We start from the raw sequence: 72,089 nt of genomic DNA on the forward strand, positions 1-72,089 counted from the left end.
TCTTGCATGCTAGCCAGTCCTCAGTAGTATAACTTCCCTTCTATTTAGTCTTCTTCATTCAGGGTGTTTGTGCTCACCTTCCTCCTTCTCCCATGGTGTCACTGAAACGCTGGTCCCACAGATTTCTTCTGATCACTGGGATTGCAACAGCAGACAGGCATCCTTCTGACACTTTTGACTTTTCTGGCCCATATACCTGAAATGACCAAAGGTCATTTATGGCAGCCTTCTGGTATTTCTTGTTCGTTGCAAAAGAACACACTCTCAGGACTCACCCACCACTGAAAGGGAAACAGGACAAAACCCCAGACAAACCACCACCCAGACGCCATCCCTCCATCCCCGTATGTGCCACAGCTGGCCACAGCACACGGACAGGAACCTGCCCCCAAGAACCTTGTGTTGGGTTGATGTGGCCAGAAATGTTTGTTCTATCACCATCTGTTGGAGCCGGGTGGGGCAGTGATCATTATCTCTGTGGCACAAACTATCTGCTAATGGGCCATCTTTAGGACAAGGTGGGGCAATCATCTTTATCTTTTCCACAACCCATGCTCCCTCCAGGAAGATATCATCTGCTGCTGGGCCATTGAGTCCCACTGTGTGACTGATAAAGTTATATCATCCCACTGGGAGAAAGCCAGGAGCCTTTCCTACCTAAAAAACTGAGATTTTGCACAGCAAGTTACTGTCTTTCCACTGGATTCCAGAGGAAAACCAGACCTTTCCACATCATCCCTGGACCTTCAGAGGAAAACTGCACCTTCTACAGGAGCACTGCTTCAGCTGAACCACACCTGCCACTGCAGGAGGATGCAGCCACTATTTAATGGGATTGCTACCAACACCCTGACTGGCTGACAGGGTGTCAGGTTGTGTTCTGACTCTGCCAGTGTTTTGGGATTGTTCTTTGTAATTCTGTATTTCTGTTTTAATTTTCCCAGTAAAGAACTGTTATTCCTAATTGCCATATCTTTGCCTGAGAGCCCCTTAATTTCAAAATTATAATAATTCGGAGGGAGGGGGGTTTACATTCTCCATTTCAAAGAGAAGCTCCTGCCTTTCTTGGCAGACACCTGTCCTTCAAACCAGGACAAACCTCCACAAAAGATGTAACTGGTGGGAGGCTGTGGGAATGGACATGGAGACAGGAAGACAAAGGACTATTGGGCTTCTTCAGAACCCAGCAGTGCACAGATTTTGTTACACCTTCAAAATTTAAGCTGACCTCTAATCACACAATGCCTACAATTTCCCATATCTGTAGCCTTTTTTTGCATTAATTTTGTTTAAAATGTTGATCTTACTGCATTAGTCAGCAAACACTTTCATTGCTTTCTTTCTTGACTTCATGTGCAGACGGCTGTCTATGAAAAGTTACTCTTCAGCTGCTTACAAACACAGAGCCAGGGTGATTCAGACAACTATTTGTTCTGCTTCCACTTAGGATTCTGGCAAATGAAGGACACAAAACAATTTTTTTTTAAAAATGGTGCCTAAATTTAAGAATAAAATCCATGTCTAAGCACTTAAGCACTTAAATATGTGGTCTGATTTAAAAAAAAAAAAAAAAAAATTGAATCAAGAAGGTGCCAGCAAGGCCAACTGGGAGTTGATGACTTGGAGAATTCCATCCCTAATTTTGTTGTCTAAATAGGAATCCAGGAATAGGGCCCAGGATCTCATTTAAACAAAATATTTGTATGTATGCTGCCTAGAGCTGGAAGGAACAAATTGGATCACTAATTTCCTCTGAACTGGGAAATCACTGGAATTTTTTTTAAAAGGATTCTTCATGTTATATAGGCATTCAGAAGATTAAATATGATGATTGGGCATTGAAAAGACACAAGAAAGTCTGTTCTCATCCTCCACACAGATGTTAGAGCGGGGTACCAGGCTCTCCTGCCTTGGCATGGAAGGCCCAGGTGTTATCAACCCACAACCAGTGTTAGACACTGCTCCTTGCACTGACCCCAGCCACCCACCAGCCTGCCAGGCTCATACCCCCAAAACTCACTGTTATGTAGTTAGCTGAAACACCAAACTTCCTTTTTCTTCAGCAAACTTCACATTAAAAAAAAAGGTCTAAAGAAAATCAGATGTAAATCTCTTGCTAGGCTTCTCCATCCAATTCCAATGATGGGATCATGTATTGATTTGTTCTCAGAGAAGCTCTCAAATGACCAGATCTACATCTCTACTGAGAAGACGCTTTGTATGTGGAAAAGCCTTGATGTTCTTTGAAATGCTTCTAATAGAAGTAGCTGTTTCTTTCATATGGCTATCAGGCTCAGAATTACCTGAACATGGGAGCTTCCCAAGAGGAACAAATTATCTGTATTAGCAAAGTCTCATTTCTAAGTCTGGGTGGTGCCTACACTTAACTAAATCAAATTTTACTTAAAAGCTCATTAGAGCTTTTGGCTCCATACAGACATCACATTTCTGGGAAGTTTTGATCAAAAATCTTGGCATGACTACAATTACAATATTGTTACAAGGCACTAAATGGTATTGATATGTTTAAAACAGAAATTCTGTGTTCATTTTATATATAAATTATTGCAATTGCATAAATACCAGGGTATTTATAGATTTCTCAGAGTTTTCATCCTCTCTTGGAATCTTTCAAACATATTTCCAGCTTACAATAAAGCCTGCTAAAAAAAGGAATAACAACACTGATTTCATAATTGAACAGACAGCAGCTATTGACTTTTAATAGATCTATTAATAATTTTTTATGGTTTTCATTCTTGATTCTAACTTAAAACAGAATAAACTGCAATAGCTGTCCAGGAAAGAGATACAGTTCTACTGGCTAGTTTTCTTATACTGCTGCCCACCGTGTGATCTCTCCACATTTAAAGGGTTTTCAATGTCTAAACTGAAACAAACATTCTCAGATGGGCAGTGACAGCTATGAGTGCCATATCTGTACTTAATGGAATAAGAAACACAAACCAACTTGTCAGACACACCATGGTGTCAAGATCAATTACCTAAGTAAACAGAGGCAATGGTTAATTTTAGTTGCTGCTCACTTTTTTGAAACTGCTCCATTGTTGATTTTTGCAGTCTCTTCCTGGGAGGATTACATCTGCCTGGTTTAAAGTTTCACTTCCAAACATCATGTCCAAAACCTAAGAGCTTGCTGAAGAAAAAATGTATAAATTTGGGAAAAGATCCTTCCATCTCTGGGGAAAGTTAGCCTGGATCCCAAGATGAATGTTATTTAAGCAAGCCCCAACTATGAGACAAGCAGTGCAAACAGGTTGTAGCCTGCCGTGATGGAAACCCACCAGAAACTTCCTACGTGAGCAGTCACTGTAAATGTGTCGTTCTCTACTGCCCTGAGGCTGATGCCTACATGCCACCCAAATGTCATGAGGAACCATAACATCAAGTTCACATCGAAAGCAATTAAAATACACAGGGATGATGAAACATTTTTGCACAACAATTTTTTTTTTTTTTAAATTTTAAACACAACCTAACACCTATCATTATTTTGGCAATGCAAAAGCGCAGCATTTTGTCACTCTCTACAGAGCAGAGAGCTAGTGGACCTCTACTGACTCACTCAAGCTGCAAAGGTGGCTGGTCCTCCCTCCAGCCATCCCTTTGACATGGATAGAGCATCCCATCTGGAACTGTTTTCCTGGAGTGATTCACCCCACGCTGTTTCACACACATGCACAAAAGGGCCCAGCGACTGTGAGACCCAAGCTGCAGTCACCGAGTCACCCTAACAGATCTTTCCACCTCCAGGTCATTCAGCACGGATCACATCCAGCCTCAGACACTCTTTGTCAAGCACCCACAATGGATTTGAGCAGTCTCAGTCCAAGGCAATGGCTTGCAGGCTGACCTTTAGGTGTGCACTGGTCACTCAGTGCTCTGAAGCCAATCATGTGTAAAACCTTCACAGAGCCAGGATCACTCCAGCAAACTGATCTATCTGTACCCTCACCCCTACATCAGTCCCAAAGCAAAAACAGACCTGCAAGATTCTCCAGCTGTGGAGATGCTAAGGGGAGAAAAGTGAAGCAGAGGACAGGACAGTCCTTAGTAGGAGTAAGACCCTGTGGGGCGGCTCCTGCCAGAATGCAGCCCTAGTGGCACTGGGCAGAGCTGGGGCTCTGAGCACATGGCCCTGAGCACCAACTCTGCAGGCTCAGGGCAGTGCCAGGCAGCCTTGTTTGTCCTTTTCACCGTGCCTGCTCAGCTCTGGGATCCTGAGTGCAGATGAGTGGCATGGTGTCTGCACCATGCCAGTGGAAACCCTTCTATGGCATTGGGTTGAACAGCCCCGTGTGCTTCTCCAGCCTTTTACCTTCCTGATAAGCACAGAAGGGATTGCACTGCTTTGTACAGGGGCCTTCCTCGTCACAGGGCAAAATAAATGCACCTACAAAGTGCACTGATAAAGGTTTTTCATTTCACATCCAGCAGCTGAAAAACAACATCAGGTGATGTCGGTGGGGTTCATTTTCTTTTGTTTTTTGGGGTTTTTTTCCCAGTTTTTGTGTGTGTGGGTTTGTTGGGGTTTTGTTGGTTGGTTGGTTGGTTGGGTTTTTGTTGGTTTTTTGGTGAGGGGGGTTTTGTGTGTGTTTTTTGGGGGAAAAGGTTGGGTTTTGTTATTTGGGTTTTCTTCCAGTTTATTTCTAAAAGGCAGATTAATGACCCATTTATTCCTGGTAGCTAGTCTCTAGGTAGACTCAAGAAGTCTGTTGTACTACTGTAGACAGTAGTAGTACAGTACTACTTGCTGTAGTTAAGCAATAGTCCTAACGTTATATTCATATACTAAACAAGTACTAAGCAGTGTTTTGAGAAATACTAACCTGCATTAATTTTCTAGACAAAACCACAGCCAAAAACTGTACTAATGCTCCTCTACTCTGACACCAACTTGAAGGAGGATGGACGTAGTCCTTCCCTGCGTATGGGGGTATGTGCACACCACATAGCAGTCTCACTGGAATCTCTATGGTTTAGATTATAACAGTTTTGAGTTCAGAGCTGAATATCTTAAATTACAAGAATTATTATTGAAAACCTGACTGCAGCTACAGTTGGTGTTCTTGGAAGATGAGAGTGCAAGTAACAAGAAGCTAACAAATTCATGCCAGTAAGTCAAGTTTAATTTGCTTTCCTTTTCCCCTCCCTTCTAAAGCTGGCTGAAATACAAGTTCCACTGTAAATGCAGTGACTAGCAAACATGGATGCCATTACAAATACTGCACTGCCAAGAGGAAGTCCTCCGTTGACTAAAACAGAGTTTCCAATAGCAACTGCAAGATATTCTGGGCACCGAAGTGAAGAGATTTAGGGATATATTCTAAACAAGATGTGCTTTTTGCAGCTACATAACATGAATTGTATAACATTTGGACAAAAGGTTTTGAAGAAGTCACCAATAATTTTGATCATGAAGGCAGAACTGGAGATTTTGGTGGCTCTTCAGTGACTTTTACCCCATCAGGTAACACTGAGCTCTCCCTGTCAAGCCTATTACCAAAGTATGGTAGAGAAAATAAAGACACAGTCATTGCTACACAGCCTGGCAATGCAAACTTCCAAGCTTTTGCCGTCAACTGAAACAATATGAAAACATGGCCTTTTATTCTGGAAAGAGGAGACTTAATGCTTGATAATATTTTTGTGTAGCATTTGTCACTGTCAGAGCACAATACAGAACATAATGAAGTTCATTTGTTAATTAAGTAACCCATTCTCTGAAGACCTATTCTTTAATGCAACACAGCATCCGTAACATTACGAAATCATTTATGAGAACTGGAAAATTACTTTTACAAAGATCATATTATATGATAGCTTCTCTCCTCAGCAAGCCCTTTCTTGCTGAGAGTGCAGGGCATTTCATGCAGTTACTTCCCCTGCAGAGGATTTTAAAATTTTATTTTTAAATTTGAATATGGAAAATACTATCAATTTCCATTGCAGCAATTCAATAGAGACTGCCCGTGCATTTTCATAGGAGTAATTTATTTAACCTTTGAAGTAAACAGAAACTTGTCAGAGATACTTGCAAGGTTAACTTGTAAGCTCTACTATGTGGAAATTTTGCCAAAATACAAGCACAAATCAGAGTGCTAATTGGTAATTTCAAAGAGATGCTAAGCAGTAATGAAAATGAGAAGGTGCTAAACAACCAAATGACATGAAAATTGTCATCAAATAACTGAAAACAAGAAACAGGACAAATTTCCTTATAGAGAAACTGATATACTAAATACCCACATCTGACATTGCTATATTAAAGGCTGCCTCTGAAAAAAACTTTATATACAACACATTTCAGCAGAAGATGCCTGCTACACAAAAATACTGCACTGCTGGTTTTTAATACCTTAGAGGTAAAATGTTATGCACTAATTAATTTTAACCTTCAGTACAACTTCCCATTACTTTTTATTTTAAAATGCAACCAAGTTGTATGAGATGTAGGCACAACAGAAAAAAATACTAATGAGGGCTTAAAACTCTAGATGGCACACTCATACAATCAAAGACTACAACAGAAATACACAGGACCAACATATATTATGATATGTTACAACTATGATATGTTTTCCGCCCAAAGCATATATAATCTAGCCACACACACTGTTCTGAGGCCAATTTGTAAATTATTATGATAAAAGGCTGTGCACTATTTCCCCATGTTAGAATTGGATTATTTAATAAAACACCATGCAGCATTTGCAGTTTTGTATTTCAATACCAATGAATTAATCTATTTTATGATTCCACATACAATTAATTCTCATGGCATGGTATCCATTCTGTCACACTCCAGCCTATTTCACAGACAATTGTCAGATCCTACATGTTTCTCGAAGGCCTAGACTCATGCTAAAACCAGCTCAGGTTTTAGGTATAGGAATTTTCAAGCTTTGAAGGAAATTTTTATTGCTGGCTTGTTTTTAAGAAGGAACTCAACTTTGCTTTATTACATCAAGTCAAGGATCATAACAAAGACATTTTAATACACAGCCTTTAACCTATCCATCTATATAAATTAGGCAGTATAAAATCTGAAAGTCTAATCATCTTGGACGGTTGTAACAGCCAAGAAAACAACATTGCAATACTGGCATTAGAATTTGCCAAGAGTACATTGCTGCTGTTATGTAATCCTTCTGAAGCTGCAGTAAATGAAATGATAGCTGTGATACTGAATTGCCACAGTACCCACCTGAACAACATCCAGAATGATCAGAAGTGCAAAATGCTTGAACTAGGGTGTTTGACTCATTATCTGAGAAAATGAGCAAGTGCCTAAAGACAAACACAACACAGTTTTACAGTGTGCTAGATGCTTCATGCCAATGGTGTAACAAACACCATCCCCAGTAAGTGCAAGGCAGCTGAACAAGCTCCCCCTCACAGTGCAGCACCCCCTGCTCCATGTGGAGAAGCCAAAGCACCACAGCAAAGGGGTGCCCAAACCAGGGACACAGAACACTAGAGACCAGCACAGAGCCCCAGCTCAAATTCATCACGTGGAACACATGTACAAGAAAGGACAGAGAGAAGGAAGAAAAAACAAAGGGAATATGCATACACTGATGGGAGAATTACGTGGACATGGAAGCATTTGGTCACAAAGCCACAGAGAAGAATATCTTTGGCCTTAAGCCAGTATAACAGCACCTCTGAAGCAAAATCCACGAGACAGTTTTCTCCATTTCTACAGTACTAGATACCAACTCATAGGAACACCCTTAATAAATTTTCTTCTCTAATAAAGTATACTCATAATCATTCCTTGATGTGTTTTCCTCTGCAGCATGCTTTTACATGCTTAAATGTGCAAATAAAAATATTTAGCATGTTATTAACCTATATGTATACATTTGTGATTTCCATTTGCAAGTTCAATAAGTCACTGTATTTTTTTAATCATTTAACAAGTTTATTTCTACAAATTATGGCTTAGAAGCATACTGTACATACAAAAATCTGAGGAGGCTTGATGTGCTGCATGTAATTTCTTTATGTTGTTTATGTGGATAAGTTATTAATTTCAGTGGGTATTAATCACATTTCTTATAGCAGCAATAAATAGTCATTTTACTTTTCATAAAATGTTATTTTATATAGCACGTAATCAATACAAAATTAACTTTTAACAGCACTAGAGTAACATAACCCACAGGCCATTACAGGTTGAGTGTGTTACTGGAAAATTTCATATTAGATCTCTGTGCCAAGCTAGGACTGAGTGATTTGCAGGGTCTCCAACATGTCTTCTACGGCCTTCAAAGAGTATTTAGTTTCTTTCTTACTGCGACCTGCAAACTAAACAGGAGAGAAAGGACTGTTATTTGTCATATATCTGAAATTCTATGTCTAAATCCTGTGGAAATAACAGTTCTACACACCAAATACCAATAATTAACCCTATTTGTTACAAACTTAAAAACACAAAACTAAATCTCAGAATTTTTACCAGAATACAAGCTATATCACCTTCTTCTATGAAGCAAAGAAAAAATACTTTCTGTTAAAGCAAGACAGAAAAAATTCTACTTATCAAAATTTATTATAATATAATTCAGACAAAATGTAACTATATTTTATGGTTTGAAGTAACCATGAGGGATGACGTTGTACTTGATTGTAGCCCACTATTAAAACAGCAGTTTCAGAGAACATTTTAAATAAAGTCTGTCTTGATAAGAAAGAAATATACAGGTTAATACTACTATGGCTTTAGAAAGGAAGGGGTAGAAGGACAGGAAATGTTGACCACCCCATGGTGGTGGTCACCTCAAAAGATTTTTCTGATACTGACAATTCCCATCACTCATCTGTCATATCTAACAGAGGGGATTCATTGACCAGATTGGTCTTTAATGAAACTCCAAACCATTTTTAATACACCTGCACTAAAAAGTTTTGCATTTCAGGTTGGGAGGGGTGGTAAAGAAATTACAGAACGAGTAACTAAAACTTGCTTCTAGTAAAACAGCCTATTCTCTACTTAAATGTTAACATCTAAACACTCAATAAATTTTCAATTTGAAGTTTTTTATTTCAAATACCACTGGTGTCTCGCATCGTTAGTCCTTGATTTATAATGTGTCCCTTCTCTCTTGTAATTAACTTAATTTAGCAAACTCTTCATGACCTGTTAAGAAAGATTAAGTCATCAAACTCAGGTAATATCACACCAGCAACAAGCTGCAGGACCTGTTAACCTGCTTTTGACCCCCAGGCTACAATCTAGCATTGTGATTCCCAATCAGTATTGAGTTTTTAAAAAAATAATTTTGGCACAGTAAATGATAAGCTATTTCAAATCAGTTAGAAGAAATTTTGCTACAGTAACAACTTTATAGTTGTTTTTAACACTTTAGAGATGCACTGAAAACACTGTATTTTCATGTTTTATATTTCCAGGTGATTAACTGGTGTACCAGGTTTTGATTCTAGTAGTATATATAAACCCATTCTTCAGGTTTTGCAGTTTCCATAGTGACATGCAATAGTCAACGTCAGAGGAAAATCCAAGATTTTTTAACACACTCCAAGGCGAAAGCAGCAACTTTCGCTTATATCTGATTGAATAAAATATACCTTTCCTTGTTCACATTAAACAGACTCTTGGAAATTCCAAATCCTTTCACAAAAACAAGCAAGTTTAAAAAACACAAGTCAAAAGTTTCAAGTGAAAAATTGTTTTAAACTCAAAGCATTCAGAAACTTCAGTAAAAAGTACAGAAGCCTAAATATACTGTGGTCAAAAAGTACACTTGGCAAAGCACGCAGAGAAAAGCTTCAAAATAAGAAAGATTTCACTTATTCTCATCACGGGCACTGGAAGCAAAATTGACATATGACATTAGTTTAAAAAAATGCTACTTGCTAATTTCAAGAGCAGTTGCCTTCATGATACTGACATGTAGTTTAAGCTGAACAAATAAAACCAAACTCTGCATCATAACAACCAGAAGCACACTTGGAAATGTAATCACTTCAAATTTGCCCTGACGAACAATTATTTTGTCTATTCAGCCATTACACAGCAATTTGACTGATTGAGCTGGAATCCATTTCTTAAATCATGATTTAATTTTCTGTTTCCCAAATGGTTAGTAACAAAATCACCTCTCTCCAGCCATAAATAACATGTAGATTGCTAACACAGAAGAGTTTAGCAATGTACCCAAGAAGCATGTATCTGGAAAATTACTATGAGTAGGATCACATTAAAGATTTTTGTGAGCATTAATCAAACTCGCTTGCCTCTGCTGAAATGCTTCTACCAGAGAACATGCTAAACCAATTACCTAATTGAAGAGCACCAGGTAGCCTTATTTTGTTTTGCTGTTAAAGTAACTGTGACTCATGCCCCTAGTTAGAACAGACAGGAGTTCTTCTCAGGATCTGCACATATGGAATGATCCAGTTTCCCAGCCATAAGGCAAAAGTAACCTTATAATAATAATAACAAACTTAAAAACTAATTCTTTGAATAAAGAATACTTCACTAACTTCTGAAATAAAAGATTAAAATTAAATTTTATTTGGGTGTTTTTTCTACCCATCAATTAAATTTAAGAAGCCTGAAATATAATGACTTTTTATTTCCAGAGAATGTGTTAGCAGCCACGAATTCCAGCTCTGTACAGCAGCCCTAGCTATAAAACCTTTCTGTCCTCCTGAAGAAGTTTACATTTCTCCTAGATTAGACACAGATGAGAAGTACTAATCAGCACAGATGGTAACATAAGTAACATCAAAATAAGTATATTAACTAGCTGGAGTGTCAAATATCTGTGCATTTCAGACATTTTTAAACAAGTTTTCCTGTAAAGACAGTGCTGCACAAGCTAACCAACATTGCTGATATAACAGAATCTCTCTATACTCAAACACTGCTTTCAGAAATTCCTCTGATTGCACAGAGGAATGCACACGAAAAGCAAAAATTAAGTACCAAAGCACACTGCTTGAATGACAGAATAAATTGAAAGAATGGGACCAGTAAAAATATTTCAAGTAAAGTGTATATAAAATAAATTTTAAAAGAATGAAATAATTAAAAAGCAACTATAGCCAGCTATTTGAAAAAATAAAGGCACTTTTCCAAAATTACTGAGCAAACTGCTGGCAATTCAAGTGCAAATCCAAACTGGAAAGATCTCACTGCAAGACAATTGCTCAAAAGTAACTTTTTGCACTAATAACTTGGAATTTGTAGTCACAAATTCATACAATTTGTATAGATATCCAAAACAGGATTCTAAATGCATCTTGGTCTCTAGAACATGACCACCCGAAAAATTTCATTTAGCAGTATGAGCATGTCCAACTAATAAAACAAGTAAATGTCAAACCCAACAAGCTTTTAAGGCTCTTACTTTACTTTACAGGCAGATAATGCATGGAAAGTGGGAAGGATTTATAGAGATCATATAAATATCCAGCCTAAAACCTGTCTAGACATACTCTCCCACTAAGGCAGGAACACTGTAAGGGCTTCCCCTGGCACAAGTGACCAAGGTTTCATCCTCAGGTCCAAATGGTGACAATTTCCAACTGCTCAGCTCACCAAGGGAGCAACAAATAACACTGACTCACAGGGGGAGCTGCCACCTACTGCATCACCTAACACCACTGGCTGTAGCTGCTGGATGTTCTGAGTCTCTGACAGAGACTGGAGTAGCCAAATGCTTCTGCAGTCCTGTAACAAGGTCAGGAGGGTTGGGCTGGGGATGTCCTGCCCAACTGTGCTCACTAGAGCTTCTTGTGGTTCTTCTGGGAAGAAGAATGGGGGTATTCACCCCATTTACTTGCCACATCCTGGCTTGAGCACTTTCATTTTCTCAAGAGCTGAACTTCCCCTAAGATTGTAATCACACAGTGTTCTTCACTTTATATCCCAAACAGCTGAAAAGAGGAGCTAAAGTAGGCTATATATACATATATGTGTGTGTGTGCATATGTATGTTAGTTGTGTTAACATGGCCTGTTCTGGTAAGCATCAACCAAAAATAAAAATTTCAAACTAGAAGAAAAAACAAACAAACAAACAAGCAACACTGCTCCCCCCCAACCCTAAAATAACCCCTGCACTTAAAATGCTCCCAGCACCATACCACTCCCAATAAAAAGCATGTTTTATTAGAGACATTATGATTTTAACAGAAAGCCACGTGGAGAGAAAAGGAAAAGAAAAAAAAAACCACAAAAACAGGTGTGCCTATCTGGATGTGAATCACTTAACTAGAAACTGTCATAATTAAACATCCATTATATTTAGAACCAGGAGATGCCTATGTCCAGGTCTTCTAGGCCATTCCACAGCCAACACTGCTTTGAAATTTCCACCCTGATGCAGCCTGGAAAGGGCTGTTTCCCAGAAGTGCTAACAAGTCTCTTTGAACTCCAGACACAATATTTACTTAAAACACGTGCAAATCCCCTCTAATCTAAGCACTTAATATTACTAAGATGTAAAGCATGGAATACTGTTTTTTACTAAAAATTCTCACATCTTTAATAACCTGTTTTGTACTGTCAATTATAAATCCATGGTGTATTCTATTCTTTGATTTTTTTGTGTGTTTGGTTGCTTTGGTTGGATTTGTGTTAAGAGGGTTTTTTTTTTTTTGTTTCTTTGGGTTGGTTTTGTTGGGTTTTTTGCTGTTGCTGTTTTTTGGGCTTTTATTTGTTTTTTTTTGTTTGGTTTCATTTCTGCAATACTTGAGTTTTCCATCTGAGTTGTGCTTACAGGAATGTCAGGCAGACTTCAAGTCAAAAGAACTCTGATTATTTATGAAACATCAGACAAAGTAGTTAATTCATACACACCTTACCATCATGAGCACGTAAATGTTTTTTTCATGGAAAGCAGAGAGATTTAAAGAGCAGAAGAGCAATAGGCACATAACTACAAAATACTTCATTATGCTTCCAGAGATATAAAGCTCTTCCACTGTAAAGTCAGAAGCTACAGGGCCAATTAGGAGAAATGGAAAATACCTCTAAGTTGGAATATATCAAAAAACACATCAGCCACAAGAAGCTGCATGCTTGGCAAGGGACTGAAATGCAGTATGTATTAAGAAAACTGCACTGGCTGTAAAAGGAAAATCTAATTTAATTCCACAATAGATGGTGCTTGTAAAAAGGCCATTCGGTAGTATGAACTGTGAAACTGTAGCAACAAGAAAAAAATTAAATACTGGGTTCCAATACTGAAATATTGCAGAGAGAAGAAAGTGTTACATGTATACAAAGTCTTTGCATTTAATATCAAAATACTTTTGCTCAAAAAAAAAAGTTGTGGGGAGAATTGGACAGTATGATGTTCATGTCCAGGATCACTTATATATACACTTTGATTGGCAGATCATTAAGAATAGCTGTAAGGGAGTCAAACAGACATAATATATTTGGGCTACACAGACAGCAGAGCCTATGAGCTAAAGCATATTTTCCTTCATAGTTATAGAAAGAAATATAGGCTTATAATACAGTAGGAAATATGAAACTTTACACATAGTTTTTCAGAAAGTTGAAAAGACTCCCAAGCTTTGATTATGGCCTACAAAGCCTATGTTTCCACAAATCAATGAGCAGTTTTCTACAAAACCAATTTCAATCACAAATACTAAGGCAATTAAATATGATCTTGAAAGGTTAGAGTAAACTCAAGGACAACAAAAATCCTAGAATTTTCATTTGTTTTCTAGTAAAAAAGAAGGGGATAACAAAGTCATTCTAAGAATTAAGACATACCAAGTTTTACCAAAATAGCTGTAGAAGTAAGTCTTGAAGGTCAATATTATAATAATGTACATTCAGATAATGTTAGTAGGAAAGATCTGTTTAAAGCTATTAAGTAAATTATAGTAATTAATAACTGTAAAATATCAACCTTACATTAATTAAGCTTTCCAGGAAATCAAACAGAAGCAAAATGTAAAGAATCCAAGCAGATTATGTTGATTTAGATGTCATATTTAACCTCTTGAACAGCAGCTGATAAAAGTGCAGAAAAGAACTTTAGAGCATGTTAAGAGTATCATAGAGCAATGAAGTACTAACCTGGTAGGCTCTGTTTATTTGGTTTGCTGCCCAGCTGGCATATTTCATATTATCTTTTTTCATTTTTGCACTTGCTTTTGGATTGGAAGCAATATGACTGGCAGACTAGGAATACAATAAAATAAAAAGAAAATCCAGTATAATTATAAAATTTATGTGCACGAGATAAGCTGAGAACCTTCAGTATCCTTACACTCCAGGCCCCATGCACAGTGATAGTAGAAAAAGACAAAAAAAATTTTAAAAGTTACTGGCAAACAGCATCCAGATTAGAATTAGCTAGCCTTTTTAAGCTATTGTTTGTTCTATTTAAAGCTACATTAGACTTCAGTTCAGTTCTGTACTGAGTTAAGAACCAAACCTGGACATGATCAGCTAATCCAATTTACTTTTCCTAAAGTGAGAGTCATGAATTAGTTTTCCATATTCAATTTGTTACCATAGACAATGTAAAATACATCAATTTATGGCCAAACTGCCATTAAAAACACGACACTTTTCCCTGCAGCATCAGAAAACACATTTTAAAAGCTGATAAGACTCTACATAAAATATGCCCACCTCCACCTGAAAGAATAAAAGAGATTACTTAAGAACCACTGAGAGTTTTTTGCCTATATAAATAAATCCAGTATGCAAGGAATCACTGCTACTGTGCTGGTCTTTTTCAGTAGTTCATCATCCCCTAGAGAGGAGGATGTCTTTAAATCCTTTTTCAAGAAGTTACCTTCCTGTGCCAATAACTATAACTCTTTTGAAAGTACAGGCAAGACTTAAAGGTTAAGAGCACTTCAGTGAAGAGTAGTTACTAGCACAAAATTATCCATACTCCAAATGTATAAAAAACACTCCATAGTTTTAAAACAGTGTTAATAATCTGAGCTATTAGGTTAAAAATTGGGGGAAAAAAAACAAAACAAAACAAACAAAACAAAACAAAGCAAAGGGCAAAGGATAATATACATGCATAAATATATTGAGAATGATAACAAGGAAAATACACAATCATGCTTACCATGTAAAGTCCAAATAGAGCTCTCATATTTCTGTTGTTAAGCTTCAGTGCTTGTGCAAAATACTTTCTTGACAGCTCAAGGTTTTCAAGCCCCCCCTGAGTGTATTTAACCTGTAAAAACGGTAAACTCCTGAAACTTGTATGTCATTCATACCTCAGCCATTCACTCTGAAGCAATGATATTACAAAAATTCACTCAAAGTTTGTATCACATGACATTTCAGATCAGGTGGCTCTTATCAAAGGCCAAATACTGGCCTGGGAGAAATCCAACTTCTTCACAATATATACATTTAAAAATATTTAACTATAGGAGAAAAAAAAAACAGCACTAATTTAATTAATGCATTGCTACAAGATTAAGAAATTATTATTTTTCCATCTCTAAATATTTGAAATCTTGGGATTATCTCTTAATAAAAAGTAGCACAAACTTTAAATTCTGACTACTAGGAATCCATACTGACACTGTGCTCCCACAGCATGCATGAAAACAGTTCACGAAATAACACAGTGCCTTTCATTATGTATTCAAAATAGCACACAATGTTTAGAGGATTACTCCATTGTTTTTCTGTTAATTTTTCCAGATATTAGATCAACAATAAGAGGGACAAATACTAGAAGATATGTTTCAAAGTCTTTCTATGAGAAAGCAACTTAGACTTTCAAGTTTTAACGTCAACCTAATTTTACCCATCTTAACTAAACAAATAAAACCCATTCTAAGCAGTTAACAGTATAACATAGGAAAAATAATCTGGAAAAAAAAATGAATTCAAATGGCTAAAACCTTGAGCTAAAACTTCTAATTTTACCTCTAGTTTTTACCTCTCTTCCACCAGTGCTCCTTCAGGCAGAATTTGGTATGTGGATTCCAAGATCTGAGTCCACAGTAACAGGCAATATATCATAACCTCCTAGGCAGCATTGTTGTAGAAAAGTTTAACTTTTCATGCACTTAATTTGAAAAGTGCATAAAAACTTCAACAAGAAGAGTTCATTTAAAATTAGCTTTTATCTTCAATAATTCCTGCCCTAGCTCTTATATTTAGCTTAGTCACACTGTGACTGAGTCACTGAGTAAGAAAACACAGTTTTCAGAACATGTTCAGGTCTATGAGATGTTAGCATTCTCTGTGAACTCTTTTAAATCTCCTAGGGAAAAATAAAAGAAACCATTTTCACCACTTCTGTATCATAAAAACAGAAAATGCAATCAAACATAATTGATTTTTCTGAAATACCTACTTCAGCATATTGTTGACAATATAAGTGGTTGTGTGGATTAGTCATCATAAGCTCCTCTAAGCAGAAGGCAGCCTTTGCATAGCTGAGGAATACAAAAAACAGTGATAAAATGAAACATGAGTACACAGCTCTTGCTTCAGTTTTTTTACAGCACAATAAAAGTCTTACTTTTCCCCCCATAATATCACATGATTCACAATTAATAAAAACGTTTCATTTTAAAATGATGTTTAGAACCATGTTACTATTTTAACATCATAGACAGGGAAAAAATACACAAAACATAATGGTCTGGGTATAAATGGAAAAGCTCATGAAAAGCCTTTAATATACTAATCTCTTATTAATAAAAATGCCATTTCTTATCAGAAAAAGTGATGAGTAGAAACTGTTATTAGGTACTGCAAGACACTGAACTGAGATGACAAAATAATTCTTTTTTTTTCCTAAGAAAATTCAGCTACCTGAGGATTCATAAATGATCACAGCATTTACAGGCAATTAACTTTATCTGCCAACAGTCAACCACAGAACTGAGATTTAAAAAAAAAACCAAAAAAACACAACACACTAAGAACAGTTCTAAAATTCAAACAGCTCAAATCAATGTATGAAAATAGCATCAGACCTCTCCAAATGGGCAAATCCTTATAATTTGAAAAGTCTTGTCCTTGAGTTTTTTTAGTAAAAGCTTTCAGAAACAATTAAGAAGTCAAGCTCAAAATGCAGGTTTATTGAGAAGAATCTTAGCTTTGTAATCTTTCAAATAATAGAATTGTCTGCAGAATTTGCATTGTCTAGAGATATGTGATAGCACTATTGCACAGTTTATGTGATAGGATTCCAAAATTCTGAGATAAAAGGCTTATAATGACAGTGTGGGTAGATATTTAATATTGCAGTAAAAGCAATTTAGCAATTATGAGACCATATTAAGCCATATTATCTGCAAAATCTTGTATCCTAAAATAAACACGTTGTGGTTTTCTGCAGAGCATGTTATGATAGTCATGTACCCACATCATTTATTAATCTGGAGATAAAAGGGCAGCCACCTCACTCTCCAAAAGCAGAAGCCAGTCCTCACTGCACAACAGGGTAGAACTAAGGACTGCATAAACCCTGTACATCTACATGTGCTTATCAACAACGAGAGTATGGTGATTTCACAAGCCCTGTGACTTGTGACCCTGATAAAACATACAAGCTGATGAATTGCCTTCTTTTTTAAAACTTAACTTTTAGTTGCTTTTAGGCAAGAGCCCAATTTTTCCCTACTATCAAAAATAATAATAATGATGCTCATGGAAGTATAGTGAGGACAGTGAATTCTTTCCATGAACTGAAATTCTACACACTGCTTCTTATTGGAATTACAGACCAAAACAAATACAAGCAAAAGCAACTTCTTTCTCGGGTTTTATTGCACAATTCCATAGTAAATACTATAGCAAAAAAACCCCAACTCAATAATGGAATACGTATGTTTGCACCACTCTATCATTCACTTTTGTACTGACAGATTTGACAAGCTTAAAAAAAAATTGGCTAGAAAGATATTTAAGTAGCTATTTTCTTGGAAAAGTGGCTGGTAGATTTCTCCAAACAAATGGAAGTCTGGGTATCAAAATTCTAGTTTATTCCTGAAGCCATCATTTACAATAGTTCAATAACTATTTTCTTTGAGAATGGAGTGCAAGGAGAGGTAACTGGGGAATAATTTTTTCCTCACAGTGAGAATGGCCATTTCTTCCTTGACAATTTGATTCTTTTACTACCCTCTGAAAAGGAAAGAAGGAAACAATGTGATATAATTCAGGCTGGGCTGAAGAACCAAAGAAAGAGGGGGAAAAAAAGATACGCCTGTGGGTGGAGGTTTGAATTAATGCTGTGATATTAGAAAACCTGCACTAAGGCTTTGAGCTAATCCTCTCACACTGGGATTTCCTCCTGTCACTACAGCAATAAAAAAAGCTAACAAAAACATTAAATATCCAATAAGCAAGTTCCTACAACATTCAGCATTCTTGATCGCATTGGGTTTTGTACCCAGGCGACGAGATGCCTCCAACTCTTGATCCATGTTTTGCTTTGTGGGGTTTTTTTTTTAAAGGTTACTAAAAGTTCTGGGAGACATAGGCTAAAAGAAAACTGGAGTATTGGTTGCTGTGATCAATTGATTATAAAAGTAAAGAATTTAACACCTCTAAAAAGTAAAATACATAACTTGAATGAAAAATAATGGGAAATAAGTGCTGTTCTCTGCTGCACTCAAACCACTTCTTTTAAACTACAGATTTTTAAAAATTACTGAAACATACAGGTAATTAAATAAACTCTTTTTATCTGAAAAACAAATGCCTTCCTTAAGTATTTGGTAGCCAAATAAGCTTGGTAATTATTTCCAATTGAGGCGTAGTATATTGGAAATGAGACAGCATACTTTCTAACACTAGTCCTTAAAAAAAAACTAAGAAACTAAGGTTTCTGACTTACACAGAGTGGGTTTCAAATCAACAGTTTTTATGTGGACTTGGCAAACAACTTACTCATGTTCATTGATGTAAAGTTCTGCAAGTTCATGCCAAGCTTCTTGGTCACCAACAAATCTGTATAGAGAATACAAGAGAGGGAAAAAGGAAAAGAGAAAGAATGTGCAAGAGATTCTGTAAATGACTAGCACTGAAGCAAAAGCGTAAATTAAATGCAAATTCCACTTTAATTAAAAAGATTTATCAGAATAGCAAAACACAATCCGTATTCTTGTAAGACACTCACTGTTCCAGATACTCATTCAGCTCTCGGATGGCCTCGAGATTTTTCCCCTGGGCTTTTCGAATGGCAATCTTACGCTTTCTTGCTGCCTGTGGGTTGACATTAATAAAGGATTAGGCCTCATAATTCCCTGGGTTTTTGTAAGGAAAGCAATTTGACTGTGCAAATTATTAACTCAATACCAGTGGAATTCCACTGCAGAGACACTGCTAGGTTGAAGTTTATAAACATACCCTGTGACATCCCACCGAGAGACTGAAAACCTCTTCTTACAATCACATTATGTATGCTTTTCTTTGGAGGCACAAGCTGTATGCATTATTTCATTCAAATAAATGACTGTCCAGATTCTGATAATTACAAAACAGCAGGGGATGCTAATCTTCAGCCATTCCAACGACCCCCACTTTGTCATTCACAAGATCTACATGACTGTAGAGGAGAAATGGTGACTGAGTCCTAGAGAACCCCACAGAGGGATCTTGGTTGTCTCTGTATAAGTATGGCTTTCAGCCATTATAAAATATTCTTGTTGGAGTGCCAAACAGCACCTTTAACTAATGCTAAATACACACCAATTTCCTAAACAAGTCTCTCATCATTCTTGGACCACAAAGTTGGCCCTGCAATGGAAAGAGAATACAGAATAGCCATTGCAATGGCAAAAACTGAGCAGTATTTTGATATATGGGTAGAAAATGCATTTCTACTTAAAGAACATAAAAATAAGTTATAAGAATCAAAATGTATTTAAATTTTGAAGTCCAAAAAAGTTATCAGAAGTCAGAAGGAAAAAAGATATAGAGGATTGCAGTAGCTGATTATTCTGTACTTAATCTAATATTCCAGTTTCTGAATGATGCTGGTTACAGTTTTCAGACCTGTGGGTGTTGTCAGTCTTACAGAGTATTCTGAGCTGGAAGGGACCCACAAGGATCTCATCGAGTCCAACTCTTAACAGAATGGCCCGAACAGAGATCGAACCTGTGACCTTGGTGTTATCAGCATCAGGCTCAAACCAACTGAACATCAACATACACTTGGGGTGTGATTCAAAACAGAGGAATCTTCCCAGATGGGAGCAAACAGCACATCTCAGCCAGCCTGAAAGTCCTCAGAGCAGAAATCTAACAGAATGGAAGGAAAATACAATTCCAGCATAAAAAACCTCAAAAAAGGAATGCCATCAGCCTCCTTCCTTGCCTCCAATCCCTGTGCCCTTGGGTCACCACAATCACTGTGGTCAGATGGGAGACAACAGACAGTCCATGATGTCTACATGTACACACAATCTTGTATGTCACTTCTACGTGAGATAACACTAATGACAAAAAATATAAAGCACACTTCTCTGGTAATTAAGCCCCACTGTTTATCCCCTTCATAGCTCTCATCCTGTTTCATATCTTATAAAGAGTTTATAGAGTTGGGTATCACCTTTCAGAAGCCTTAACAGGACAATTCTTCAACAAAATCTTAATTTTAATCTTTGCATTTCAGATAGCCCTGAAACACATTTCTTCATGATGTACCCTTAGTTCACAGTCACATATACCCTGCAAGAGTTCTTGCATATTTACAGCATTTTAAACATAACTACTCTCCTAAATAATTTTTTATCCTTCAATCCATTTGAACAATCAATTGCTTCCAAAACAAGAGTGTGGTACCTTAGTTCAAGCACCAAAACAGAAAAGCTAGAAAAAAAAAAAAAAAAAGAAGAAGAAAGCCTTGACACTAAATTCATTCTTTCCTTTTAATTCATCACCTTTATCTCCCTCACAAACACATATTCAATGGAAATTTAGTGAAAACAACTTAACTGAGGAAAAAAATATTTCCTGCTTCTGATTAAACAAAGGAAGAGAAAAGACTCATCAGGAGCCAAATTAGAACTCAAGCAGTGTGGTTTCCACTGCTTCTTTGTCAAACTGCAACCTGTGGAGTTACATACATCATTCTGCATTTACTGGGAGACATCTGGCTAAAAGCCATAACTGGAAATTTTAACTGTTGACACATTTATCACTGTAAAAATAACACATTCTCTATTTTATTTTTGCTTTTTTAAAAATAAAGATAACAGCATAATAATAATAAACTTATTTTCTTTAAATTCAAAACCAATAATCCCACATGCTTATCATCCTGCTATAATAAACAAAACCACAAAACAACAACCAAAAAAACCTCAACCAAAACCATTGTCTGCTGTCACATTTTATGGAGTTCTCAAAGCATTTGTAAAGCAGGTCACCCCCTTCTATGGTGGGAACACCAGGGCAGTGTTAACCCACTACCCAAAGCTGACATTATACACAGCCCAGTGACCTGCCCACTGAGCCTGAAACATGAAAAGAGGGAAAGTGGGGATAACAGCGTGCACAGCCAAAGGAATGCATCAACCAGTTACAGCCTAGGAAGACAGAAGGGCTTTTGCAGGTAACAGACTATCAATTTTAAAAATATAGCTTTTAAAATGTAGCTCTTGGATTAACAACTCGGTTATTTGCAAAATTTAAAGAAATCAAGAGCCTTATTAAAGTAAACCCTTGAGAACAAAAATAATCTATTAAATATATAAAATCAGTCAATGCATATGACAACTTAATTTGCAATGGCAAACAGGAACAGTCTACATAAGTCACTCTCCTCTCTGTTTCTAATGCAACTCCTTCAAACTGCATCCAAGTCAGTCCTCCAAACGAGCCTGGAAACAGATTTTTTTTCCATGGCTGCTTTATTTCTTAACCACAGCACTCCCAAGTAACATAAATCACAGGAGCTTCAAGACATTAATTTATGAAAAGCTACAACTATTTCTAGTCACAAATACAAGCTGATGTTTACCTATAGCAAGCATGTAATGTAATGCAATCAAATAACAAGGACAAAAGCAACAGACAAAATTAACATACTCTGGTGGTAGCACTTAGGAATTAAATGAGTTACATAAACATTTGACAGAATCTCCTTGTTGCATCAAATCCCAAGAAATTTCTTCAAAATTACACATTTACAACTTACAAACTTCCCTCTTATCTACCTTCCTCATCACCAAAAATAGAGCAGCATCTGGTCTTGGAATCTGCACTCTCTTCACCCTCAAAATACTGGAAGACAAGTTTATTTACAGAGAACTCCAAGTTTACAAAAGAGAGGCTCGGCCACTCAAAACAGTGCTGACATCCTGAGGAAGAACAAAATCTTGTCTAGTAGCACAGAATTTCTGAAAGTCTCTTTAAAACCACTGGAAAGAATGCAGCAAGGATGCAGAGGGTTTTTAAAGCAAATTCTAACTTTTTTCATCACATGAACAAAATCATAAAGCCAAGAGAGATGCATTGAAGTGTTCAGCAGATTCATAGGAGTGATATAACAGGAGAAAAAGACATGAAAACAAACTACTATTGTTTTTAATGGTATTGACAGACTAATCTGACTTCCTATTCTTAATTTTTCTTTGAATCATAAAGTCTATCAGTTTTTAAATTAAAAAAAAAAAATCTATAATTCCAGTAGTCAGTACGATAAGAAAAATACACACAAAAAGACATGCATTATGACCAAAACATGGGCCAGCTTGTGCACTGCAAACTCCTAATTCTTGTTCTCATTTATATTGCCCCTGAGCTCACTGTGCATCTGTTTAAGGGCTGCTCTGTGTGCTGGGGCTCACACAGTTTCCCTGAGCGTCCTGAGGACAGCAATATAATTAATGAAAATTTACAATTTTTCTTTATTTCCATAGAAATTGAACAAAATCCTTAACTGCACAGGACCACTGCCAACACTAATAACCACTTTAGTATACAAAAACAGTTATTTGTTAAATAAAACCAGACTCACACCAATTATACAGAATCTTTACCAAGCATTTATATAATATTACCAATTTATTATCTGCCTTACAACCAGCTGATAAAAGAAAACCAGGCATTTTCATGTTTTATTATGTTAAGGGCCCTCTTTACCAAAAACCTCATATCTCAAAATACAAACTCATTTTTAGGGACCTATTGCAAGATACTAAAAAACTGCAAATTGCAGAGTACAAATCTGTTCAATTGTTAATTTCAAGTTCACCAAGAATATTCTTGAAAAATGATTTTTAAATTCAGGGACTTGAAATTATTTTGAAGTCTAAGAAGCGTACTAAAATATTCACAAACAATTACATTAATAAAGATTTAAAAAATAGCATTCAAGGGGTACATTTCAGTTCTTTACATCACAACAGTAAGACTTTCTAGAACAAGCCTCATACAAAAATCAACTCTTTCTCCTTCCACCTTAAGTAAAAAGGAAAAAGCAAAACCTCCAGTGCTGTAACAAGATCTGCAGCATTTGACCATGCAGATACTATGACACAGATTTCCCCCCCAATTTTCCAGAGTTTAAAGCAAAACACTAGAATGGTTATTGGCTAATTCTGCAAATACATAATTCTTAATGGAAAGATATATGCATCTTAAAGAAATACATAAAGAATCAGTATCACATGGACTAAGCTACTTCAGTACGTACAAATTTATTAAGGAGTGAACCTTCTGAAGGTATTTCTTTTAAAGACTAATAATACCCAATCTGGCATAAGAACTAATCCTCCATTTGTTATGATTCTTAATTAGCATTAAGTAGTCACAAAATGAAGTGAGGACTTGAACATTTATCAGCTTCTGCATTTCATTAGTAAAACATACCAAGAGGGAGTCTAACATTGTTCTAAATTTCATGGCGGAAAAAAAGTATTAGTAGGAGACTTTTCAGACATTAAGACCCCCAGGAAAGGAAGAATTTCTTATCTGTGTAACTAGTACAGCATTAAACAGATGATACTTTTCATCTTAAAAAGAAATTTTTCCTTATTTTAACATTTTACAAAATGTGTATGAGTTTATGAGTTTGATACATTGAAACATTTTCCTTCAAACTGCAAAACAGAAATGTAAACAGCTACAACTAACATACAGGGGAAAAAATTACACAGATTTGAAAAATAGCACATAATCAAAGACAACCACAATAACAAATCTTTTCTTATCAGAATTCAGACTTTTTTCAAAGTTAGTCATGCAAGACAGTTAAATCTTGCAACCCTATGCAGGCATAGTGCTGTTGGGTTGAAGCTGCACCTCTAGGGATAATGTCAAAGCAAAACATAACTTTTTGTATCCAATAGACAACCTATAAAGCCTAACATCAGCATAGAGCAAATTGGTAGGAGCTGTACAGGCTGAAAAGCCAAAGCCTGGAATTGGCAAACATGAAAAATGTTATATACCAACAAAAAGTAAGAACAGTTTACACAGAGGAAAGTAAGGCTTCCCTTCTCTAGTGGAGTTCTTCAAGGAGTCTCTAAGTGTAGATGAATAAATATCCATGTAAAAGTCATCTTTAACTTAAAAAATAATTTTCACAAGATGTCTCACCTTGAAGCTGAAAGCTCTGAAGGGAACTAGAGTTACCACAGCCCAAAAGAGGAAATTCATATGGATAAATAAATAAGTCAAAATATATAGAATAGAGAAAAAACTTCTCTGCTCTGAAAATCCCAGAATCACCTGTATTAAAAATCCTGCTCAGTAGTCTTGATAAGAGATCTAACAAGAGAATTAATAGTGATGTAAAGTTAAATGTTGATAAGGACTTATTTAAGTATAAAGAACAAAAGACAACAGCAAAGAATAGCAATCACAATAATGAATCATAATGAATACTTTTACCAGCACAATAAAGCAACTCATCAAATTAAATCTACATAAATGGCTGCATATAGGGTCAAACAATACTAATTTAATGTACACAAAAAACCTGTCTGAATTTTTCCAGTTAAGAAGGAGATACTGGACTTGAAATAAACAGTTCTATAAAACATCAACTCAGTGTTCAGAAACCATCTTAAAAAATCCAAAAACCCTGCCTCCAAACCCCAAACTGAAAACACTGTGATACTGGAGTTATCAGAAAAGAATACAGAAGAGACACACCCATGGTATCACCTTGTTATTTTTATGTCCATAATGCTCTTGCATTTTTAATACTGACTGCTGTTCAGTCCTCTCATTTCTCACCCAAATACAGGAAAAAACACAGAAATGACATGGAGAATAGCAGGAGAGTTTTAAGGCACAGAATGGAAACAAGAACAGCTGCACATTAGAACTTCTCAGCTTAAAGGCAAGAAAAGTGCAAAAGATCCCTAAAGTCATGAGTATTAATAAAGTGAACTGTTACTGACAGTAACAGACAAATTCAGAGGCATTAAATAAAATTGTTAGATTTAAGGTGTGGGAAAGGAAAAAAAAACCCACAAATGGGAGATTTGCACAATCCATTAAAAAATAAATTTTATTTCTCAATTATGTTGTAGATGTAGGCATGGCAAACTTAAGCAAGTTTAAAAATAAATCGATGCAGAAATTTCATGGAGAGCCATTAAAGACAGAGTGATCACTTCTGGCACAGGAAAACTGCAACATGAAGATGAATAGAAACTGGCAGAACAGACCACAGCTTACTGTCATTGCCCTGCTCTTACACACTTCTGCTATCTGCAATAAGTCAAAGCCAGACACAGGACAAGTAAAATGGACTATTGCCACAACTGCAGTACAGCTGCTTGTCTGTTCTCAAATACTTAACTTCAAGAGACAAAATCTCCATCAACATTTAAAAGTGCTACATGCACAAAACAAAGGGAAAATGGTGGAATGCACTCTGCTCTCTCACTTCACTGATCATGAGTGAACAAGGAGCAAAAAAACCCTGCAACGGCAAATGATGCTCTGTCAAAAGCAAATAACCCATATTTTAGGACCACATAGTGCATTCCCAGCTCACCCATCAGTTCTCATTGGGAACTAGCTGAAGTAGCAGCTGCTGTTCATCACACCTCTCACTAACTCCATTATGTGTCAGTGCCAAGCTATCTTTTTTGATTCCCTTTAAAACTACTACTGTACACACCTATGTTGAGGTCTGGTTCTGTCTTTTCTGGCAGTAAGGCAAATATATTTAAGGAAACATGCCAGCCCAGAAAATTCTCCCCATTAGTAGATGCTTCATTTGGTGAGCAGTTTTCCCTTTTGCAACTCAGAGGATCCTGTACATAAAGGTACAAAGCTGTAAGATCTTCACAGGAGGTCTCTGCTAAAAATGAATTCACAGCTACTGCAGCAGTTCTAAGGAATTATCACAGTTCAGATGATAAACAGATATCCAGTGCTCAAATTCAGTGCTCATTATTCTCATCTTATTTAGTGAAGACAAGGAGGTAGGGAAAGGAAGGTTATCTATACAGTCAGGATGATAGTAATGCTTTCACATAAAGAGACTAAGATATTCATGGTATATAGCTGCTGCCTATTTACATGACACTAAATACTAAGATTTTGCTCTGAATCCTTCCAGTATTCTGGATTCCCAGAGGTCTTCAACCTCCTCTTGTGCCTCTTCTGAAATATGTCCAGCTTATCTACAAAAAGATTTCAGAATAATAAGAAAGGGTAACTTTCATGTGACCATATGCATACACTTGTTCCTGCCCACTCCTATAAACAATAGAGGTGATGATAAAACAGTCTTACTACAAAAATTTTAAATTCTTTATTCACACAATTATATTACTAAACCCATGATGGTAATGAGACTATCCACATGTCCTACGCTAAGGAAGCATACAGAGCATCATGCATGAAAAGCTTGGCTGAAAAAGAGGCAAGAAAAACAGCTGAAGAATAATCCTAATAGAATCCAGATTTTCTATGGATTAGAATTAAGGCAGAACTTTGTGTCTTATCTCACTTTTCCCTGGTGTTGACCAAGTGCTCTGCAATCTTCTTGATGGCTGAGCTGAATAATCAGGAGAAACTGCAGGTGCACTAGGATGACAGTGGAGTGGGTTAGACACCAATCTAAGTACACTTAGAATTTATTAATCTTGAATACATTAACTCAATTTCCTTTCTCGTCAACAAGATTCTCTGCTCTGCTGAACAGACCACCTCAAGAAGAGCCTGACCAATGAAAATACTCAGCTGTCTAACAAAACAGTTTTCCTCCAAAGCAGAGCAGGATAAGGAATTCTCAATGAAATACATGAAGAGCAAAAACAAACAAAAAAGCCCTTTCTACCAACACTAAAAACCCAATAACTCTCTTTCATTTTGTTCTGAGAAACAGAATAAGTATTTTATCTGAAGATCTACAAACAAATCAGTCACTGTTCAGCATCACTATAAACATTTTCAATTGGACACTACATGAAATTTTAATTAATGAAAAGAGCCCTGCTATAGAAAATACTATGCAACCTTAATAACAGGAATCTGTCAGCTTGACCTCTAACACACCATAATTTCAAACAAAATAGACAAGAATGGAAAAGTTTTAATTTTTACCCTATTGAAATGTATGCAAGTTTTGCATTTCAGAAGAGTCATATTTCATTCATTAGAGTCTTTAGAAAAGAGACTATTACTCAACATCTACATGCTTTGAAAAATGAAACAAAATATCTCAAGTGACATTAACCCTGCTCCATTGTCACATTAGTCATCTTTTTCAGCAAGTAAGCACAGAGTGAGACAAAACATAAGATACAATCATATTTTAAAAATAAAGATTATTTTGAATTCTATCCTAAGAAATTAAGTAATTACCATTACCTTAATTTCAGCAACAAAACCTCATACAAACTGTAAATGTCCATTATATAAGCTGAGTTCAAACTATACTTTTTATAGTGGAAAATTCTGCTATGTGTCTAAAAGAAGTAATTTTTTTAAAAAATCTTTTTCCACGCTACTTTTTGATCAGTAAATGCAAGGTATGATTTTTACATGATTTGTGTGAACAAATGTCTATGTTTCACTTAAAGCACTTGCCAAAACATTTAATGTACGTATACAACTCCACGTGTCAGTAGACCAGAAGAAATTTCTCTAAAGTTAGGTGAATGCCAAGACAAACTCAGCAACAGTTGTTTTTCTAAAATTTTGAAATACTTATTTTCCTACAGCAGCCATATGTGTGCATGGAAATAATTAACAGGTAAATGACACAAAGAAACCTACACATGACAACTTACTAAAACTTTTTATTTAACTTTCACTCTTGACATGCAAGCCTTACCCAACCAATTCTAATAATATATCAAGGAACTTTCCTCTGCATTTACCATTCTCCAATTCTATTATCAGAATTAAGAAATTCAACCACACAACTGCTCTAATATTTACAACTTATGCTTCTAAATATTACAAGTTTATGGATCTTTATGATTTGGTTACCGAGAAAATTCAAAAAAAGAAATAATCATTTATTTTACTTATTTAAATATATAATTTTGTTTTGTAACACCATCCAACAAAGCACTCAGCATACTTGAAAGATCTGTGGTCCATAAAAGTCACTGTAATATGGTGCTTCATTTTCCACTGGTGTCAACAAAAGGTCATAAAACATGCACCAAGGTGGCCCACTCTGTGACTTCACTGTGAGTTCCATATCAGTCCAACGTTACTTGGAAGACTTAGTGTCTCTGAAACTCTTTGGGCCATGCACTGATAAAATCCACAATTTACTGTGAACATCTATGCATTTTGTGCTCAAAACTTCTTGAGCTCAAGCTTCTACTACTTCAGGGAGAGTGAAAAATTAAGAGTGAAGAATTGAAATAGTTCCTTTTACCCTTGCACAAAATCTGTGAGTCCTATCACTGCTAACAGACAGACTTTAACCACTGTTGTCAGAGTGCTTATCTTGGTATTGTTTCCAGATGTGTTGCCTCAAAAATAACTTTCTGGTGGAGTGTTTTCTTTATTGTTGCTCCTTGCTTTTTAATTTGTTTTGTGCATTTTTTTACTGATGTACTTAGTTTAAAAGAGAAAGCACATGATCTATATCCAGCTCTGGAATACCCTAGTTAATCCCAGTTATCTGTGTTTCTGTTGGTTTTCCCCTCCTGGATAGCAGACCACATCAAATAAGCTGACCAAAGAAAGGCAGAGGTTCAACACACCCCTAGGAATATTTACCTGAGATTGCCAAAACATCTGCAATAGCCCAAGTGTTACATTTACAGAGAAGTTTACCCAGTAGACAGCTCCTCAAAATCAAGTTAACATTTATACCCTCAATGATTTATAATATATTCTTGACTTGCCAATAAATATCTATGTCATACAAAAATCTGAAACTCCATACTTCTCCATATTTCAAGTTTTATCCCTGTGGGAAAAAAATCCGCGAAAATACATTGCTACAAGTTTCTCTAGACTTTTATTTTGGCAGCTAATAGCTCACAGTGGCTTTCACTAACAGCACTCAAAAAATGCTTAGAAGAACAGTACAGTCTGTCTCAGACTTTGTTTTATACAATTGGCATGCTTCATGCATTTTGATTCAAGTGCTAGTAAAGTGTCCCAGACATAAATCAAAATAACTGCTATTCAAGCACTACCTTAATGTATTAATAGTTAATCCTTAAGGAAGATTACGCATTAGGAACATAGAAGACACGTGGCAGACTATATTAGTCTTTTAAATACTGAATATTCTGGGAAATGAAAGAGTTGCAACCTCCAACTCTAAATACTACTAAGACTTCTGGAAAGATCACTAGTTATACTCTCTCTCCTACAATCAGTGTTTAAGCAGGTATTACACACACCTTCCCATCATGAAATGAAGGAAACATTGGTTATTATAACAGAAGACTAAAGGAAACAGAATAATACAGATACACACTTTTCCCCACTGAAACAGAAAATATAGCCACAATTTCAAACAACACATCACTGCAGTTTAGAATGATCTTTTCAACTTACTGTATTAGTTGAATCTTCTTGCAAAATTCTGTCATATAACTGGATAGCGTCATCATACCTGTACAAAGAAATCATTCACATTTACTTCTGCTAAGACAGAACTTCCAACTTTTTTACTCTCCTTGCAATAGTTAATAAACCTCCTGCATTTTTTATACTGAAATATAACTATGCTAAGCAAAGCGTATTTATACAAAATTCTTTTGAGAGAGTGCTAAGTATTAGCAGCAGTATTTTTTGTCACCAATTAAGAAAAACACATGGGAATCGCTTCATCAAATACCGTTTTAGCAGCAGCTTAGATATTTTATACCCAGCATCTCACCCTCCTGCCTGGTCCCTTTATGTCTATCCAACAGTGCAACCATCACAGCCCTACTCCCCCTTTCACATCTCCCAAGAAAATGAAACTCCAAAATTTGAAAAACCATCCAAAATAATTACATTCATTGTTGTAACTTAAAACTTCATTTGAAGTTCCTTCTGTTGTGACTTTAAAAAGTTTAAGCAGCTATATATAGCAAATTGGAAGACTCAAACAGGAGTCTACTACAGATTGTAACATAAATCTTTACAGAAAATGTTTTCTACCGTTTCCCGCTTTTTTATTTGTTTATCAATTAATTCTGCTATCTGAAGTATGTTTGAAACAGGTTACTTCAGGTGCAATGAGCACTTCAAACCTTCAAACCTTCTGGGAAACAGCTCTGTGTGTTCAGTCTGCTGTGTACATGGCCATGTACAATGAAATAAGTAAATTCAAACCACATTTCACTATACAGCTTTTGTACTGTCACCACAGAACTAGGGCATACATTGTGTCGTCGTGTGTAGTTTGACAAGTGGTTTGTCAGAGATACTGTTGATTGATTTCTGATGTTCCACACTCCTTAGACATCTCCTTATACACTCATTTACACACTCACACTGTTCCCTAAGCACTGCTGACATTACCATAGCTCAGTTGTCCACTCCAGCTACCATAAAGTATACAAACTAGTGTGAAAGAAAACACAAAAGCAGAAACAAGTAGAAGGCAACTGCTACAGACTTGAGCAGATGTGCTGAAAATTTGTGCTCTCTGTTAGTTGCAGCTTTGTCAAACATGTTTTAGAAGACTGAATCTGATGAAGCTCTGAACTTCTGGTGAAGTTCCAGAACATTGCTCTTTTATCAGCAAGGGTCTACAAGAATGCCTCAGTCTACACAGGCTACACTGTTTTGTCTTCCTGTTGGGGACAGCAGGATCCTCCCTAGATCCTACAAGTCACTTAGAATTTAATAAAAAGTATGCTTCAATTGAAGTGAATCATGATGCCTGCAGCCTAAATCTTCCTAAACACCTTTTATAGTCAGGAGAGACAGAGAAACTCCTTCAGGGCAAGGCTTAGAGCACCTGCAGATGGGCTCTTGCTCAAAACAACCTCCAAGTAGAAGCCTCTTTCTGCTCTGACTTCTAGAGAAAAACTATGGACATGAAACTTTAGTTTTTTTTAATTTCTCTGCTCCCTGATACTCTTATCTCAAGGACCTGATCTGACAGAGACACTTTGTTAGAACTTTGATGAGCACTTTCAGAAAACTATCGCTCAATAGAGCTTCACCACACATGATTTTTGTGCAGCAGTCACCTCCCACAAAGATCAGTTCCCATGCAATAGTATCTTTAATGCAGTCACATAAGCCTGAAGTGAATTATGATCTATTGTACTTCTGAATAGCTTTCAGGAAGGGGGAAGAACTGTTGTCATTCTCTGTCTTCCTATCCTATAAAAAATGAAGACAAGAGCTGGAAATTCTTCAAAAACACGCACCTGATATGAAGTGAGTGTGAAACATAGAGCATCTGGTTGCCCTGATCCAGCTCCTGTGAATGGAGTTCATTTATTCATTCTCGTTGATCCAAGCAATGGACTTCAATATCAGTGTTTCATACCAAATAACATTTTCGAAGCTAATTTTGAAATAATATAATGGATGAAGAACATATGCTAAGTACCTTTTTAAAAAGCATTTAGGGTATACTTCCAATTCCTTTTTATCAATATGGCCCAAAGGCTCCAAACTCATCAACTGTGTATGCAAAATGTGGCATGGAACAGATTTCCTATCATTCAAAGGCACTGGAAATCATTCTTAACACCCAAGACAAGTGTTATAGAATAGAATGTTCAACAAAGATGCATCCAAGGAGAAATGTGTACAATAAAGTACATCCTCAAGTCCTGAGGTAATTCATTTGGAAAGCTACAAAGGCTTAATCTGTTCATTATTTTAGTAATTTCTGTTGAACTTAGTATGTTATAACCCTTCTACAGGATATTTCAAAGAGGTCTGTCTGATTTTTATGTTCTGCCATTCTATTCCATATGTTTTTTTTATTTGTTTCTATAACAAAATCTATAGATTTAATCCTTTTTAAGTTCATTTACCCGCACTCAAAAAACAAGGGCAAAGAGTTGCACCTTGCAGTAATTACGAGTACAGAAGAACAATTAAAGCAAAAAAACCTGCTGGCACTGATTTTCATATGTTATCCCAGCTCTCTGAGATGAAACTTACACCTCACAGCATTTGCCAAAAAACTGTGCAGTGTTCTACTGTATAATGACTTATGCTGTGAAGCAAGAGATCTTTGTGATCTATGATCTCTGATGGGAAGATTGTAAAAGTGAAACATGCATAGTACCTGCAAAAATGCAATACAGATGTCTAATAATATAATCATGCACACTGTTATTTCCTATAAAGAAGCTGCCCAGCATTATTTTGCCGTTTTGTAATGACTGAATGCTTTTTTAAGGAAAAGCAAACATTTTTTACAGACCGAAAGTTTTTTAAAATTCAGATTTTACCTTTCCATAGCCTCAAATCGCATTCCAGTTAATCGTTTAACTCTGTGGCTCCCTGGAAACTGTCGCCTCAGTTCCTGAAGACAAAACTATACAAAGAAACAAAAATACTATTGTGAATATAATTATCTTCACAGAGGCTAGAAGAAAAAAATAGACCCAAAAAAAAAAAAAAAAAAAAAAAGGCCTTGGCTCATAGTTCAACTACCTGCCATTCCAGTTCTGAGTAAAAGTAAACATCAACTTTCGAAATTAGTAAAAAAATGCATTGATAAAGAGAAGGTTGGAAATTGAAATTCTGTCTGTTAGATGACTAATTTTAAGAAGTATCTTCCATACAGGGCATTAGATTGTCAGGCCCCCTTGGAAATAGTTATTTGCCCAGAAAATTACACTCACCTACTGAAACACTTCTGACACTATTTAAACTTGAATGTTATTTAGTCGCCCCACAGTGACACAAGACAGTAAAAAAAACAAAGACAGTAAGAGTTAAAGTGATACTTCTTTAATAAATGGATATTTCACAATGGAACAAACTATGCTAATACAATGCTCTTTGTTTATTTTTAAAATAAAACTTTGAAATCCAAAGAAAATGTTTGCCACTGGCTTGGGTACAGCCTGCTGGCAGAAGAGGCATAATTTTAAATGCCTGAAATCAATGAGACACCTGGGCTGGATAAAAAGAATTCATCACAGGCAGATTTTTCTGGATTAGCAAGAGGATGTTTGGTAGAAGGACTGAGTCACAACTTCCCCACAGCACACTAACTTGTAACCATATCATGAGTGTCACTAAATAGCCTTGTAAAGTTAGTAGCTGACTCATGACAGTGGGAGGCAGGACAGTCCACAGGCTCTCAAAACAGACCAGTGGTGTGTATCATGTTAAAAGCTTCACACTGAATCCTTCTCTCCCAGGCACTTATTTATGTAACTCAACTTAGAAACTTGTTCTTCAGACCTAAGGTTCTAGTAGAGGTATACCTACATAATCTGTTCCATCTCATTAAATCCATTGGTCAAAGGGAAAAGTACAAATCAGTTACAGTTAGTAGGATCCCTCTTTGTTTCTGTAGATAAACAGGTTGCTAGAAAACATCCAAGAGGAATATTTGCATCTCTCCCACATGCTAATAGAAGAGAGAAAAGCAACAGTGGCCAAAGCTGTGAAGCTTAGCCTCTTGCAAGAACAGACCATTTTCATCACAATCAACTTAATTTGCAATGAACCAAGATCTTTACAACACAATTTCAGATAGAAAGGCTCAGGTTTAGCACAGAAATTGCTTACTGGCACTTTGAGTGATGTCTAGGTGAACTGCTGTTGCTCTAGTCATAAAAAACTACATGTACTTAGCAGCATGTTACATGATGTCTGAATTAATCTCTGACCATTCTTAAGAGACAGGAAAATTTACACGAAACTCCAGAAAAGTAGATTCAATCCAGCTTTTAAAATCCAGTCAACCTTGTAGACTTTAAAAAGAACTTTTGCATACAATAAATCCATCCTGTGCTCAAGTGATCAGTGAACCCTGAAGGAGAGTGACTTTTATAAACACATATACTAAAATAAAAATGTACTAATAGCAAAAGTTGTAACAATACTAAATGGATGGACTTTCACATCTAAAAAATCCTCACTGACAATATGAAAGTAGTGCTCAAGTGCAGGAGTAATGCAAGACCAGAATTATTCACATTAGATCTCACTACACAACCATTACTCAACTCAACACTGCAGACCAGGGGCCAAATCTACTCCTGTAGATTAAGCTACCAGACACAATGAAGTGACAGGAAAAGTTGTAAGAAAGTCATGAACAACTCACTGTAACACTGATAAAACCAAAGGTGCATGAATAAACTAAGCCAGCTGTATCTTCAAAATGTTCTGAATTCAGCAGCACTGAATGTCCTCTTTTTAAATGGGACTTGTAATCCCCATAATAATTTATTTTATTGAGGACTGGTTTTTCACCATGTCAATAATTTACTTGTGAGATTATTTCAGAATTCTCAGTTACAATGGCAAACATAATTTGAATGTGAAACTTCAACTTGCACTTAATTTGCTTTCTAACTTTTTAAACATCAGACAAAGACAGAGAAATATAAAGCTGGACCTCAGCAGGTAAAACACTGGTAAATGCAAGTGCTGCCAACAAGAGGTGATTGCACTAAACCACCTGCATGAACTACGGGCTGGCTGCAGCAGGGGCATGCACTACACACGGGCTTTTTGTGCAGGACAGAAAGGACAAATAATAAATGGAGGAAAGAAAATTAAAAAAACAAGTCAGAGAAATAACACTGAAAATTACCTCAGCTTCTCATTTGAAGTAGATGATACCTATCCCCCTAAGCAAAATGCATCCCAGCTGTCAAAAGCTCACTGCTAAAAAACAGAAGGGCCAAAGCTATTTGTCTACTTTGGAGCTACAGCTGTAGTAAAATGCCACAGATTACTTATTTGAATCAACTACTTCTTTATTAAAAATCAATCAAATTAAAAAATAAAAAATCAGTCTAATGCTTTTAATCTCATTCCTGAGCTGCATATAAAATGTTGCATTCCCTCAGCTCAAGCAGTATTCCTTAAAGGGCACATACACTGAAATTTAAACTCCCTGCCAGGGTTAGTGAAAACAAAGAGTGTTTCACAACTGATCTTTCAACACTGGCTCCGTCAACAATTTTGTGAAAGTCTTCTTTAAAAGACCCTGAAAATAAAGACCAAATCTGTTTTACATATAAATCAGGACACAGAAATGTATTTATTTAAACAGTAAGTCTATTTGGTATTTTTTTAACAAACAGCTATAATACAACAGTATGTTCTTCTGAGGGACAAAAGAGAGGGAAGTTCAGTAGGTTCACAAGTTCAAAGTCCTGTACTATATTTTCCAGCATATTCCATTTCACCATATATATTTATGGGATGCCAGATACCCTGTCTAGTTATGCCTACTTTCAAACTGCCCTGCTCCTAACTTCATCCTCTAGTCTGACTCTTTGCATTTAAGTTTTACCCACATGGCATCACATGAACCTCAAAGATTTTATGAAGTATTTTGTCATCTGACAGAGAACAAGGCACTGGAGGAGTAACTGCCACAAAAGACCTGGGGCCCTGAAAATGGATTTTTACTTAGAATAAGATCAAGCTTGCTGGCTTTCAGGGCACAAGGTAAGCCTCTGTTTTCTTCTGACTGTTTTATGAAGAAGGGGTGAAAAGATTATTATAATTTTCCTGTAAGACAAACTTTTGCCTTCTCCTGTTTTTGCCTTTTAAGGATTAGCTAAGCTGACTGGGTTTGTTTGTTTGTTTGTTTCAGTGTCTTTTTATGTTTTTAATCTAACAAACAGGTTACAGTTCAAATTAAGCTAATTCTATCTCAATTTTTATTTATATCATTCAAATAAATTTGCAAACAAATTGACAAAACTCAAATACTGATTAACAATATTTTTAGCAAAGATCACCAAATAACTTGTATTACAAGGGACTTTTGGAGGTCCCTACTCAAACCAGAACATTTCCAAGGGAGTGCAGAGCCATATCTCAATCTATTTTTTAAGCATTTCCAAAGGAGATTCCACAGCTCCAATGTGCCACTTGTCATAATGCATTCACTAAGTTTTTCCTAATGTGTAAGTGGAATTTCCTTTGCTGCAGTTTATGCCCCATACTCATCTTTCGTTGCCCACCTTTGAAAGTACGTGACCACCTTCTTTATACCTTCCTTCCCATCAGTACATATTCAAAAATCCCTTCTTCAGTTTCCTAAGATTTAACACAGATCTCCCAGCCTTTCCTCATACATTATGCAGTCCAGCTCTTTATTTATCTTGAAGACCTGCTCAAATATGTCAGTGACTTTTTTGATGGTAGCCAACATGACATATAACATGATATGTAAGATGGGTCATTTTACCCATCAAAACATTCAGAAATATTCAGAAAACCAATATAATTTGAGAGGTTTTCAATAAACAAACACTCTCTGTACAATATGGCAACTTCAATATTATTCTTGACCTTTAGCCCATACCAGAGTAGCTGTAAATATTTTCATGGCTATTGGAAGAGATGTGATCTGTCTAAACAAAAGTTATGCCTTAGAGGAGGTAGGTGGTGGCAGTTTCTTCATAGCTGTGTATTTCTTGATAGATCTTCTTTCTACCAGTCCAAGCTATGGAGTTCAGAATATCCTGTAACTTCCAAAAAGCTATCTGGAAGAGACACCCAGGATGAATACACACAGTGTGAAAGAAAAGTCAACTTGAAAACTTACCAATGCCAAATCATCTCGACTGCAATCCAGGGCAGCAATCATCACCTGTTCATAAATTATCCAAACTGGACACAAAGAGACAACAAATGCAGATAATTAGTTTGGAGTTTGTTTAAGATAATAGGAAGCACCTATCATGTAAACAGGATTAATTAATTCTGTCTGTACATTTTTCCCCTTCTACTCCCATGAATCACAGCTGAAACACAAACAAATTAATAAACTGCTGGAATTAATCAAAAACTTATTTAAGCAATTTAGCTCTTTCAGTGCCAAAGTACTTTCTGACATCTTGAAAGGCAAAAAACCTCTAATTATCTATTTTTCCCAAAATTGTAACTGCCATGTTCTAGACAGATTCCTGTAAGGATTTGTTTCAATTTCTGTCACAATGCTGAAGAACAGAAAATCAGGCAAATAATATTTAAGTAACAATTTCAAATTAAGTTTTCACATTGCAGTCTAAATACTAAGCAAGCTAACAGTTCTTTCAGGTAATTTTTATGGCTGTTTTCACTACAGCCCACATTTGGGAAAGAAATAAACTCTTGGAATTCTGGAAGCCGGTTAGACTAGCAAAGTAATACATATTTCATCAACACCAGCACACACTAAAACACAATATAAATAGTGTTACATAAAATTGAGACTGAAAAAAGACAACCAAATCAGACAAAGAAACTTTTAAAATAATGATTGTTTACTTACTGTCATCTCCAAGTTTAGATGCATATTCATTAATTAACTCTTCTCCAACATCCACTATCTGTTCACTGTTTCGGTAGTTTTCTTCTCTCCATTTCCTCATTTTATCACGCATATCTGTGAGCAAAGAGGAGAAAAAAGTTGAGATTTTCAGCTAGTAATGGAATTTGAATGTGCATATGATAAGATACACACCTAAAGAATGGGATTAAAGAGCAACAAAGCTAAGAAAGTGATTTCTACTAATATTAAAAAAACTAGTAGAGAACAGGTCTCTGAAATCTGTGCTCATGCTCTAACATAATCAATTCAACTTCTAAGTTTGCAGTCTCTCAGGACAATAACATACACAGTAAAAAATGTATATATAGTTATCCAATAAATAATAAAATTTGTCCATTGTTAGGTAAAATGGGCTACAAAAGATTTCTCCCGAGTAGTTTCAAACATTTACAAACAACACTAAAAATGCATTTCTGCTACAGGTGGATAAATTTTCCCTTGAAATTTTAGAAAAACCATTAGAACTTCCACTCTGAAAGGAATCTACACAATCCTAGAGAAAGGAGCTTCAATAAAGGTACACTTGGATGAAGGCTTTCTACACCAGGAAAGTGTCCAAAGGTACAAAAAATATCACTGCTTACCTAAGCAAGATAGAAACTACAGTTTATTTTATTATTAGGATTTTTGTTTTAAGAGTACATTTAAGATCTCCAAGAGAGAAGGCATACTCATCAGGTCAGCCAGAGAACACTACCTTGCCTGAGCTTTACTTATGCTCTAGATCAGGAAATTGCTAATGTGATTTTATATACACATACATTTATATAAGCATAGCTGTTCTATACACAAGCACAAATTTTGAGAAAACTTAAGGAAAATAGTTTTCATTACTAGATAGTGGCTTTGCAAATAAGAAGATACTAGGAAAACTGTTGCTAGTATTTTTTTAAAACTTTACAACAGCTGGAAAAACAAATAGGGTGATAGATCTAAACACTGTCAGTTTTTCTTGCACTTCAAAACATGGAGTTAACGTACATGACAGTTAAAAATTAAGCACTGGAAGTTGTTTCATCTACCTGAAGTGATCTCAGATCACTCATAAGACTCTTATTGTGCTACATTTTGTGTTTTGAAATTCAACCAAAACCACCACAGGGTTACATTTCATATGCATGGGCAAAGTTAAATGGTTCTAGACATATGATGGTCCCTGGAAATTCAACGTTAGACGGCAAGAATGTGAGTGAACACAAACATTCACAAAAGCTGACAAGCTAAACGCCAAAAAATAAATAAGCTGTCTGATTTCCACCCACTCATTTACTTGGAAATTATCAATGCCTTCATTCCAGTGTGATTCCAAATGGAATAGTGTCTGAATTATGTATTAACAGACAGTACATCTATCATTCATCACACAAGTCCAACATTTACAGCAATGGAAAAAACCTTTAGGATAAAGAATAGAACATCATCTGATGAATGAAAGATTTATTAATTTAAGAAATACTGAATTTTGTGTAAAAGGCAGAAGAAAGAAACACTAAGAACTGCAGAAAAATATACAAGGTTTTTTACAATGTTGTCAAACAATGAATTTGCACTGAGAAATCTATCAAAGGAGTCAGACAATAAAGTCTTGAAGACAGATTTTAAGGCTGGGCACAAGCAATAAGGGATTTTAGAAGGGAAAAAAAAGCAAGGTAAAGAAACGTCTACGATTAATTACAAGTCTCCTGTCACCTATAGGCTGATGTTGAGCAATTGATACATTTGTTTTAGACTTGGGTGTTTCTAAATTGGCAGGCATGGCACATGTAAATCAAAATGTTACAAATTTTAAGGAATAGAGGCACTTGGAACAATGTTTGGTTTTGCTTAAAACCATACAAGAAGTCTACCTCAGGCCAGGAGACACAACCTGTGTTTCATTTTTGTGTCCTGTAAGGTGTCATTTCATTTGGCTTAAGCAACCAAACATGAAATAATCCTCCTATATTTACCTACACTTCCACTGATGAACTGTATCACAATTTTCAAGTCCTTGAGATCTAAAAGCACCTGATGAAATGAAGGAAATCACCACTTTGGGGCAGACAGGAATTGCAAACTCCAAAATGTCACCTTGGCATACAGCTGCTGCCATGGCAGTCACTCAGGGGCCCCGCAGCCATTACATTTCCAGAGCTCATTCGTATATTGATTCTCTGTTACATATTTATTGATTTGGCTATTGATTCTCTTTACATATATATTGATTTGTATATTGATTCTCTGTTACATATATTGATTCGTATATTGACTCTGTGTTACAGACACCAAATCTTCACCCACAGCAACAGCCCACCTCTGTGTACTCTCATCTGGCAGGTGCAGGCAGAGGCACAGGTGTCACAGCTGGCTGATGCAGATGCTGCCTTTAATCCTGGCAACTCTGCTGTCAAAAGGGCTTCAATTAAAAAAAAAATACAAACCAGCATTGCACCTTTGCCTGCCGTAAACACATAAATCCATATATAACACCCAAAGGAAACTGATCTGGCTCTTTGATTACAACTGAAAATTAGGAATAGCTAAAAGAAAGCAAAGACAACACAGAACACAACAAATCTACATCAAAAACCAGTTAATTTCACAGATTATTACAGAGATAAAATATTAGACTGTTTCCTATTTCCTAAAGACTTTCCATACAAACTAAATACGAATTCAGTTTCTAAGTCACAGAAAGGGAGTTTGTCACCTAAAGTGGACTCTAATGACTGGAGACATTAAAGATAGAAGTGCTCAGTTTTTACATTCATTTGGAGTTTTCTCTTTTTGTATGTAACATGTTCCCAGACACATACATTTGCAAGAAATATAAACACTGTTAAACTTCATCATATAAAGCATTTTATGATATTTTCAAAAATAATAAAGGGTTCCCTGAAAAATGCCTCACATGAACATGGCAATGAATACTTTGGTTTTTATGGTAAAGGAAGTGCCACTATTGAAGTAGTGCAATTTTTAATACAGAAAATAGCAATACTAATTTAAGAGAACTTAGGCAAGAAGTAAAGAACTTGGGAAAAAAACTTTAAAAATACTTTTTGCACTTTTTCAATTTATATCAAAAATAAAGCTAGTTTAAAGAATATGCCATAACTTTCTCTTTTTCATTTTGATATCCACTGAAAAGAATTACTGACTGAAACAAGAGTTGCCATGACAGCACTCAAAGATCCCCAAAAAGCTCAGCTGTTACAGCTGAAAGTTGCTGCTTCCCTTTAGCAGGGTGTGATGTGTTTAACACCATTATGCTGCTGTGCTAGGTTAAGAAAAGAAAACCTGGCTTATTCTGTCCAATTCTGACATTATGTTAGATGCAGTTTCTCAGAAAATAAATTGTTATTTTAATAGTTCTTGTTTGCAGATTGTGCTAATTTTACACTTGTGTACTGCTCCTAAAATTAAATTACATAGGTGTTTGCTCCTTTTAATATTTCCACTCATGGGACAAATTAATCTTTAATATATCATTGAAAATACGACAAATATTTATTCTATGAAGTTCTACATAGCTTAAGAAAGTCCTAGTAAGAGGCTGCACATCACCAGGTAGCAAGTGATGTGCAAGCCTACTACATCATGCTCCTTGGCTATACCTGCAGTTTTTGGCTTCCTGACACTCCACATAGTTTCTAATTCTTTGAGTTATGAAGGAAGCAGGAAATATGCCATTTTCTCTAGGATAATTAGTACCAGTATTAAAAAAAAAAAAAAAAAAAAAAAAAAAAAAAAAAAAGGAGCAACATAGCACCTTGTGTCAAGTAAACGAGCTTTACTGTAAAATATGTTACATAACATATAAGCTTCTCTTTCAATACCACAGCACTCTGTGGTATTGGATCATCTAAGTCCATTGATCAAGACCATGAAGTTAAACAAGATGTTTTCCTGCTACACAGATTTCCAAGTATACTTTAAAGCTTGAGATACAGCAACAAAGTAAAGAAAGAAAAATAAAAACAACAGCTCCCACACTGGAAAAAATAGATATTTTCAGTTATCTTTCCTAACCACCTCTTCCATGCATGTATCTAAAAAATTTAACCATGGTTAAACTTCTACCTCTGTCTCAAAGAACCTGAGTTCTGAGAAAAACAAAGCAAGGTACAAACTATTTCATTTGTTACATGTTATTCTTCTTTCCTAACCTTGAGTTGCAGATTCATCTTTAAGTAATGCGTAAGTATAAAATGTATTGTTTAGAAAAGCCTGGGTATATAAAGAACATATCAACCATACACCTGGTTTCACATAAATTAGGCATTTTAGAAAGACTCAAAATAAGCTACATAAAATTCCTAGAACTGTGTTCAAGTTCTTTGCTAGAAACTAGGTCACAACACTGCTGGGATCACCTCACTCATGAAAAACTTTGCTACATCAGGATCTGTTAAAGCCCACACAGAGAAAAGTTATCTTTTCTAAGAAGAGTCCTTGCACAGTCTGTTGCAGGACACCCTTTCAGCTTTACTTTTCATCTCTTGCAACAGAGAAAAAAATACAAAATTTTTCAAATGCATGCTTTCAAAGTGGAGACAGTCCCTTGCACCAACACACACCAGCCTTTCATTTGGATGTACACTTGAAGAGACAAACTGAGAAGTTGATATGATAAAACTTATCAGTTGGTCCTCCGAAATTTCTCATTCAACCCCACCCATATACAAAACTCTACACCTAGCACAGTGCCACAACTGTCAATCAGAACTCTTCAAAACAAAATGTGGAGAGCTAAATGTACAGAGACATGTCCACAGTGCATTACCTATTCTGTGAAAAAGCTCATTTCTCTTTTCCATCACTGATTCCCAAGAACAACAGGAAAAAAAAAAAACCAAAAATCAGACAACTAACTCCCTGCATTTTGTAACAACATCTGCTCAAGAAAAATAAACACTGGAAAATTTTTCAACACAAAGTGGTTTAGGGCACCTTCTGTGAAAATCTAACAATAACACCTATTAGATATATAATCTCCATCCAAGCTGAGCTTCACAAGTACTATACCTTCATTCAAGAGATATAAAAGAATGGTCAATCACGGTTTTCCCAACTAGCCTAATGACATCATGGTGATACAACCAAATACCAAAATTAACTATATATACTGATCTCCAGACACAGTGCAAGCTCACTTCTTCATCATTTTTAATTAAGTTACAGCACCATTTTCTTCAATACCAGCTAAAATTTTTTTTCTGAGATTAACGCAATTTGAGCCAAAGCCTGAATGTTTGAAATTCCATTTTATTTTGCTTCAATCCTACAGAAAGAGGTGCAGGAAAGACTGCATGGGCAGTATTTCAATGGGCAAGTTACTAGTATCTGTTAAAATATATCCTATCCAATGTTCCTCCAGTTAGCTACAAAACCAAACTAACCATTAATTCATGATCAGGGAATTATTCTAGTACTCAATTACTTCTTCACAGATTGGCAGTACATAAATGAAAACCCAAGTTCACACAGCTTCTTTCTGCATTATCTTCACTATAATGTTTGCAAGGCATGGTACATAGCTAAAGGTTCCCCTTCCATCGCCAAAATTATTATTATATACCATTCACTTATTCTTCATAGGAGACTGCAAAGGGCTCGAGTGCTTTCTTGTGCTCACACGTGAAAAAGGAGCCACTGAGAAGGCTGAGTAAAGCTCAAACAGTATTGCTTTATGGAAAATAAATCACCATTGTGACCGAACAGACGTGAAAGCTATTAAGACCCGGAGGGTGAGATTCTCAAAAACTTTTTGTCACTTCAGACCTTCGTGAAGTTTCCCCACAAACACTTAAGACAGAGTTTTACGAGAGTAGCAGGTAATTTGCAGTTCTCCAAAGGATGAACTATGGCACCAACTGCTGACCCTGCCCAGAGACCATTATCGCTGGTAAGCGCTGCAGCCAGCGGGAGAAGGCCGGGAAGCGGCGCCGGCCGGGCCCTGGGGACGCGGGGTCCGTCCCCGCTGAGAGAGGCGAGCGGGGCCGAGGGGAGCCGGGGGGAACCGGGGAGGGGATCGGGAAGCCGGGGAGGGGCTGGAGGGGCTGGGGGAGCCGGGGAGGGGCTGGCCCGCCCGCACCGGGGCAGCGGGGCCGCTCGGGGCCGGGTGCGGGTCACCGCCCAGGGACCTGCGGCGGCACCGAGGGACCGATACAGGTCGCCGCCTTTGCGGCCCGGCCGCCCGCAGCCCGAGGAGCCGGGGGCCGCCAGAACCGCCGCCCCTCGCTGCTGCTCCCCGGGCCTGGGTACGGCCGCCCGGCGCCGCCGGGGCCCGCCGCGCTCCGGGAGCGCCGCCCTCTGCCCGCGGCCGGGGGCCGGTGGGGCCGGGCACGGCCCCTGCCCCGGGCGGGGACCGCCGGCTGCGCGGCGTTACCTTCCCAAGTCACGTCGTACATCTCCGACACCTTCGCCATCTTGGCGGCCGCCCCGTGACGCACGCGGTGACGGCGCCGGCCGTCATTGGCGGGAGGGCGGGAGCGGGGCCGGAGCGGGGGGCGAGCCCGGGATGGTGCAAGGCCGGGATGGTGTGAGCCCGGGATGGTGCGAGCCCGGGATGGTGTGAGCCCGGAATGTGTGAGCCCGGGATGGTGCAAGGCCGGGATGGTGCGAGCCCGGGATGGTGCAAGGCCGGGATGGTGCGAGCCCGGGGATGGTGCGAGCCCGGGATGGTGTGAGCCCGGGATGGTGTAAACCCGGAATGTGTGAGCCTGGGATGGTGCGAGCCCGGGATGGTGCAAGGCCGGGATGGTGCGAGCCCGGGATGGTGTAAGGCCGGGATGGTGTGAGCCCGGGATGGTGTAAACCCGGGATGGTGTGAGCCCGGGGTGGTGTGAGCCCGGGATGGTGCGAGCCCGGGATGGTGCGAGCCCGGGATGGTGTAAATCCGGGATGGTGTAAACCCAGGATGGTTTGAGCCCGGGGATGGTGTGAGCCCGGGATGGTGTAAACCCGGGATGGTGCGAGCCCGGGATAGTGCGGGCCCGGGCTGCTGTGCGGGGCTCCTTCCGTCCCCTCCGTCCCCTCTGTCACCGTCGCGGCGGCCAGACAGGGCCTGGCCCCGCTGGAGGGAGCTGCCGAAGGGCCGCAGCGTCGGGCAGCGGGCCCTGTCCCCCGGGCCTGTGGGCTCTGTCAGCCCTTGCTCGCGTCGGGAGCGCGGTGACGGGACACCCGTGATCCCCCGTCCGCGTTAAAACCTCATAGCCCAGACTGCAGGAGCACTACGGGCTGCGGGTTAATTTCCTGTCTTGCAGTCCGCATAAACTGTCCAGGACCATCCCGCATGGCGTGAGGTTGTACGCCTTGAACACACGCCGGGCGCAGAGGTGCCCGGTGTTGTGTGTGGGTTCAGCATGAGAGCTGCCAGTGTTTTTCCTGCCCCTGGCGTCCTGGAAAGGCCCATGAACCATCAAGGGTGAGCCATCGGTGTCTCTGTTCGTGCTTTGACACTGATCCATCGCCCGGCACCATCAGAGTCTCTCGCTCACCCTCCCTTGCCACAGCTGGGCAGCGGAGAGGGGAACAAATAAAATTAACGAAAGCTTCGAGAGTGAGATAAGGACCGGGAGAAACACTTCAAGGGCAAAACAGGCTCAAGTTTAAGGTTACAAACTGAGTGTATTACTAACAGAACCAGGAGGATAATGAGAAGTAAAACAAGCCCCTAAGACACCTTTCCCCCCCAGCCCCTCCCTCCTTCCCCCGACAGTGCGGCAGACAGGGCACGGGGGTTTGGTCACTTCATCACCGAGGTTTTCTGCTGCTCAGGAGAGCAATCCTTCCCTGTGAGGCCGTGGGGTCCCTCCCACGGGAGACAGCTCTCCGTGAACTTCTCCGGAGTGGGTTCACTCCCAGGAGCAGCAGCCAAACCGCCCCGGCTGCAGCGTGAGCCCCTCCAGGGGCACGCAGCGCTCCCGAACTGCTGCGGGTGGGTCACTCTTCCACGGGTGCAGTCCAGCAAGGACAGGCTGCTCCAGCCTGGCACCAGGGCCCCTCTCTCCACTGGGTCACAGCCTCCTCCAGGCATCCCCCCACTATGGCTCGCTATCCCCACGGGCTGGGATGGATCTCTGCATCCCCCATGGATCCCCATGGGCTGGGGGTGGATCTCTGCATCCCCCATGGATCCCCATGGGCTGTGGGTCGATCTCTGCATCCCTCATGGATCCCATGGGCTGGGGGTGGATTTCTGCATCCCCATGGATCCATGGGCTGTGGGTGGATCTCTGCATCCCCATGGATCCATGGGCTGCAGGGCACAGCAGCCTCACCATGGTCTCATCACGGTGTGCAGAGGAATCTCAGCACCAGCACCTGGAGAACCTCCAGCCCCTCTTTCTCCACTGGCATTGGTGTTGCCATGTTGTTTTCCTTCATGTGTTCTCACCTCCTCCTCTTCTCTGACTAGGAGAAAAACTGACTTTGTTTTGATTTCCTTCTTTAATGTGTCACCCCAGAGCCATTACCAGCCTCTCTCATTGGCCATCCTTGGCCAGCAGCCTGTCCATCCTCAGAGCCATCAGCCATCAGCTCTGCTGGACGTGGGGGAAGCTTCCAGCAGCTGCAGCCTCCCTGCTAATAAAAACCAGGGCATGCAAAACCAATGCACTCTTTGTGTGCCCCAGACACTCCATGGGCAGTGAATCACCACAGTGATAAATTTATGATTGTGGGTCGGAGAAGCCCTGAGAGGCTCAAGAAACAGGAGCGGGGCCAGCCATGCCCACCTGTGTTCTCTCCACTATTTACCTGCTGCCATCACAGCTTCTGCTGTGGAGATGAGGTGTTTCTTAGTAAACAAGGCTCTCAATTTCAATACTGTATAGTTGATAAAAAATAGATGTAGCTCTGCTGAAGATATTGGAGGAAAAAAAAAGGTGATGGGTTTTTAACTTCCTGTGTACTAAAGAAACTGGGCTTTAGAAAATATCGCCAGAAACTTAATTGTTTGACATTTAATTCTGACAAGATATTTTATGGGGAATACCTCAGACTCCATACTCAAAATTAATCCCGTAGCTCCATCAACAAATGAATCTTAGTATCAATAATGATTTGTGTATTTATTTTTCTCCTCTTACTAGAATAAACTATTAATTCTTAATACTATCTACAGTGTAATTACATATCACAACTTTTGTAGCTAAAAGGCCCAAACTAGAATTTAAATGGTGGTATAGAAAGATAGGCAATGCCTGATTTTTCTTTCCTCTAAAGTGTTCTTTGATCTTCTAAGTGACTATATTGCTTAGACTTGTATAGCATAGCTTTACTTCCATCTAATTTTAAAATGCCAATGTCTGTATTATCTGAACACTTTATAAAAATATTTATATATTTGTTCTCATAGTATATGAGGAGGGAGCTGATATTCTTGTTCTACGTGTAAAGGAGTGAATACAGAATGATTATGGTCCAGATGCAAAAAGAATTTAGCACACACCTGCTCTACACATTATGGGTAACACTGAAATAGCTGAGGTAAAAAGAAAAATTAGCTTGGAGAGTTCAGTGCTGCTGGAATGCCTAATGTGGGACACACAGAACTTGTAGGCATATAAATCCAATATTTTGATCCTTTTAAAAGCCCTGTCAGCTATCATCTAATGCTGAAGGAGCTGAAATTTCAGAAATGTGTGTTTGAAGCATTTGGAGGGGTTTGGACTTTTGGTTCCCTGCACATCTAGCTCTATGCTTGTGCACCTACCCACAGCTTTGTCTTGGCAGGAGGCAGGTGATGGTGCACCACAGGCACTCAGTCCAGTCACTGCTCTTAGTGATCTCTCTCCTAGCTAGACTTAGACAATTCCCCAGTTATGCAGTCCTTCACCTGAACTGTAAGAGGAGACCAGGCCCTGAAGTTATGCACTGTAAGTGTTGCCTGCTGCCTTTCTTGGACGTGCTCTCGAACGACTTGCCTAAAATCACATAATGCTGTGTTCTGCCAAGCTCAAAGCTGACCCTTCCACTGCATACCTCTGCTCTTGCTGTGGAGCAGAAAGCCATCCACACTCACCAAGACACAGGAATTACTGTTACAATATCACATTATGCTAGATACTGTTATAGTTGGAAACAGAAATGTTTTTGGTATTAAGTTTTTTCTTCTTGGAAACGAAAACAGTGGTTTTCAAAGCTGTTTTCTAATGCCAGGGAGCTTCATCACTTAATTCGAAGTTTAAAGTGTCTTGTTAATAAAGCTTAAAATGTTCTAAAAAGGGAATAGTCATGTGAAATCTCTTTCCTGGATCTGTCATTTTCTGCTCTTCTCTACTTTTCTGCCACTTCTACAGGAAACAAGTAGGAAGGTAGGGATCCCAGTTTCACATAATGAGTTGTAAATGCACAGGTTGTTTGAGGGCATTATTTTAAAGTGCAGAAAACTCACCACCTACTTTTAACCAAATGAAAAATTTTAAAAAGTAATTTTTTGTTGTTTTTTTCTCAGTATGCTAATAAAAAAACTTTATTGTGAAACCAGTCAGTTCAATAATTATCCAGTGAGAATTGCTGTTCAGACTTGCTAAGGAAGAAAACCACAATAGTTTAATTTGCAGTCTACCAATATAGCTAAGTATGGAAGTCTGTGTCCTGTGCATGAGATATGGGGCATGTAGAGACATTTGGGCTCATCATGTAATAAATAGCATCTAGGATCCATTTTAGTTCAGTAACACTGGGGATTAGTTTAGTAAAGTGACAATGATGGCATCTTTCGGCATAGGAGAAAATAACTCCAGGACAGCCATGACACAAGGAAGAATGTACTCATGCAGGATCACTGTATGTGAATGAATAAAGTGAGAATTTATCCTCCGTGTGGATCAATGATTCATTGGCTTTCTAAGATGCAAAATATGGACAAACTTCATTTTATGTGAGGAGCATTTAAAGTTATTACTGTCTTGTTTAGTTATGCTAAAGATCAGTACCAGAAGTTAAATAAGTGGATGGAAAATTTAGAGAATTAAAAACATCTGAATAATGCAATTTAAGGACTTTGTGCTTTAATATAGGTGACTTTGAGTCTGATCATAGTCGGCATTAATTTATTAATTTTAGAGCTTCAGATATTTTTTACAGCAAATTTAAAACTTGCCAAAGTGAAAAAAAATAGATAAAAAATTATACATTTGCTTTAAGGAATTAATCTGATGGGAAATATTTACAGAACGTTTAAACATACTATTAGGTTTTATCACAGCGTCACCATAGTAAGAAGTGGAAAGTACAATTTTTTCAGTCATCCTGAAAAATCTGAGGCTTTTTCATATCATTTCGACCAACACAAAATATTATATATTGAAACATACATAGCAAAGTGGTATCATTTCAAATTTTTAATCCAGCATTAGTGTATACAGTCAATTTAAAATTAATCCCCTGTTTCTGACTCCTAAGCTAAAGAGCAAGAGGAGAGCATAGCCAGAGGAATTTTTTTAACCTTAGGCTATAAATCTCCCTGGCTATTGACAATCACAAATGGAGAACATGTCAGAATCACCTCATTCAATGTGCCATGAGAAAAGGCAAAGAGGAGACAATTTTGGAAAGCTGGGGAAAAGAAATATAAATCAACTCGATGAATTGACAATGTTAGTGATAGTTAAGCAAGTCCAACAATACTTTCTCTACAGCTTACTCTGAACCCAACCCTGAGAGTCTTCTGAGACTGATTCTAAAATGGCAGTGAGGCGAACAAACACTGCAGATCCAAGTTTCTGATTCCACAGAATAAGGTAGTGTAAGTTCATGTTTGCTAGCTGAGTGTAGAGAAGCTTGAAATTGCTCTCATAAAGAGACCTCTCTGCATACTTAATTAAGAATTTTTGCGGAGCCTTAACTGTGCCAGTGGGTATTAAAGAAGTGTAAGAATTTTAGAACTGCAATATGTTGCCGAAGCTTAAATTTGGTGCTGGAAGCTGTTTTTTCTTATATCTAAAGTGAGCCAGTTTGTAGTTCGGAGAAGCCTTTGCCGGGGTCAGGCGGAGGGGACATCAGGCCAGGGCAGCCCTGGTTCGGTGCCGGTGAATATCAGGAATGGCCAGCCCCGGTTCGGTGCCGGTGGGTGGCAGGGATGGGCAGCCCCGGTTCGGTGCCGGTGGGTGGCAGGGATGGGCCAGCCCCGGTTCGGTGCCGGTGGGTGGCAGGAATGGCCAGCCCCGGTTCGGTGCCGGTGGGTGGCAGGGATGGGCCAGCCCCGGTTCGGTGCCGGTGGGTGGCAGGGATGGGCCAGCCCCGGTTCGGTGCCGGTGGGTGGCAGGAATGGCCAGCCCCGGTTCGGTGCCGGTGGGTAGATATCAGGAATGGGCCAGCCCCGGTTCGGTGCCGGTGAATATCAGGAATGGGGCAGCCCCGGTTCGGTGCCGGTGGGTGGCAGGGATGGGCAGCCCCGGTTCGGTGCCGGTGAATATCAGGAATGGCCAGCCCCGTTTCGGTGCCGGTGGGTGGCAGGGATGGGCCAGCCCCGGTTCGGTGCCGGTGGGTAGATACCAGGAATGGGGCAGCCCCGGTTCGGTGCCGGTGGGTGGCAGGGATGGGCAGCCCGGTTCGGTGCCGGTTCGGTGCCGGTGGGTGGCAGGGATGGGCAGCCCCGGTTCGGTGCCGGTTCGGTGCCGTGCCCGGCCCGCAGCCGCAGTGCCGCTCCGAGGCAGGCAGAGCGGAGCAGTCCGTTCCGTGCCGGTGTGCGCTGGACGAGCCCTTCTCTCCCGCGCAGGAAAAGAGGACGAGCAGAGCGGGGACTGTCCCCGCTCCCGGGACGAGCAGGGGCTCGGATCCGCGGCTCTGCAGCTCAGCACGTCCGCGGATTTCCTTCAGGGATGGCGGGGACCAGCAGGCAGCTCTCAGGAAGGGTCAGATGTTCCGTCCTGCATTCACCTCTACACATCCCAGCCCAGCCACTCATCTCCTCATAGCTGCAGTAGTGTGTCATATACATTTGGGATCTTTTTTGACTGACTTGAAATAAATTGTAGTGAAGTTAAGAGAATTACAGTACTCTCTCTTGGTGGAGGTCTGCTCTCGGAATGTTTCTTTAACGCCCTCCTGACATCCTGACCGCTTAAAAATCTCATTTCTGAACCACGTATCTGTCTCACAAAGAATTCTCCTGTGCTCTCCTCCATCCTTATTTATTAATTTTGTTCCCTTTCTCGAGTTCTCTCCTTGTGTTCAGCTACATCTCATTATTTTTGTGGTGTTTCTGAGATGATTTTGTCTGGGCAACCACTGGATTTGGAGAGGAAATGATCTCTTTGTAGGGCAGCATGTTTTATTCATGGATAAAGTGATTTGTGCTTACATCCTTAAACAGAAAGAGGAATCAGTTATTCTACCTGCCAAGGCAAAATGTTGGTGACAGTTTGTCATCGTTAGATAATCCATTCTTGCTTCAGCAGAGGCAGAAATTATTTCCATGCTGTGGCTTCAACAAGGCATCACCTCATATTGAGGAAAACAACCAGATTCTGTATACATGTTTCTCATCTCAGTGTTTGAGATGAGAAAATTAAAATAAGGAGAGCTCATGTAACTTATCTAAACTCCTAAAGCAAAACAAAATATTTACTCCCCATTTATGCATAATCTAACTGTCCAAATTGAAAGTCCTTGTTTCTGATTTCAACCATATTGCTATTTAGAATTCACACACAATTCTTTTACATGCTGCTCACATTGTGCACTGCCAGGTCCTACTACAGTTTGGATAAGTTTGTGAGGTGTCAAACTTCAACACTGATTTTTCCAGGTATTCCAACCCTTCTCCTGCTTGACTTCTTAGAAATTTAGTGGCAATATATACCTCATTATTTGTCATTTAATCCCTCATCCTCCTTACAAACTGTTTGCAGCTGCTTGGCTAACCTTTATGAACTTCCACACTACCAGCTAGCTGCTGTTTTACCAGTCCAACCAGTTGCTCTCCTACTCAAGTCACAGTTTAGAAAAGATTCTGTATCCAAGGAGTGGTGCATGTCTGGAGGAGCTACAGTGAACACAATCATTGCAGTAGTAAAGCACATCAGTATTAATAGCAGCTGCCTCAGCTGTGTTTTCATTTTACCAGAGCCACGAGTACAACACACATATGAAACAGCTCAGCTGGGAATCAAATTAAATTCATTAAAGGGCCAAGAATGTCTTCACTACTTACCCTGTGACAAAATCCTGAATTTAGACACTTGCTGGTTCTCTCAATGCTAATCTACTCTTTACTTCATTCGGTTCTTCAGCCTGGGGCTTCTTTGTGGAGGGAGAAATGGACTAGAAGAGCAGTAGTAGAACATGGACACTGCAAACCTCTGTGCTCTGAGCCTGCTCCTGAGATGGCCTGGGGAGTTTCTCCACAGATGCTTTTTGTAGTGCAGCCTATGTTGCACGTTTTGCTACTAGGAAGTCTCAAATTTTGCCCTCTTTGCTTGATCTTGGAAGAAAAATTTGAGGGGGGGGGGAGGAAGTTTTCTCATAGATTAATAATGAAAATAGAGTATTTTGACTCTTCTGGGGTGTCAGTAGCTTTGATTTGGGATAGAAACTTTAGTAAATTATTTACGCATCTCCTCCACCTTGCTACGTTCTTGGCAGTATAGCTGCCAAATGACAGAAATTACATTTTAGAAGCACAAGCCAAGCAGAAAATGCCTCATAATAGTCAAAACTGTGATTTTAATTAGTGTCACATTATTACACACTAGAGCTGTTATATAAGATTTTAAGAGCATATACAATACATCATTACAATCTGCATGAGTGAATGTTAATGGGCTTCAGCTCCAGAAAAAGTTAACCAAAACAAGGCTGTGATTTTGCCTGCAAATAAAATTACTCCATCCATGGAAACTGTTCCTGTTAAAAGTCAGCAGCAGAGGGGTTCCTCTCACTTTGCTTTAAATCCATACAGTCTAGATGCCTATATACAAGCTGTTTATCTCAGGTTCAGTTTATATTCACTGGAGAAAATTGTGCATTTGTGGAGTATGTCTCGTCCTGTAGAAGGTGTCCAAGGCATAAGCTGAATCACAACCAAAAACAACTCTTTCTTTCCATTAACTGTAAAGGGATTTGAGAAGACTAACTCAGCTGCAGATGTCTTCATTGACAATGTCTGTGTTTAGTTAGATGAACTGTCTCTAGAGGGGTGTATTCTGTCCTTTCTTAAGCCTTGCTACAGCCACTGAATATGAAACATAAGAAACTGCTTTTAGGAAATCTCTCTCTCTTAGGGAATAGGCTATTAAAGTTCTCAACACAAAGCTCTTGAGCATCTTCTTTCTTCACCCTGGTGATGTTCTTCTTTTCTCAAACTATTATAAAGAAGTGGCATTTGCCAGTTTTTATTAATTGGTCAGTTAAAGAAATTATCACATCCCTTAGTTTATGTGTATCTTCTGCAGTCACCAGACTTGTGCAAGAGTGTCTGAAGAAAGTTCTTCGCTGGCATGAAGAACTACCATGCTTTTCTTGTCAGGAACCTCTGAAATATATATGTCCTGAACAAGATTATCAGCTGAAAAGAAAGCTATGGAGCCCTGACTAGTGAAAGAGATCTTTTCCATCAGTCATAACCATGTTCCATTTGCAAAAAATTGCAGCCCACCAAGTTAAAAAAGATGATGAGGTAATTAAGTGTTGTAAGAGACTGCTTGGGCAAACTATGGAGTCTTTATCAGTGAAGGGTATTAAGAACAGACAAAATAGGAGGACAAAGTAGGATTTAATCAGTGGATGGATCTCATGTTTCTATGACTGCCTCCTTGGTTGAAAGGACAATAACTTACCTTCTAATATGGCAACAGTTCCTTTGCCTTTCACTGTTCACCTCTGGATTACCCACTTGGATATTTGTCCTCTTGATAAAATCATAAAATACAAACTGTAGCTTTTTAGTACTCAGGACAGGATACAAGAGGAAAGGAGGAGAAACTATGCAGTCAGTTGAAAACAAAACACTAAATGAACTATTTTATTTCACACTGAAAGCACTTTGGGGCTTGTGGGGTGAGTTGTCTGCTGCTCAATACAAATATGGCAGTGCTGCTGCAGATGGCTGGAGGATGAACCCTGAGGATCATTCTGTGGGTGCTGGAGGAGCTCAGCACCTGTAAGGCCATGGCTTCCTCTTCTTGCACATTTGTTCATGGAAGAAAAGATGGGAAGGGAAAGAAGAAAGCAAAGGGAAAGGATTGTAGAGGGCATTATTTCCAGGAGGACCATACTTACGCCACAGGTAAGATTAGGGAGCAAGGCAGGTGGGAAGAGTTGCCTGTCTTGTCCAGCTGTCACCCTGAGAACATCCTCTGTTGTGCTGAGACAACTGTTCTCTGGTTCTCAGCCAGTCAATACAGACAGGTGAAAATTAACACTAAAAAAGCTTTGGAAAAGAGTGATCATTTCCTCTAGCTCAGGGATGGCGCTCGTCTCTCAGTTAAGCTGAAGGAGCAATACACTGTGGCCATGGACAGGAGAAAATGGCTAAGGGTTTCCTTACACATGGGATGATGAATCCCTGCTGTAGTGGAGCTGCAGCTGGATAGTGTGACTGTTCTTCTCTTGAACTTTAATTTTATACACACTTCAGTTTTGCAATTATTCTGCATTTTAGTTTTGTTGAACCTCATTTGTCATTATTTTAGCATTTAAAAGAAAACATTTGTTTATTTTTGGCACAGCTGACTGTGGGCTAGTTTAGCTTTCTTTATCACATATTTTGCCAGTTTAATAAAACTCAGTGTTTGTTGAACAGCTTATTGCTGTAAATGCAATTGCAATGAAACAGAAAGCCTCAAGGCATTACTGAAATATTGCAAACCACCAAGCAATATGTACAAGCCTTAGAAATAGTGTTCCATGATCTCAAAATTGGAGGCAGAAAAAGTTCCAATTAAATCAATACTTAATTCAGCAGAAAAATCAATGTTTTATAGGCTACCAGATTTAGAATTTTTTCAGGGATAACATCTGTCCTACAGATCAGCATCTTCTTCAGTGCAGTATTGCAGCAGTAGGAGCACTTCCAGTTTGCAGAATAGCACAAGTTAGCAGGTGACTTCTTGAAAGGATAACTATGTGTGGCATGAATGTGAGCACATACATACTCAGAGTGCCATATGGGCTATATTTATTTGGTGTATATATGCAGAGGAGAAAGAAGTATATGTGTTACATTTCATATAATAAAACAGGTGGTGTTGCTTTTTGTAAAACACTTTTTGTCCTTCTCATGCTTTTCTGCAAAGGCAGAAAAAGCAAGCAGGAAAAAAATGTGAAGAATTTCAATAACAAAAGGTGCTACAAAAATGCTATTGATCATAAAGTGGTCAAAAAACCTGTAATTATTTTACAGTAAAGTTCCAGTGTGACTTTCCTAATTTCCCTTGTCTCTTGAACTGGGACTTCCACTGCCTTTGGGAGTCCTTTCCAGATTTTCAGATCAGCTAATGAGTTCATCAGTATTCAGATATTTTTCTGATAAGAAACAAAATTACCTCCAGTTTGTCATATGTTGTAAATAGGTAAAGCAGCAGATCATCATCATATGTATAGTATTTATAATACTGGCTTTTGAGCGACTCTGGAAACCGTGCCTCTTGCCTCCAGCTTTCCTAGTGAATTATCCACCCCATTCTGCAACTGGTACAAGATGTAATAGTGTGCACTGGGTGGATGCACTCTGCGCATATTTGGCTTCTTAAGTCCTGGCAGTAGAAGCTGGATGGAATTCCTCAAAATAACAGGAGGCACCTGCACCCTATTGAGAATGTTATTAGTGGGAGAGAATAAAGATCTCAGCTTGTCCAAGGGTCTGTGTGTCTTATCTGCTCCAAACACAGATGTTGTATATCTTGCCAATGCCGCCCAGGCTGATGCTCATAAACTTTCTCCAGGGTCCTCAGGGCTCTTAAGGAACCTCTTATGGCTCACTTACATACTGACTTTTTTGGTGAAAGGACAAATAATGAGTACATTTGTGCCATCTATTGCCTTACTGCAGTTTGTATGCCCCATTCTCTGAAAGCCAGACTCTAGCACTTACCACACTGTGGTTGAAAACTTCTAAACAAGCATCACAAATCTGTACTAAGACATGCAAGGGGTTTTCAAGGACACATTATAGTCTTGATTGGGTTTTAGATCATGATCTCCTACTGGCATAAGCTCTGTAATTTGTGTGCTTCGGTAACAGAGTGATGGGTGGACTTTTCAGGTTGTCTAAGGAATAGGAGATTTTCTTGGACAATGGATTTTCCAACTGTCTCCCATTTTGTCACTGTGTTGCAGATCTTCTGGCCTGAACATCTTGGAAAATTCACCAAAGTCATACAGCTCTCTGATCATCTGTCTGCCTAACATTTAGTCTAATAAATTATTCTAATGGATCTGTGATGTTTGCTTCAAGTCACATGACTAGGTTTATTTTCTTTCATTTACAGCATTTCTGTGAATGTTTTCTTTAAGTTTATACAATCATTTCACATCTGTTGTAACAGGAACATTTTCATGGCGCTCCTAAAGAAATCAATGGGTTGGGGACATTTTTTGGTACCACAGGGATCCCTTTGCCTACTCTTCTGAGGCTTGAAACTAACACTGTACTCCTCTTTCAGTTCAATCCTTCTGGCATCTGCCATTGCACATCTATTAATCTTTAACAAGGACTCCTCTGACAGTAAGGCAGACTTGCCTTCTCTTAGCCTGGATCTGAAGTCCCACTTTTTCCTCTTCTCCCAGCTTTCTGAGTATCACTGTGCCTTTTGTTCCTTCTGATGATCTAAATATCCTGATGATTTCTACTCAAGTTGTGACCATTAACTCTGCCCTCTATATTTCTTCTCTACTTCTTGATACAGAATCTCCCTTTTCCTCCACCTTTTGTTTCATTTGATTGTGTGATGGTTTGCTGTTACTGATCACAGATCAGCTCATATCTGCAAACCTGACTTTTCCTCTCCTCTTCCATTGCATGCCTCTCCTGACTTCAGTGTGGACTCCAGACATATTTCTGAATATTCTCCTCCTCAGGCCTATCAGATGACTGGATATGGCACAAACTTCTGTTGAATGCTCAGTGGTTACATTCAACCCACAACTGTATTGTGCAGATAATCCTTTTTCTCTGCAGTTTTCTAGATGTCTTCCACTTCTCTGGCAGCTACTGTCTTCTCTGTTTCACCAGTAAAAAACCCACCACAGCAACCACAAAAGCCAGACCACTGCAACCTTTCCCTCTTTCTGTGTCTGCCTGTTGTTGTCATTAATTTAAGGACTCAGGTATTTACAATTTTGAAGTTTCCTTGCTTCACTATGATTCACAATGTTTCACTATGTAAATAAAATATTTGACAATGCAAATCTAAAACTTGCAAAGCTTTGCTTCCACAAAAACATTAACAATGGTAACCATACTGGACCATGGGTAATCTGAGTTTCATGCCTGTTCTATGATGAGATCCTGTAATTAAAAGGAAAAGACTCATCTATCTAAGGTCCACTGAAGTTTCCAACAGAGAGTTTTCCTGCATTAAATCCTAAGGGAAGTTATGGAGCCTATGCCCTTATGGAGGTGATCCTATAAGCATCCCAAACGTGGCCTGATTAGTTTCTTCATTGCTCACCATGTGTGCACAGCCAGAAATCAAATCTGCCTCCTTTATGCTTCACACTACACTTTAAGTAGCCCCACTTTGTAACAGCCAAGTTTAGAAAGTTTTTTCTAAATTCTGTAACAAAGAAGTGCTTGCAGGTATATTTTAGTATAGAAAGTAACTTGTTACAGAATTTAGTTCCTAGTTTTTGGTAAAGGCCAGTAGCACACTGCTAAAGTGAATATTATACCTTTCCAAAACCATGTAAGCACATATCCAACTTCCTTGGAAATTTAAGGGCATAGTCCAACCAGATATTTTCACACACCCACTACTTTTGTTTTGTGTCCTAAATAATAAACATTAACTACATTAATGTCATTGTGAGAAGATCAAGCAAATACATGGTCAAGACTTAATTAGGTTTTAATGGGATTGTGCTGGAAGTGTGAGTTTAAAATGCATTATTTAAAGCCAAGGAGTAATTCTATTATCTATTTTAACTGAGTATTTTCTCTGCATTTCATTTTTTTGTTACTCATTTGTGATTCTGTGGAACTCCTATTTTTGGAAAAGGCAGCAGTGAATATAAAAATTCATAATGTGCCCTTCAAGGTCAGTAAGTCAAACACTGTTGTGAGAGATCTGTAAAAATTAGCACCTTTGAAAGCCACAAAAAGAAATGTATGTGGTAATTTTTGAAATTTCTGCTTCAGTCATTTCTAGGTTTTAAAATTTGATCTCTTCAGATGATTGTAAGTGGCTGTGCATCCAAACTTATCAGGGAATCCAAAAACTTCTCTGAAATAATCAACTGCCTTTTGTCTAATGGTAACTTTTCTAAAAAGGACCAAAGAATAAGGGAAGTTAAAATCTCAAGATTCACTCCAGACCTCCCTCAAACACAACAACTTGATGTCAGCAGCCCTTTCTGGCAGGAACTTGCTTGTCTTAGAGCTCCTGGAAGCAAGTCACAGCTGGAAGTTTTGACTAGGAAGGAAGACAGCTTATGTTCTGAAATTGGTGTCTGTGGAAACCCAAAGAAACTGTGCATATGTCTTTAGGTTAGTTCTGCAGAAAAGAGGGGGGAAATGGTGAATATATACATTTTAACAGCCCCTCTCTTGCGTAAGAAATCCTACTGTGTCATTTACACTGATAATATCTCTTGAAGAGCTAGCATCATAGAAATGGAAGTGAGAACTAGTGGCTAGATCACCTCTAACATAATAATCATCTGGATGTTATGAGGTAAGTCTCCATGATTCTCAGCAGTGGAGCTGCCTCCAGTGAATGAATCTCACAACCCAGATGTCAGAGTGTGAGAACTTTCTGGTGAAAGACCCCTTGTAGTGAGAACTAGGAGGGTTATTGAAACTTCATGTACTTCTTCAGTAGCACAAAAATGCCCATGGCTGTGGGTGATGCTACTGAGACTGTCATATGAAAATTCTTAGTGAGTGAAAGAGCTGCATTTACCCTGGGTCAGGTCTCAGAGGCTGTGGTCTGATGGGGTCAGGCATGGTGGCCACATCCAAAGAGCAATGGTCTCTGGCCTGAGCCTCTTCCTGAATTCCATCCAGGAATTACTTGGGAAATTGCTAGCCAGCCTTGGCACAGCCATCATAGGGACTCTCCTGGCAATTTAAAGGTGAAGGCAGTTAATTTCCTGGGAAATTTTTGATTTACTAACCTAGATGTAGTCAGTGAATATCCTTACAGGAGTCAATGAGGCTACTAGCAAATGTGAATTGAGGGATTTGGCAGAGATCAAAGGAATGGAACTCAGATACCGACCTGTGAATGGCAGAGGATTTATGGCATCCTTGCTTTTAGATTATAATGTGGATTTTTCACTGCATTGCTTATTTGAGGGTTTTAAGGAAAAATTTTTGCTTTCATTAAGGGTTTTTTTGCTACATGACTGATCCTAAAGCATTATTTCCAGGGTATGCTCATGTTCAATGGGAAGAAAAGTAGAAAAATGTGTCCTTCACTATTTAGGGGAGTGAATTTGCTAAGTTTGCACTCTCAGTTTTCCTAGATGCATCAAGGACAGCTTTGATTGCAAAAGACAAGCAGAATCTGGACCAGTGCATGTGCAAAAAATTATTTAGTCATCAGCACTTTTCTTGTCAAATACATTTCTGCTAAAAATAACAGTTGTTACTGTCTTCCCCTCAACTGCACAGTAGTTCCACAGTGAGTACCAGAGATGCATTAGTAGAGCAACCAAAAGTTTTGGCCACAGTATTCTTCTCAAAAGTATCACTGCCTGAAACCCCAGGGACCTTAAGTGGAAAGGAACTTATTCTCCTACATGAACCACAAATTATTTCTGAACTAAAAATATGCAGATGTTGACAAAAAAAGTAGCTACTGTGAATCTCACCATATATGAAGTATTGTCACTGGATCACTTCTGAGACAAGTAGCTCAAGTTATTGCTCAAAATATATTTTACTTCTGAAAATCAGAATTAATAGAAAGTCCTAATTAAGGGGAATTTATCATTAGATTCAGTGCCACCTTTCATTTTACTCAGTATTTAGCTAGCTTTACAATTACTGACAGTTTAAGTAAAATGTCTTGTGGTCTCATCAAACTGGTAAGCAAAATCTCACAAAGTAGTTGATGTTCACCAGTGTATTGAAGAGATCCAAAGGTAATGCATGGGATTTATTTGGTCCTGCAGTTACTGGACTTGATCCTACTCAATCCAATTTAATTTGTATTTCTATAAATTTCTAGAGTTTTCATCACACTGCAGTATTTTTTTTCCTGTAAATCAGAAGCAAGAGTCGATATGCTAATACTGCCCAAGTGTTAGATTAAGTCATGTGAGTCTGTACAGTATGCACATTTTATGTCTCACACAATTTTTTATGAAGAGAGAACATGGTCTATTACAAACACAAATAGTTTTCTATGTGATCCTATGGGTCACACCATGTTGTCCTGTGATTCTTATGCATAGAACACAGTTTATGAATGAATAAAATGATGGAATGTTATATTTAGGTGTTTGCAGGAAGTTCAAGTGAAGTGGTCAAGCCTATATTAAAGGTGGGCAATGTTTAGATAGAATGTTTTAATGTCTCAGTTCTTCCTGTTACTAAGCAAGACAACATTTTCATAATTGTAAAAATGAAGGAATGTCTGAGTTCCTTAGAAATTACAGCTTAGGGTACTAGAGGTGGTTTGTAACTCTTGGTTTGTAATTTGTATGGATTTCCTACTTGTAGTTTTACATATAGTTAATGATATGAGTTCTTGGCAAACATAATTGAAATTTATAGTATAGATCAAACCTAATATGCATAGATATTCTATTAGTGCCTTCTTAGTGTTGTCATTTTTTATCTTTATTCAATAACACAAATGCCTTTTGTTTCTGCAGGAAAGGATCTGCCCCTGATGTCCCATGGATGCCAAAAGAAGTACCTCAGTGTCTGTAATAACTCTAAGCAAAGTCCTTAGGATTTGTGCCATACATACTTTCATTTTACTTTCCTCTCTTCACACTATCAAAATGCCCTCATTTTTTTTCCTTCCCTGTTTGAGAGGCATCACATTTTACTTTTCTGTAGGTGAAAAAATGTTGTGTTGAAGTAATTTTAAGCAGAGCAAAAGAGCTCTTTTGTTCTGTTAGGGAGTTCTAACTGAACCTATTTAGTCACAGCCATGAGAAAACTTGGCTGAAGTTTGAAAACTGAGATGCCACTGCTAAATTGACTAGACAGCTATAATGGTTACATTTGACTGAAAAAACACTTCTGAAAATACTCACTGGACATCTGTCAAGAAGCAGCTCCTCACTCATGATCTCACATAGGAAATGGGAAGGACATACATTATTTATCTGCTGAGTTTGATGCAGCCAAGTGAGTTTGAACGAGTGATTGTATAAAGGAGACTGCAAGTGCCTTGTTGCTATGTTCAGAACAAATTCTCCCCAAAACTGTTGCCTTACCCTGAGGGGGTGAGGAGGAGCTCCTGTGTGAGCTAAGTGCAGTTAGTCAGATGTTAGACTACTCAGTGTGCATTTAAAAGGTTAGAAGGCAGAATCAGCAGTCTGGGTGCAATCTTGCCTTGGCCTCATTCTGCCTGTGCACTCTGGGAAAGCAGTGTACAGAGCACACAGGGAAACAAACACATCCCACAAAATCTGCAGAGGGCAGGCAATGGGCATGCCTCATTTGCAGGTGCAGTTGCTCCATATTTGCAATGCACTTTTGCAGAGGGAACAAATTTACTTGTGTGCATGTGTGCATGTGTGTGTGCTTGTGTTATGTGACATTTTTTCATTTCATTTTGAACACTACAGGCCACTAATTTACCACAGAAATTCAGTATCACAATTACTCTGTGCATTTAATAGTTTCAGCTCCCAAAATTACCTAGCCAGCTTTGCAATCAGTAGGTCCCAGCCAAATTAGACACTCTCACAAGTGTAACACAATTGGAAGACTTTACCCAGAGCTCTGAAAATCTTGAAGAGCTGTACCAATCTATTTTCTAATGAAGATTTTGTAAAGACCTTTAGCCCATAGAAAGCAAAGGCTTCATATGTTATTTTCATTGTTATTTTATGTTATTTTCATTGGAATTACTATGAACCTGCAACTGCTCTGTGCTAGATGCATCTGTGCTTAGCTGAACACAGCAGCCTATCAAAGGAAAAAAAACACTGTAGTCAGAGCATCATTCACCATCTTCTAGACAGAGGCAAAGCTCAATCAGTGGGAAACCACAAAGGTAAATCCTCCATGCCTTCCACAGCTGTTGTTCTGCAGGAAATGAGAACATCTTGTGGGTACCACGAATTATAAAGATAAACTTGGACAACCACAAAAAAGCATTAATAATGAAAGGCAGCCTGACTCCTGTTTAGTTTTCCTTTTGAAGGTACACAGCTCACTGTCTGTGTCAGTGTTATGTAACCACAAATTGCCTTCTCATCTTCTGCAAGCTGCATTGCTGTCAAACCATAGCAATGGCCCAGCCACACTGTCTAAAGATGTCAGGGGAAGAGAAAAACCAGACTGCTACAAATGACACAGTGAATACTCCTTTCCTGTTACAAATTCCACATTCAATCTAAGTAATTATTTGGCTGCAGTGATACTTAGTCCACAGGACAATGCATTTACAGGCATTTAGGAACAGCAGTTTACAATAATGCTTGCATATGGGTTTGATATCTTGTGTTGTTAAAACAAATCAGCAAGTCTAGACTGTAATTTGCTGAAGCAATTTATGGTTATTTCATGTTGTTTTTTTTTTTTCTCTAAGTAGAGGTGAATACATTTGACTATCTTAAGAGGAAGGATGGTCGTGCACATTCTTTTGATTTTAACTGTAAGACTGATCTGAAACAGAAATATTAACATCCTGATTTTAATACCACATCAAAAATTGATCTAAACTATTAGTGCTCTATTCCACTATGATATTCAAATATTTTGGGACCAGCTGATTAATAATGAAAAAACACAACTGCAGCCATTTCTTCACAAATGAGTAAATTGAGACTGTCAAAAAAGCAAGTCAGCAGCAGAGCAGGTAGCAAGGACTCATGTGGGAAACCCTCAGCTGCCTTAAATTGTTACTGAACTCATCAAAGTGTAACAGCTGCCAGTAGTTGAAGATTCCCCCTAGCTTTTCACTCCTGGGTTCCTGCTCCACTAGCAAGGCTTTTTGTATTTCTGGGAACATTGCAACATTGCTTTATGTTGCAGACTTGACAGTACTTTTCTTTTAGGTGAGCATGTAGGTAACTTTCTCACACCAGTTTTCAACCTTATTACAAATCTCACACAGCTTCAAAATCTGTATAACACAAGAAGACACTGCTCATTCTGCTTAGATGTGATGATGTGATTGCATTGCTGAAAAAATGTAACAACATACAGATAAATAAAAAAAACCCCAAAAACAAACCACAATAACAAAAAAACCACCTCCCACCAAAAAAAAAAAACAAAAAACAAACAAAAAAAAAAACCCTCCAGGCTTTCGAGAGCTGAGAAATACCTTCCCAGTGAGAGTCTGATTTCCTTGTTTTCCTTGATTTCCTTGTGCCTTTGAGCCAGAGAAATGAGTCCCCAGTCCCACCTGGCTGGTGCCAGGCTCTCTGCTGTGGTACACCCAGATACCAAGTTTCCAGACAAAACTGTTCCCAGATAAAAGACTCTAAGGGGCTCTGGGATTTGCAGTGAACCTTGCAGAGCTGTCTCCCACCTGCCTGTCCACAGCTGGCTGTCTTCCAAACAGAAAGCCTCCTCAGATACTGTGGACTACAGCTTCAGGGTTCTCCCCAGCAAATGAGCACACTTAGCACCAACAGATCAGAAAATGGATTTATTTGGACTAGTCATTAGATGGCTATTAAACAGAGAAAAATTTAGATAATATCTTTGTTATAAAGTTTTGTAAAGAAAACCCCAGGAGTTCAGCCAACAGAGACTTTTTCCTTTGCATTGACTGCTATGCTTTCCAAAGCTAATCAGTTATTGTACTGAAGTTCTTAATGGACATGATGGAGTCTTGTAATTTTTTTTTCCTTTATTTTTTAAAAATGCTTATATAGATATGAATTACATTCTAATAGCATAATGTTTAGATAATTGTTTTGGTTTACTACAATTGTCATACTGACAGATGTTGAAAAAACAAATACACTTATTGTTCCTATAAATAATCAGATTATGAATTCACAAGTATGCCTTTTGGTTAAGAAGGTAGAATGTCCATGAACTTCTATTAGTACAAAATGGCATAACTCCACTGAAGGAAGTGATTAGCTACACTACCCTGTTTTCATTAAAAGTAGAGGTATGTTATGAAAGAAATAACTGTATAATATGCTCATTGCTTGTTGACCTTAACCAATACCCAAGATGCTAGATGTCCCTCTCACCTTTTCCAGTGGCTCCTCATTTGTGTGCTCCAGACAAGCATAAATACATGATTTTGTGGTGGAAGATGAAAGAGTTGCTGTTTTACAGAGTACTACATGAGGATCTCACAGCACTGTGCAGAGCATAACTAATTGAGCCTTTAAACCTTCCAGGACTTGGGGGAAAGGAGTTGGACTGGACTCCTGTTCCAAATAGACTGCAGTTTGTAACAAGCCACCTCATTCAAATTATTTCTCTTCTGACATGATTGCACTTTGGACTGTGTTTGGTTTTACTTTGTGTTGCCCATATGGAGTGCAGTTCCTCTGTAACTTAATCCTTAAAACATCAATTCTAAGAAAGGATCCTCCTCTGTGTAAGAGATGTGCATGTTTATCAAAGTTATCAAGAAGCAGACTTGAGATTCTACAGGTTGACACTTAGAATTCACTAACTTGGTAAAAAAGCTTGTTTGGATGATCTAAATAGGGTGTAGAAAGAAACACAAAACTATATGGTTGTACTGGGGCAACCTACAAGTATTAGCTGAAAAATCTAACCCCTAAGTATTCAGAGAGATGTGTCAGGTTATTGAATTGACAATCATAAGTGAAAAATGTTCAGAGGATCACCCTGGTGTTTGTAAGGAGGCCTCTGCCCATGTAGATGCTTTTGAAATTTCCATGTGCCATTCCAGGATGTGTGTCACTGCCTCTTCTGAGAAGAATGAAGTCACTTGGCCTTTGGCCTCATGACTTCCAGCACACTCCAGGAAAGCAGTTTCTCACCAGGAGCCATAGCCTGCAAAGTCTTCTTTTTCAGCTACCCTCCTAGCTGTGCCAGGCTGTACTAACCCTTCCTAAGCACAGACTGCCATGCTCCCTGGGATGCCTCTGCTAGGGAAATCTTTGCAAGGGCTTATTGCAGCATCAGTGTCAGTGTCTGCTGTAGCAGGGAACCCCAGCAGGAGTGATTTCAGTCTCCCCACTAAATAGTTCATGCACAGAATCTGATTTACTCATTTGCCTTTCAGCATCTTTTCCCCAACACACAAAGTTTTAAAGTGGTATAAAAATCAACAAAATAAAAAGTCCCTGCAGTCAAATCAGATGTAATCCTCTCATACTCCTTTTCTCCTATGACTTCTGTCAACAGTTTGCTCTTCAGTGCAGGCTGACAGTGTTGGAATGTGGCTGTGACAGCACAACCACTGACAGTCTGATCGGACCAAAGCTGTTACTGTCACGGACAGGGGAGACCTGGGATCAGCAGGGCTGTGCATTTAACCCCCTTGAGCCCTGTGCCAGATGGAGAAGTAAAATGAGTCTTTCAGATCACCCTAGCATCCTCCCAGAAAGCACTCACATTTCTGTGTATTTGACAATGACTCTATCTGGCAAGAAGAAATGTATTTAAACAAATATTTCTAACTAGACCCTTGACTCTGACCATTATATTAAAGGGATAAAGGTATTAGATTTATGAATGTGTTCAGACAAATATTCTGCCCTGCATTTTTTTCCATAATTCTAAACTTTTCTGGCAGTATCTTTCATGACCTCCTGACCAAAGGTTTTACCAAATTCTTAACATCAAGAAAGTAGGAGAGGTCCTAGGTGTTATCTTTTCCCATTTTCTTTGCTAAATCATGTAGAAGACGAAAGAGAATTTATTTTCTAAGAATTTGAAAAACTAGCTGATACAAAACCAGAAATACTAATTAAGGAGCATTCCATTATAACACAGGACTTTTTTATTATTTCACTTTTGCTTATTAGCATGCAAAATTGCCACTGTAAAACACTATATTTGCATTCAGCTTTACATTCTGCTTTAAGTGGCACCAATGTAAATGTAGAGCAATTATACTGAATTGAATTTCCTCTTGATTTTCACCAGTGTGAGAACATGATTGGCTTGTCCTTTTTATCAGTCCCTACCTTTCATCTGGAAATTCAGCCATTCCTCTACTTTTGACTAATGACAGGAAACCAGTGTCAGAAAGCCAGCATAGAATGTACCCCTACAATACACATAGCAATCAGTCAAGACTAAGGGATTATGGAAACTCTAGTGTTTATCACTGCTTAAAACCCATGTAAAGCTTTTGTCAGGGGAGAAAAAGGTGAAAGAAATCTGTATTTCTCACAGTAGGCCTAACTGAGAAAACAATTCATTGCAAGAAGATATTGTAAAGCACTTTTCTGAGTGTATGCTAATTTCATGTGCTGTTTTTGTTCATCTCTGTCCTGAAATTTTGGGATAAGAAGTTTTTTGGCCGTGGATCTTGGCTGAGAACAGCCTTCTCTCTCTCTTCTCACAAACTGCATCATAAGAGCATCAGCTTTAGCACAACTATCCTAGACTCTTGTCTTAAAACACTTTTTTTCAAAGTAAATACAACCAGCAATCATAAAGCAACAGCCCATTTGCAGCTGTAACTGAATATTGAATCCTGGAACCAAGTGTTTGGTGGGAAAGGACCAGACCTTTCTGGGGTCTGTGGTTGTGCATTAGGCTGTACTGAGCCATGAACCAGCCTGCCCACTCCCAAGCTCATATTGAGCAAAACTGGAGATGGTCAGTGAGTTATTCTGAACCTGCTGCTGTGGCAGTCACTGGAATATTGCTGAAGAGAACATCTCGCAGAAGAGCTGGGACCCATGATATAAGACATCTTCATTCCTCCTCTATAAATATGCTTTTCATCTGCTGTTACACTTGGTATGAGCTGCCTGGTAAGTCGATGGTTGGTCTTTCCACTGAGAGGAGCATGTCCTTGTACCTATGAGTTCCACTAGGAAACCTTCACTGCTGCCCACCAGAGCCATGGTGAGCTGCTCAGGTCCATGGGCAGCTCCAGCACCTCCATCCTAGAGTCTGGCTCCACAAATGGTGATTCCAGAGCTTGCTTTGCCAAATCTTCATTCCTGCCCTCAGTTTCTGCCTTATGAAGCATTTGGATGAGTTCATGTACATTAAGATGCATTGCACAATCTTCCTGCTGCATGGTGTGCACACAGCTAAGGGACAATGGGGGAAGGAAAAGGGGAGATGGCTGTGCCATGTCTTACAGACTTTGTAGATGAAAACTATCAACACATCATCTCTGGCATTTTTATTTCATTCTGTGGTTGTAAAACAAGATATAGTTTGGATTCTTTGGCAGGTCCTATATGCCTTACTGGAGGAAGGGAACCACTTGGCCTCTTGGAGGGAGTTCTGTGTTATTCTGGTACTCACCAAAGGCACTTTGAGTTCAAGAAGGGTGGACCAGCCAGCTGGCTTCTGGCTGACACCAGAAGAGCAATGAGGGGGAGAGGGACAATAGACTGAATGCAGACTACACACAACACATAAGAAAGATGAAGCAGGAGAGAGTGCTGTGTGACTGCCTGCTCTGTGGAGCACTTAAAATACTGGGATGATCACCATCAGACTTTTGGTCCATGTTTCTCTGACCTCAAACTAACAAGCAATTTTTAATTTATGTAATAAAAGATTTGCAGTCATCAATGGGACTCATCCTACTGTATATGTATAAAATGTATTAGTGCAGCTCTTCAACAATCTCCTGCTGGTAAGTTTGGTTAATCAGCTCTGCATTGGAGGAGCTAGGACATACCCAGATGCCAAATGGAAATAAACTCTTCCATGGAGATTGATCTTGCTCCTGTACATGTGGGAATATCACAGAAACATAACAAACACCCTTCAAAGAAGCCTCCTGACTCTTTGTCTTGGAAGTAACTCCTGCTCAGTAGCAAAAACTACATTGGAGTAGATTCCCTTGTTTGCTTCCACTTCTGCTGAGAGGCTGTTTCAGAACTTCACATGGTTAATGATAAATGTTTTCCTTCAGATACGTAGCAAACAAGCTAGGCTATCACAATGTTCATGTTTTCATCAATGTGCTAAGTTTCTGGGAAGGCAGGAAGAAGCTGGTTTTGGTAGATGACTGAAGAAATAATCCTACCTAGGATATACTTTTTGAAATAGGAATTGAAGAAATAAACATAATAAGATACCAGAAGCAAGAGAAAAGGAGTATTCAACAATGCCAAAATAATGAAAAGAGGAGGAAGATATTTTTGGGAAAGACAGTCCTTGATGTGAGTACTTTAGCTAATTGGTAAACAGAAAAGAGTGCCACTGATCTGGTTTACTCTTCCACCAATCCATTAGATGTTTCTGCAGTACTGTTTGTTCCTTTAATTTGGTATTGCCACTTGTATGTCTTGTGAAATACCATTTGAATGCCAGGACAGCTGAGATTTTGGCACACACATTTTTCACAGCTGTTTTGAAACTACAAATATGATGTATGCTACATCTGGTGAGGTTGGAGTGGAAAAATACCGTGGAAAAGCACAATTCCTCTTTTAGAGCTGCTGGGAAGGGTTTACAATATCTAAGTCCTTTATTCAGTAAAGCAACTCTTTAATGACCTATCCACAGTCTTTTATAATCAGAACCAAAGATTCATTTGAATATTTCTGCAAAGCTGAATAATTAAAAAAAAAAAAAAAAAAAAAAAAAAAAGCTGTTCCTTCCAACTAGGAAAATTAACACAGAACATGACAGATGAGATATGCTTAAATGAGTGAGTTATATCAGTGAATCAATAAATGATCTAAAAACATTTTTTTATTAATTTTCATGACATGGCTATGACTATGCCAAGCAAGGCATCATGTGTACTCAATTGTAATGAAGTCTCATACCTATGACTCAGTGGCAGAAGTAGAAACTGGCCTCCTGGAAGCTGCAATGAATAATCAAGGGATTTGCTGGTGTCAGTCTAATGTTTTAGATGCTACCAAGTGTCTTCTTTCAAGAGAAGTGGAGGTGACTAAGTAGCTTCAATATTTTCTCAGGGCTTTTTTTCCTAACAGTAGCTTTCCCCTTTGTGGCTGATACTCAAACTCTTTGAATATGCAATTTTCCCAAAACTAAAGTTGTTTTGTTATTTCCTTAATACAGATTGATTAGATTGAGTGTAGAGCTCAGTTAAGACCAGCTGATGATGGAGCTAGCTTGGGGAAAATGAGCATATTAACAGCAACACTAATATTTTATTTCAGAGGGAGAAAGTCTTTCTATCAAGGTTGCACATTTCTGTGTAGTGCATTGATTTGGGTAGGATTTCACCCCCATAATCTGAACACTTACATTTTGTTCTACTATGTGCTACAGAACCTTCAATATAAGTTGTTGTGCTCTCAGGCTGTTCTAGGTTCTACTGAATTTTTTAAAATATGACATGAGTAGAAGCTTATTTTGATGACCACTTACTCTTAGTTGACTGACTCTGGCAAGGATTCCTGCATTTCTATGATACAATTCCACTGGCTTCAAATGAAAATACAGCTTGAGGTGAAGCATGAGCATGATGCTATGCTTGAACAAGAATATGCTCTGGGGCAGCCACAGAATGAAGCATTCAGTAGGAATCACCACTTTAATTACAGTCATGAAGACAAGTCTGGATTTTCTGTAAAACCATCAGCAAAGGTTCTAAGCACATCCCCAGTGCATCCCCAACTGCCTTTACCAATTGTTCTGTTCTTCTTCCTGACCTGGTGGAGCCTCACTCTCCTGGGCACTGATGGAGAAGAAAGAGCCATCTCTACGCCCTGCCAGCTCCTCTGCTGAAAAGAGGATCTGTGGAGCTGGTAGAGTTGGGAACTCCATCTGGGCCTCGAGTAATGGGGTACAGTGAGGTCCACCTGTTGTGTGGCACAATACAGCCTGGCAGAAGGACATGGTATTGACATGAATGATCCTCAGCTCCCCATTGCCCCACTTCTGCTCCAGAGACATATCCAGTATTCAAGGCTGGCACTCAGTTCATTGGAAGCAAAAAGCCAGAAGGATGGAAACATTTTGGAAAAAAACAAGGAAATGCCAGTAAGCAGAGCAGTCACCTTCCCAGCCAATCTTGTCACCTCCTTATGCATTATTAAATACCCAGGATACTTCCATTTTAGGAGGAACATTCTGGATTAATAAATAGAAGGCAGAAATATTTGGAAAGTACTACCCAGGATTAAGTGTTCCAGGTGGAAGGCCTGCATTTACCAAAATGCATCACTCCTTGAATGTGACATGTGTAGAAGAACTTGGGCCCCTTTAGTTTTTAAATATGCAAGTGTACAAAGAGAATATCTACTTTGCTCTGGAATTAAGCAATATTGATTGTGGTTTTATAATGGCATTAAAAATTGAAGATTTCCAGTAAACATAAGAAATATACTGGTTTTATGTGACACAAACATGTGAATTAAGAGGTTTTGACTGGACAGGACATGAAATCTTTCATAAAGGATCATCCTTTTCTCACTACAAAAATGGCAACAGGTCAAGTCTGGAAAAAAACTTTCCAAGCCCCTTACATCCCCTTCCACTTCTTTAAGACACAGTGCATCTTAATTAATTAGACTTGAATTTCTTGAGATAGATAGTATTACCATTTTGGCAATTCTCCAGTCATCCATAAAGCTTCCTATGAAGTCCAGATTCAACTTTACAAGTAAAAGTAAACAAAGCATACCTTAAAAATGGAAGAAAACGAGACAGAAAACCTATATCTTTTGGCTGCCATTTCAGGATAGTATAGGCAGTGCCATGAGTTCCCTGACTCAATATTTAATTTGTTTTTATTTAACTTATTTTCTAGAGTCACAAAATATGCCATAGAGTCCTTGGCTTTGATTTTGCAACAGCAACTGCTGAGTAGATCCTTATGGAGTCCCCTTCCTGAATGAGAGCTTAGATATTGTAAATCTATCCCAGTCATCCCTAAAGAGAAATTGGACTTTTTCACTGTCTGCAGTCAAACCTCAGCACCTCCAGATGCAGCAGGCATAGCAGCCCTCACTCCAAAACAGCTGCCAAGAGTGTGTGCCAGACCTTCAGCTGTCATGCCATACAGCCAGGATCCCACATGACATACAAATGGCAAAATGGAATTAAATAATGATACCTAATAAGAGAAGACAGACCCAAGTTATAAAATGGTAGTGGTCATGCTCACTGGCTTTGCAAAATTCAAAATTTCTCTGCTGGAGTGAATTTAATACCAGACAGTTCTAAAAATCACGAAGTCAAGATGTAGCTGCACTTGTTGAGAAGAGTAACTCTGTCTACTAAAAGTATTTTTAAGAAAGGTGTCCCAAAACTTATCTGGACAAAATACCCCTTCCATTTAATTTAGCTGTTATTTACTGGGCATAAAAACTTCTTCTATTCAGGAGTGATTAATATAGTGTGTAACTTGCAACCTCCACATTGTGGTGTAGAAAAACCCCTCTGAAACTGCCTTTATTTGGAATTTGGAATTATTTAATCAATTACTAGCACTCTTCCTCAGTGTAAGTAGATTTTAGTTAGTAGTATGTTGATGAGGCAAATCAAGCTGACAACTTTCATTAGTCAGACATAAAACCATTGGAAACGTCTCCAAAACCAGAAGGTTAGGCTTAAGAAACAAGACACTGGTGTTGGCAGGTTCAAAGATTATTTTACAACTTCATGCAACAGTTCATCTGTGCCATTATAAATGACTGAGAAAGTAATACACTGAAATACATACTGATGGCCTGACACTGAAAGAGACCAAAGAATAAGGAAAATTTAGATGATCTTGATCAAACTGTTTTATTTGCTGAATGCTGTGTCACCAGAACCAAACCTGTTGAACTGAAATTCAGGTAAATACTT

General features: G+C 38.6%; 1 protein-coding gene across 1 annotated transcript; it reads right to left on the minus strand.

Annotated features, from left to right (window-relative positions):
* Positions 1-7,914: 7,914 nt before the first annotated feature.
* On the minus strand, positions 7,915-44,772 carry EMC2 (ER membrane protein complex subunit 2). The gene is made up of 11 exons (XM_056483840.1): positions 44,262-44,772; positions 37,832-37,945; positions 37,124-37,188; positions 32,823-32,908; positions 29,968-30,025; positions 19,139-19,224; positions 18,910-18,969; positions 16,361-16,442; positions 15,110-15,220; positions 14,095-14,199; positions 7,915-8,334 (listed from the first exon to the last, which is right to left on the minus strand). The coding sequence occupies exons 1-11, from the start codon at positions 44,299-44,301 to the stop codon at positions 8,248-8,250; spliced, it is 894 nt and encodes a 297-aa protein (XP_056339815.1). The 5' UTR covers positions 44,302-44,772; the 3' UTR covers positions 7,915-8,247.
* Between the last annotated feature and the right edge of the window lie 27,317 nt (positions 44,773-72,089).

Source organism: Oenanthe melanoleuca, chromosome 2 (assembly GCF_029582105.1).
Source record: "Oenanthe melanoleuca isolate GR-GAL-2019-014 chromosome 2, OMel1.0, whole genome shotgun sequence".
NCBI lineage: Eukaryota > Metazoa > Chordata > Aves > Passeriformes > Muscicapidae > Oenanthe > Oenanthe melanoleuca.

Bases quoted from the DNA above. Each gene is read 5' to 3' on its own strand.
- EMC2 (XM_056483840.1), bottom strand. From the start codon at position 44,301: ATGGCGAAGGTGTCGGAGATGTACGACGTGACTTGGGAAG. The intron at 30,026-32,822 runs GTAAAATCTGAA...TTCTTTGTACAG, and splicing joins CGATTTGAGGCTATGGAAAG to GTATGATGACGCTATCCAGT. The intron at 16,443-18,909 runs GTAAGTTGTTTG...TGTATTCCTCAG, and splicing joins CTTTACATCAATGAACATGA to CTATGCAAAGGCTGCCTTCT.